A 72,089-nucleotide genomic window follows, 5' to 3' on the forward strand; every position below is an offset into this window, starting at 1 on the left:
AAAGTTCCATGTGTGTTCAGGATGAATGAGTACTGTGTTGTTTTAGGGTGGAATGTTCTATATATCTCTGAAGTTCATTTGGTCCAGTATGTTATTCAAAGCTCTTATTTCTTTGTTCATTTTCTGCTTAGATGATCTGTCTTTTACTGAGAATGGAGTGTTGAGGTCCCCTACTATTAAAGTATTACTATCAATATGAGTTTTTATTTTGGCTAACAGTTGGCTTATATAGTTGGCTGCTCCCATGTTGGGGGCATAAATATTTACATTGTTAGACCTTCTTGTTGGATAGACCCTTTATGTATGATACTGTCCCTCTGTATCTCTTACTACAGTCTTTAGCTTAAAATCTAATTTATCTGATGAGAACTGTTACCCCAGTTTTCAGTTCCATTGGCATGAAAAATTGCTCTCCATCCCCTCACTTTCAGTCTGGATGTAACTTTAGGTTTAAAATAAGTATCTTGTAAATAGCAGATGGATGGGTTACATCTTTATCCAATCTGCAACTGTGTGCTGTTTCTTGGGAGCATTTAGGCTGTTCACAATGAGAGTTATGATTAAAAGATATGATTTTAGTGCCATCATGGTGCCTGTGAAGTCCCTGTTTTTACAGATTGTCTCTGTACATGTCTGGTCTATATTACTCTGGGGGCCTTTCTTCTTTTATAGAACCCTTTAATTTCTTGCAGGTTTGGCTTGTTTGTAACATATTCTTTCAATTTCTGCCAGTCCTTTAAACTCCTTGTCTCTCCATCCATTCTGAATGACAGCCTTGGTAGATAAAGTATCCTCGGCTGCATGTTCTTCTCATTTATTACTCTGAATATGTCTTGCCAACCCATTCTGGCTAGCCAGGTCTCTGTGGACAGGTCTGATGCTATTCTGATGTTCATCCTTCCATAGGTAAGAAATCTCTTACCCCTAGCTGCTTTCAGGACTGCTGCCTTGGTTCTAACATTTGGGAGTTGTACTATTATATGTCAGGGTGCTGGTCTGTTCTCATTGATCTTGGGATCTGTTCTCACTGATCTCTGCTTCCTGGAATGAATGCTTGTTTCCTTTCCCAGATTAGGGACGTTCTCAACTACGATTTGCTCTAATAATCTTCTGCTCTCTCCCTCTACCCCATCAGGGAACCCAATAATTCTGGCTTTAGAATGTTTCATGGTGTCATTAATATATCTGAGTCTGATCTCTTGTGCTTTAAACCTTTTTTACAGGCCTCCTTGGTTTCCTTCTTTTCTATGATCGTATGTTCTAGCTCACTAATTCATTCTTCTATCTCCTTTACCCTCGCTGTCAGGGTATCCAGTTTAGAGTGCATCTCATTCATACCATTTTTGCGTTTGCCCAGATCAGATTTCATTTATGTCCTTAGAGATTCTATACAGTCGCTAATATTTTTCTCAAGCCTAGATATCGACTTCATAATTGCTATCCTGAAATCTATCTCTGACACCTTGCTTATATCCATATCCATTAAGTCTGTGGTAGAGATCACAGTCTCTGATTCTTTTCTTTGTTGGGGGTTCCTCCTCCTAGCCATTATATTGAGGGGTGGTTGAGGGAAGGTAGAGTCCAGAGTGTTGACCATGACCAAAACACTACGCACCATTTTATAAGGACCTTAGGACTGTCATCCTCTTGTTCTTCCAGCCTGTCTTCTGGGGGAGGGGCCTGCCACTCTGTTACTCATGCAACTCTGCTTGGGCAGAGTTGGCCTGCCTCCTGTCAGAGCAGGGTGGGCTCAGTGGAAACCAGTTTTTTGACCTTTTGTTCTCTGGCAGCTTCCCGTGTCTCTTCTATCTCTCCCAAGAGTGAGAGTGAGTACACCCAAACCTCTGACCCAGAGCAGAGAAAGCATAGTCCTCTCTTCACTGAGCCTTCCAGGACACACAGTCTCCATTTCTGTCTATGTTGCTAAAAACCACAGCCTCCCTCTTGGTGCACCCCACAGCAATTCTCCCAGAGGTCAATCCCAGGGCTGGGCACGTCTTTGGCCTTTGTGCTTGTAAAACTTTGAGTTGCCCATAGTTCACATGCATGCAACCATCCACAGCTCCTGGATCCTCTCTGGGGCTGTACTAAAGTCCTTTCCCCGCTGCTACCACTCTGCGAGTCTGTGCCTGGTCTCCAGAGCTGGATGTTTTTGCCCTCTGGGGTTATAACACCTTCCCAGCGCCAGCTTATGGTGACTCTCTCCCCCTTCTGATTATCTTCCAACATCTGTCTACTGAATCACGGCTCTGCCCTTCATACCTCATGACCACTGGAGATTTTCTGCTTGTAGACATCCGGATATATATTCTTACATCTCAGGCTGATTTCATGGGTGTTCAAAATGGTTTGGTAAATTATCCAGCTAATTTCAGGGGACCAGCTGAAATAAGTTCCCCAACTCCTCCGCCATCTTCTGTGCTTCTCCTAAAACAGAACTTCTTGAAAAATATTTTAATATTACTTGACTAGCATAATGAAGGCATGTCCCATTAGGTGTAATGAAATATATAAAATTAACCATTTCTGGACTACAGAGAAGGAAGTTTTACATCTCATGAATCCTTTTTTCCCTCAACTTTTTATTCATTCCTTCTCTAGCTGCATCCTGGAAAAGACTTTTCAACACACCTCAGGTGTACATTACTGCCAAAGCTTCCCCAAATGCCACCAGTCAGCCCATACAATCTAGGTTAATTTTCTTTCAAAATTCCTTCCATAGAATTTCCCTCCTCAAAAGCCTTTAATGGTTTCCTATTTCTTATCACATTATATCTAAAACTCTTCTACCTAACTTTAAGGCTATAATCTACCTCCATCCTTCCTATCCTACTTTATTCTGTAATATTTCCCAACCAGCAGATCCCCTCCCCCTAGGATAACTGTGATATTCATTTGCTCTTTCTTAGGGAAAATTTGAAGAAACAAGGAAAAGAAAAACAGACACTGAAATCCCTAACCTCAAATGTTTATTTATAGTTGAAGTTAAGTAATATTTTTAATGCATGCTGAGAAAACAGTAATATTCCAAACTTACAGATTATTATTGGATAAGGAAAACAAGATGATGTTGGGAAAGGCTTTGGCATACACAACTATTAGAACCAGTTTATCAGAACACACACTATTCGAATCTTGTTATCAGAACACTTACATATCACATAATTTTATGTCACATCAAGTCCATGAACAGCTCATCTTCTAACTTCTTACTGGCTATTTTAGTAAACAGCATTCAAGATTAAACATTAAGACTAGAGAGTAAGAAAGAAATACAGAAGTGGTAAGCATCACAGTTCAGAGCCTACATATATGAATACCTTAAGATTAAGAAACAGTATTTCTAAGTTTTTTGAAACAACATTTGGCAATGTTTAGCGCATGAGAAGACACTGCTTTGGTCCATCCACCCTTTCCAGCTTTTCAAAGTGTTTTCTGGCATTGCGGATGTTGATCAGAGTAGCTGCAGAAGCTGAGGGTAGGGATGGAGGAGACAGCCAACAGAATAAATACAGGTAGCCAAAGCAATGTCTGACTAATAAAGAGCCAAATCTTTCAATGTATGTCACAGAGAACATACAGAAATAGGCAGTCTCAAGTTAACCATGACTTAAGTTTTCTGAATAAGTAGATGATTTGTTTATATACTAAATACTACATTTCCAAAATAAAATTTCAAAATCTTTTGGTTTACTTTTAGAATAAAACCCATTATCTTATGTTGCATTTTAATATTAACCTAAAATAGAAAAAGCAAGTGGATCAGAGATAATTTAAACTTCTGAGAAAATCCTAGATATACTCAACTAATGAATAATTGAACATTATATCAATAACTAATGATATAATTTGGCTAATTGAACTTAAATTAAAAAAAGAAGAAATACTGCTAGAGCCTTTATTTCAGTGGTTAAAATGAATATGGCTACTATGGCATGGAAGTACCAAATACCTCCCTGTATGCCAATAACACAGATATGGAACTATCGTACTTAAGAATATACAATGACAAAATCGTTCAATATTTAGTCGTTCAGAACTTAGATTGATTAGTCTTTGAAAAAAATGTTTACTATATGAAGCATAAATCATACATTTGGATTATCTTTTCTTTAAAATCCCTTGATTTAGTTACTAGATTTTTTAAATACCATGAAGAAAAAACAAAATACCCTAGAGTCGAAATTATTTTTAAGCTACAAAATGTAAGTCTATGAAACAAAAAACTATTTACTACTAATACTGAAATAGCTTTTTCATTGTGATAAATATATATAACAAAAAATTACCATTTTAATCATTTCAAGATATACAGGTCAGGGGCATTAAGTATATTCATACTGCTTTGCAACCATCCCCACTACAAATTTTTTTTATTATCTAATAAAGTACTACCTCTAGGTCAATTAGTTTAAAGAATGTGGCTTTAAGGGCACTTGGGTAGCTCAGTGGGTTAAGCCTCTGCCTTTGGTGCAGGTCATGATCTCAGGGTCCTGGGATTGAGGACCGCATCAGGCTCTCTGCTCAGCAGGGAGCCTGCTTCCCCACCACCACCACCCCCGCCTGCCTCTCTGCCTACTTCTGATCTCTCTCTCTCTCTCTAATAAATAAATAAAATCTTTAAAAAAAGGAATGTGGCTTTAAGCCTATGTCTATGTCATTTAAGTTTAAACTTACGAATGGATGGATCAGACATCACGACCATCACATAAGTGTTGGATGTAAAGATGTCAATGAAAGCAGCAAAGTTAGAGTTCCTGACTTCCATGCTCTGAAAAGAAGCAGCTAGTTTGCTATAGGAAAAATGAGAAAAAGAAGTAAAGAATATAAAATAATATCAATATAAAACATTTTTACCTTTTATGTTAAAAATTTCATAGCATTATACCTTGATTCTCCACTTCATTAAGACAGTTAATCACTAACCCCACTTTGTTTTCCAAGGAAACTCTAATGCTGAATTTAGTATGTTCTGGAAAGTAACTTAGACATAAAGTGAATTAGGACCTGATATTGACTGTAAAATGGGCTTAGACCCAGATCCATGTTAAAATATTATGTCACAAAAGATTTCTCTAATATTTAAGAAGCTTAAGTTGAAACTTTCCTATCACTGTGATTAATAACTATATTTTTGAATGTTAGTTATATTGCAATTCAAGAAATGCTCCCACTTCTTCAAAAACAAATAAGGTAATATATTTGTATGTCACTTGCTATTTCTTCTTAAAAATGTAGGCATAAACACACCATTAAGTCTCAGAGGGTGCTAAGGCATAAAAAGAGTAAACTTATACCGGTACTTAGACCCATTCTTTTTCTGGGCATCAAAGTTTTACCAGGATAAGAAATTTGCTGATTAAATCTTTACTAAATTGTACTGTTCCATCATTCTTTCTTCCTATATTCACAATGCTATGATTCAAACTTGATTTTATCAAAGGTGAGACAACATGCTCAGGCATTTCTAGAATCTATTCTATACTATTCTTGAATCATTACTTATTTTAATTACTATAGTTTTATAGTAAATCTTATTATTTGGTAGGATAAATTCTTTCTTCTTTTTCAAAACTTTCTTGGACATTTTCTGTTTATTTCTTCCTAAATAGGATTAAGTATCTCAAAGGGTATTCTGCTTATTCTTCAATGCTTCTTCTCTATCAGTTGAGTTTGTATTAAAGGACAATGACTTTTACCTCAGTGAATTGCAGGCTCCCTTAGAGGTTAGCTTTCTTTTCAATTAAATGAACTTTTCTGAATACAGAAGTACAGTCTACTACAGTTATTTGAACCTCTCAAAAATGACAATAATTTCTTTCTAGACATAAATAAATCACACAAGATAGCTTACCTACAGCTCAGCTTAAACTGCTTAATAATGTTGCTGATTTTCTCAAATCTGTGGGCATCACGCTGCTCTTTACACTGATAGTGAGAAATCACCTATGAAAAAGAGCAATGCCTTTAAATATGCAATGTAGTCATATCACCCTCTGCTACTTACTCCTTGAGGCAGACCTCTGCCAGTCTCCTGGTAATCCTGATTTTCAAGGTAGACTTGGCACCTGGCTTACTGTCTCTTCTTTCCCATATTATGCCAATGTTCTGTACAATTTAAATATCCCTATAGATAACCCAAACAGTAGTGTTTCATTATAATTTTATTAGAGAATTAAAGTATTATTTATTTTGGTTCAGTGTTATTCTTCCTCACTTACTTTTAATCATTAAATATTACCTAATGTATTAATTTTAATGAAAGCTGTAACTTATAGTGGCTTTTGGTATTATATTTAAAAATCTTAAGTATGCAGTAAAGAAAGCCCCCATCTGTCCCTACCTCTTTCTTATCAGCACCCTCTCCACACTCCTGAGTGTCCCATGGGCCTGAAGTATTTACTTTGAAACAGAGTATTCAAAGCAGGACCATAAAGTATAAGCAAGATTTTTTTCCTACCTACCTGGATAGGCAGCTAGTAATAATGGAATAAGACTGGTTCCATTTTGTTGGTTTTCAGAATTGAGGGCATGATTAAAAGGAACAGACAGGGCTATTAATATTGCACTGCTACAGGTCTAATTCTTGGATGGACTTAGACCAGAGTGAAAACATTTGCCAAGAATGTTTTCATTAATTAAGAATGTTGGAGGTTCACTCATATGTGGAACATAAGCAATAGCACAGAGGACCATAGGGGAAGGGAGGGAAATCTGAAAGGGGAGAAATCAGAAAGGAAGACAAACCAGGAGAGACAAAATAACTGGGAAACAACTGAGGGTTTCAGAGGGGAGGAGGGTTGGGGGGATGGGATAATAGGGTGATGAGTATTAAGGAGGGCAAGTGTTGTGATGAGCACTGGGTGTTATATGCAAATAATGACTCATTGAACACTGTATCAAAAACTAATGATATACTATACAGTGGCTAACTGAACACGAGATATATACATCTATATCTATATTTATATCTATATATATACAGATGTATATAAAAAAATGAATGTCAGAGGTTCAAAGATGATCAGATACTGTTGTAGTTCCAACCACAAATGATGCTGATTGACGATGCAGCAGCATTATAACCAAGACCTGTGAGGTAGCTTCTAGTAAACCAAAGTCTTTGGGTTCCAAAGGGAACCTTTGGGTTCCAGAGATTACAAAGCTGCAATTTAAAGGAAATGAGGAAAGGGCACCACCCTTCCAGGAGCCTGTGGCTTAATTTGATTCAACACTGGAAACCTCACCCAGCCTGGACATGGACAGGATTGACAGTGAAAGGTCTTTCCCAGTTCTGTGCATGGTGGTACATGGCTATTCTTACTCAGTGGAGTAATTTGCGTGGTTAATTCCGATAATGAACAAGACTTTGGCATGTTAACTAGTTACATGACTCCCAAGCTAGGAGCACCCAAAAATATAAACCAGTTAATAACAAACATAAAGGAACTAATCAATAATAATACAATAAGAGTAGGGGACTTTACATCACAGTTACATCAATGGACAGATCATTCAAACAGAAAATCAACAAGGAAGCAATGACTTTCAAAGACATAATGGAATAGAGGGATTTAATAGATACACTCAGAACATATCATCCCAAAACAGAATACACATTCTTCTCAAGTACACACAGAACAATATCTAGAAAAGATCACATATTAGCCCATAAAATAAACCTCAATAAATTCAAGATTACTGAAGTCACACCATGCGTATTTTCTGGTCAAAATGCTATGAAATCAGAAGTCAACCACACACAAAAAAATCAGAAAGACCACAAATACATGGAGGTTAAATAACACACTACTAAACAATTAATGGTTCAACCAAGAAATCAAAGAAGGAATTAAAAAAGTACATGGAAACAAATGAGAATGAAAACACAATAGTTCAAAACCTCTGAGATGTAGCAAAACCAGTTCTAAGAGGGAAGTTTATAGCATTACAAGACTACCTCAACAAGATAAATCTCAAATAATCAAGCTAACCATATACCTAAAGGACGTAGAAAAAGAAGAATGAACAAAACCTAAACCAGCAGAAGGAAAGAAATAATAAAAATTAGAGCAGAAATAAATGATAAGGAAATTTAAAAAACAATAGAACAGATGAATGAAACCAGGAGCTGTTCTTTGAAAAAAGTTAATAAAATTGATAAACTTCTAAGCTGGACTTATCAAGAAAAAAAGAGAAAGGACCAAAATAAATAAAATCATAAATGAGAGAGGGGAAATAACAACCAACAATACGAACATAAGAGAGTATTATTTAAAACTATATGCCAACAAACTGGACAACCTAGAAGAAATGGATAAATTCCTAGGAACATATAAACTACCAACACTGAAACAGGAAGAAATCGAAACCTTGAACAGACTGATAACCAGCAAAGAAATTGAATCAAAAATAAAAAAATCTCCCAATAACAAAAGCTTAGGGCCAGGTGGCTTCACAGGTGAATTCCACTAAACATTTAAAGAAGAGTTAATGCTTATTCTCACAGTATTCCAAAAAATAGAAAAGGAAGGAAAACTTCCAAATTCATTCTCGGAGGCCAGTATTACCCGGATACCAAAACCATGCAGAGACACCAAAAAAAAGAGAACTACAGGTCAATATCCCTGATGAACATAGATGTAAAAACTACCAATAAAATACATGCAAACAAAACTCAAAAATACATTAAAAAATCATTTGCCATGATCAAATGGGATTTATTCCTGGGTTACAAAAGTAGTTCAATATTTGAAAATCAGTTAACATGACACATCACATCAGTAAGAGAAAGGGTAAGAACTATATGATCATTTCAATAGATGCAGATAAAGCATCTGACAAAGTACAACATCCATTCATTATAAAAATCCTCAACAAAAAAAGGTTTACAGAGAACATACCTCAAAATAATAAAGGCCATACATGAAATACCCACAGTTAGCATCATCCTTAATACAGAAAAACTGCGAGTTTTCCCCCTAAAGTCAGGAATAAGACAAGGATGTCCACTCACACCAGTTTTATTCGACATAGCAATGGAAGTCCTAACACAGCAATCATACAGCAAAAAGAAAAAAAAATTATCCAAATTGGTAAGGAAGACATAAACGATTGATTGCTGGCAGGCACATGATACTATATACAGAAAACCTGAAAGACTGCATCAAAAAACTGTTAGAACTGATAAATTCATTATAGTTGCAGGATACAAAATCAATGTACAGAATTCTCTTGCCCATGTATATACCAGTAATGAAGCAGCAGAAAGAGAAATTACAAAAGCAACACCACTTACAATTGCAACAAAAATACGAAGATACCTAGGAATAAACCTATCCAAAGAGATGAAAGACCTGTACTCTGAAAATAATGAAACACTGATAAATTGAAAAGGACACAAAGAAATGGAAAAACACTGCATGTTCATGGATTGGAAAAGCAAATATTGTTAAAATGTTCATAACAGTCTGAGGGGTTTGAAGTGGCGGGGGGTGGGAGGTTGGGGTACCAGGTGGTGGGTATTATAGAGGGCACGGCTTGCATGGAGCACTGGGTGTGGTGAAAAAATAATGAATAATGTTTTTCTGAAAATAAATAAATTGGAAAAAAAATGTTCATAATACCCAGAGCAATCTACATATTTAATGAAACCTCTATTAATATACCAATAGACTTTTTCAAAGAACTATAAGAAACAATTTTAATATTTGCATGGAACCATAAAAGTTGCCGAATAGACAAAGCAATCTTGAAAAAGAAAAGCAATGCCAGAGGTATGACAATTTTGGACTTCAAGTTATATAATAAAATTGCGGTGATCAAAACAGTATGGTCATGGCACAAAAACAGAAAGCAATAGGACAGAATAGAAAATCCAGGAATACATCTACAATTATATGGTCAGTTAATCTTTGACAAAGGAGGAAAAAACATAATGGGAAAAAGACAGTCTCTTCAACAAATGATGTTGGGAAAACTGGAGAGCAACATGTAAAAGAATGACACTGAACCACTTTTGTACACCATACACAAAATGATGAAAGACCTATATGTGAGACCTATAACCATAAAAATTCTAGAAGAGAACACAAGCAGTAACTTTCTTGACATCGGTCACATAATCCTGTTGCTAGATATGTCTCCTGAAGCAAGGGAAACAAAAGTTAAAATCAACTACTGGAACTATGTCAAAATTAAAAGCTTCTGCACAATAAAGGAAACAATCAACAAAACTAAAAGGCAACCTATGGAATTGGAGAAGATATCTGCAAATGACATATCTGATAAAGGATTAATACCCCCAAAATATAAAGAACTTATATAACTCAACACCCAAAAAAATGAATAATCCACTTAAGAAATGGGCAGAAGACATGAACAAACATTTCTCCAAAGACATAGAGATGGGCAACAGACACATGAAAAGATGCTTGACATCATTCATCATCAGGAAAATACAAGTCAAAACTACAATAAGAGATCACCTCACACCTGTTAAAATGCATAAAATGAACAACACAAGAAAGAACAGGTGTTGGTGAGAATGTGGAGAAAAAAGAACTTTCTTGCACTGTTGGTGGGAATGCAAACTGGTGCAGCCACTTTGGAAAACAGTATGGAGGTTCCTCAAAAAGTTAAAAATAGAACTACCTTATGATCCAGGAATCACACTTGTGGGTATTCATCCAATTAATACAAGAACACTAATTTAAAGGGATATACATACCCACCCCTAAATTTATAGCAGTGGTATTTACAATAGCTAAGATACAGAAGCAGCCCCAGTGTCCATCAATTGATGAATAGATAATAAGATGTTACACACACATACACAATGGAGTATTACTCAGTCATAAAAAGAATGAAATCTTGCCATTTGCAATGACGTGGATGGAGTTGGAGAGTACCATGCTGAGCGAAATAAGTCAGTCAGAGAAATACAAATATATGATTTTACTCATATGTGGAATTTAAGAAACAAAACACACAAGCAAAGGGAAAAAAACAGGAGTGACAAATCAAGAAATCAAGAAACATACTTTCAATCATAGAGAACAAATTTATGGTTACTAGAGGGCAGATGGGTAGGGGGATGGATTCAACAGACGATGGCAATTAAGGAGTACAATTCATGGTGATGAGCACAGTGTGATATATGGAATTGTTGAATCACTGTATTTTATACCTGAAACTAATATAATATGTATATTAACCGGAATTAAAATAAACATTTAAAAAATTTTAAGTAAAACAAGCATAAAAAAAACATAAAAGTTTTAACTAAAGGTTTCCCACCTCAAAGGATTTACTATTTATACATGAACTTATTCATTATGGACACCCATGTTAGCTAAAAACACTTCCTCTATTTTTTGCGACAACATGGATGGAACTAGAGCATATCATGCTTAGCGAAATAAGTCAAACGGAGAAAGACAACTATCATATGATCTCCCTGATATGAGGAAGTGGTGATGCAACATGGGGGCTTAAGTGGGTAGGAGAAGAATAAATGAAACAAGATGGGATTGGGAGGGAAACAAACCATAAGTGACTCTTAATCTCACAAAATAAACTGAGGGTTGCTGGGGGGAGGGGGGTTGGGAGAAGGGGGGTGGGGTTATGGACATTGGGGAGGGTATGTGCTTCGGTGAGTGCTGTGAAGTGTGTAAACCTGGCGATTCACAGACCTGTACCCCTGGGGATAAAAATATATTGTATGTTTATAAAAAATCAAAAATTAAAAAATTAAAAAAAAAAAACAAAAAAACACTTCCTCTAACACTTTCAGATTTTAATAAAACCATGTATTTCTTACAGGCTGAATATTCAGATATACAGTTTCCAGTAGGAAGCAAAAGTGAGTTGCTCACCAGAAGAAAATTCACAGGGCAATTTACTGAAACCATGTGAAACTTTCAAAAGGTAATTTCTAGATCAATGGTGGAACAGGTTCCCCTTGCTTGACTTCAAACCCCTCAGTGAAAATGGTCCATCACAAATAATCTTGGTCTTCAAGAGAAACCAAAGCCACCTGTTACTGTTACTGAGGAATAGGGAGCTTATACTAGGTTAACCTCTTTGATCACATGTAATGGATAAGGCAAGAGAGTCCTGCTGAAAGGAGGATTCTGCCATGTTGTGTACACCAAGATGATCAGAATAGCTTACTTGTTTGTTGCTTTTTACATTATCAGAAAAAGAAGACACAGGGTAGTATAATTGCAAGCAAGTGACCCCTGCCAGTGGGCTCAGGCAGAAAGACACTCTAGTTAGGACCCCTTGCCACAGCTGTACCACTTAGAAGGAAGTATGACTCACAATCATGGCAACAGTTACAAATAATGTTTCCACAAAGGAAGGAGTAAAAATTACAGTTTGCATTCTCTGCCCTCTGCTGTAATAACAACAGAAGGAACCAACATTTAATAGTTTGCTGACTATATGCTAAGTTTTGCATTAGGGCTTAACATTACATTGTCCCATTTTAACCCATACAATAAACTTACAGATATGTTATCTCCATTTTATAGAAGGGGAACCAAGCTCAAAATTTAAAAATGTGTTTTAAAATCACCAGACAATCAGCTAATCAATCAATCAATCAATAAAATTCACCAGGCACTGATAGAGCTTAGAAGCGTATTATTTACTGTGAGCTGCTCTTAGAGTTATATTTATTAAACTGATCAGCAATTACTTATGCAGTGCTTTGTGACATCTCAAATTAGTTTGTTATTATTCTTTAAAATTTTACTTATAAACACAATATTGCATCCCCCTCATGCCATGTACACAGTAGGCTCTTCAGTTAAGCTGAATTTATGTAAGAAAAATAAAAATACCAAGGTGCCTCTTTTCCCTTCCACCTCTCCATCTGAATTCTTAGTTATGTCACTGAGATGACCATTACACCTCTTCCATGTTAAAAGTCTTCATATCAGTTTTTTGGAGAAAGGAGTGGGATGAGAATTTTATCAAAAGGAAAATACCCCTCATTTCACAATAAAAGTCAATAGGAAATTAGGAATTCTTTAACACAAATGAAGTATTAGCAGAAATAATCTAAACTCTATAGTAAGGCCAGCTTGTAGAAATCTAAATTTTACTAACTACTAAAGAGCTACACACCAAAGGACTTCTTTCAGGTCACCTGCTAACAATACTACTTTGTAATTAAGGTTATACATGCTGACGTAAAGACAAGAGGAGAAAACGTTTTTCCTGAAAATAGCAACGTGTTGTTCTCTGTTGCTTGACAGAAGAAAGTTAAGCGTGAAGAATATCTGCAGAATAGAAATTTCTCACCAGAAAAGTAGCTCTTTCAAACAAAAGCACTTCATCAGCCTCAATAATTTCAGCAAAATTCCGTAGGTTCATTTCCAGCTGCTGAACATTGGGAATCAGCTGATAAACAATGCTGGACCAAGCCTAACAGAACAGAAGTACAGTGTAATATTACTAACAGGTACCCAGTCCTGGACCTCTGCAAATGAGTAAGTACACTACAACATATGGACAGCAAAATATAGTAATATGAGTCCCAAACAAACATTGGTAACAAATATGATATAACAAATAAAATGAGAAGATGAAGATACTATTTGATTTTTATCTTTCAGCTGGAATTTTTTAAAGTTTCAAACATTTGTAAAATGCTAGAAAACTTCTTTCCATTGATAATTCTCAAAAAAAACATTAATTTAGTTCCACATTTGCCTTAGGAATAATTGAAAACTCTGATTTACTGGGCCAAATAAAAAGTTTCTAATCCAGCCATTGAACAAATATTTAAGTCCAATAATGCAGACTGCTCTAAAGATCAGAACTTAATAATGTTATACTTAACATAAATCTAAGAATCACTTTTGTAAAAATATCAGAGTCACACAGAAAAATGGTCCCTCCCCTCAATGGGATAACATACAAAAGAAATTATAAGAGAAATTAGTAGCATTATCATTTCAAAAGGCTTATTGTCAGCTATATGTTATTGATCCAACTGAATTAAAAATGGTCCAGTGGTGTGCTTCCCTAAAGTAGACTTCATCCAGAGAAATATGACTAACGTAAGGAGTTGGAATTAACCATACCCTCCCTCTATTCTCTTAAGGCTCTTTTATTTGCATTTCCATTGTAGTAATTCCTTCCAATTTGTCTAGTAAGCTGTATAATGTTCTTTTCTCCCCTACTAGAGGGCAGGAACCTGGTCTTAGTCATTCGTGTGTCCAAAAACATCAAGCAGATATGCAATGAGTGCTTGTAGAATAAAACAATATAAAAATTTAAGTCAGCTCTATGCAACATTGATGTAGAAGATAGTAGTGCTATGTCTCTGTTCCAATTAGTTTTATTACTTAAGCATGGGGGTTCAGGTTTCAAGTTCCCAGGTCGGTGTTAATGTCACTGCTGAATTTACCTTGGAGAAGGCACCAAAGCTAACCACAGCAGAGACATTGTCACTCACAGCAGTGTTGTGATTAGCCAATTGTCTTTGGTCGTGTTATGTATTGCCATCCTTCACACCGCAGTTGGTTCTTATCAGTGCGTCATGTCCATCCTTATTCACGGTTACCTGTTCTATGGGAATAAGGCTTTGAGAGAAATTCGGCCCAAATTAATCTAGAGCAGTATTTCCTAGACAAGTATCTCAAAATGATCTGTTATTAGAGTGAGGCTGGGTCAACATAATATTGGGAAAAAAGAATTAGTTGAAAAAATAAATCAATGGCTATTTTTAAGGTCCATTGATTTTTCTCCTTGGCAAATCAGGTTTTCGTGCTTCTCTGGTTGTAGATACTTGTCAGATGCAGTTGATACTGAGGCTGTAGCTACCAATGACAGAGAAGGATGCTTTCCCACTCAGAGTCAGACTTCTCAATGGATACTAGTAGCAGTCTGAAGGAAAGGTCTGACCATGAAAGGACCCCAAAGAAGCCAGTCTTTCAAATCACTAGACCTCATAGGAGAAAGAGAAGAAGCAGGATAAGGAGCCTATGTGCTAATAAGGTAATTTCAGTTTTTTCCATAACACAGCTACTGTTGTAACCTCTACAACTACTGCAGGCAGTATGGTATTCATCCCAGCAATGGAAACAATCCTGGTTGAAGAATGCTAATCCCCACTTTGGCATGAAAGTTGAAGCTACCATATTCTAGGCATTAAGTATCTCATTATAAAACTCCCTTCTCCAAACTCTTCCCTAAATATTGTTATTCTAATGCCATCCAAACTGAAGCAGACTAGTTTATATCCTGAAGAGGTACCTCAACATTTGATATAGCTCCAATCAGCATTGAGATCACAACAGATCACAATGGATGATGGTCAGTGAAACCTCTGCTGTCACAAACATCAGTATCAAATTAACCATCATAAAACTGACTAATTCAGTGTGACTTGGTAGATATTGCAACACAATCTTAAGAACAAAACCAAAATCTCTTAAAGTTAAGTTTGATAGTTTTCAAACAATTTATTGTAGATTATTTCTTTTTTTTTAAATTCAACACATCTAAATGGGTATGACAGAGATTAAAATCTTTTACTTTTGACAATACCCTTTTAACTTTTTCTCATGATCTTAAAATAAGGGAGCTCAGGGAAACATACACACCTTATAAAGAGTTTCATCCCAGATAGATGTTCGGAAACAAGAACATTCCAATGGGCGAGACAAACGCCTCAGATCTTCTTCTCGCTCTTTAAAAATCTGAATTAAAAAGGCCAAATATAGATCAGCATATAACAGGTCTTCTCTTTCACTGTAAAATCTGAGATGTAACTATTTCAGTGTATTTTAAACAGGACCATTTCCTCTTTCCTCAGAGGAATTTTTCAAGTAATTTTTCATTACTTCATGAACTAGGATGGCAGAAATCATTTTAGGTCAGGTCTAAAAGTACAACAGCTACTAGAATTCTTCAGGTCTCTGCTGCTTCTGCCAAGTACTCACTGAGAGCACTGTGTTGGGGAAAAAAAATCACCATACAGAAGAATGTTAATAAAAAATATCTAACATTCCAAATCACCTAATCTGTGTCATTTTTAGATAGTATCATTGTAAAATAAAAGTTTTACTTTTGTAGATATCTTTCTCTCACACAAATATATGCATACACTCATATATATTACTTCTGAATGGACTTTTTATTTGGCTATATAGATATAACCCCCCCACACACAAATACAAATATCTATCTTACACATATTTATGTACACACACCCAAATACACATTAAAGAATATCTATCTAATATATACAAATATGTATCTACAGATATTTTCCATGACTGGGTGGATTTGTAGTAAGCGTTATGTACACACTGTGACAGCCAATTTTATGTATCAATGTGGTTAGGCCACTGTACCCAGACATCTGGTCAAATACCAGTTTAGATTTTACTGTGAAGTGTTTTTAAGTGAGATTAATGTTTATGTCAGTAGACGAAGCAAAGAACATTCCCCTCCATAATGTGGGCTGGCTTTATGCAATTAGTTGAAGGTCTTAAGAGATAAAGACTGCCATCCCACAGGAAGGGGGAATTCTGCTTCCAGTCTGACTTCCGATATGCGATACAACATTAGTCTTTCCTGGATCTCCAGCCTACTAGTCTGCCCTGAAGATTTGGACTTGCCAGTCTCAATAGCTGTGTAAGTCAATTCTTTAAAAATCCATCCATCCATCCATCCATCCATCAATCAGCCAATCCCTTTCTCTACCCCCACCCCCCCCACACACACGCACACATTCTTATTGGTTCTGTTTATCTGGAGAACCCACACACATACAGAGGGAAATATCTATCTTGAAATTGAGATTTAGGGAGGCACCCTAGCCACTCTGACTTCAAGATTTGAAAGTTTGAATCTTTAATGAAATGGGGTATACGTTTATTAATTGAGCTTAGAATCCCACAAAGAACATTAATATATTTTTGAGGATATAACATGTAAGCATGTAGGAAACAATAAGTTGATTAACAAATAATGAAAAGTAATTTAAAAAATCCATAAAGACCTCATTTGTTGGAATGTTGTTTTTCTATTGCAAACTGGGCCAGGGAATGAAATCATTTTTAAAGGAAACAGAACAGAAAACAAAACAACAGCAAGAGTAATAATAACACAGCCCTCACAATCTGAAAACCCAACCTACATACATAATTTTCTGCTGAATTACAATGGAATTAATACTTAGTGAGAAAAAGAGAGGGAGAAGGAAAAAAGACTACCTACTCAAAAGTAATTTTCAGAGTCAAATACAGAATCCTGCCAAGTCATTTGTGAAGGCCTGTGCGCTTACTCAGAAACACCAAAACACGCCCAAACACTGAAACACTGGAGGCAATACTGCAACTAGTTATAGAAAAAAAGTATTCCTGACCACAGCTGTTACCAAAAAAGTCATTTAAATAAAGGATATCCTTAGATTCCTAGGCTCCAACCCAAAAAGGAACTGAATTCTTCTACATCACGAAAATATTCTAAAACTGCTTTTTCTTACCATTATTCTTAGAGGATCTTCTCTTTTAGCTTAGAAAGAGAAAATCCTATTTTATACCATATAAACTAAAGCTGGACTATATTTGTTTCTTGGTTTAAATTTATGTATACTAATCCCTATGCTAGAAAGAAGGCAAAGATACCACACATTGCAATTAAAAAGGACTTGGCATTGAGCTTAACACAATGTGATTGCACTTCCACTGGTGCATACACGTTTCCTAAATCAACCCAGTGACAGCTATAATCTTTTTTCATCTTGTCCCTGGTGGGTCTTCTAGCCTGGGCAATAACTGCCTATTCTGAAGAAAAATAAAACAGGGGTAGCAAAAATAAAGGTATATAAAGGAGGATATAAATGGGGAAGATGGTGGAATAGGAGGATACTAAGCTCATCTTGTCCCACAAACATACGTATAAAACAGCCACATCAGTGCCACCAACCCAGAAAATGACCCAAAGACTGGCAAAACAGACTTTCTATAGCTAATCATGGAGAGAACACACTGAAAAGGGTAGGAGGGGCAGAGACATGGGGAACCAAACTCTCAGACAGACTAATCACAAATGAGAGGGACAACACAAGAATAAAGAAGGGAGAGAACTAGACCCCACACTAGGCACCCCAGACCTAGGTGTACTAGATGCACTAGGAAGACGAGTCCCCATAATATTTGGCTTGAAAACAAGCAGGGCTTAATTTCTTTCAGCTTTTATAACTAGGGAACTTAAGTTCATGTACTTTAAAATCAGCTGGCTCAGCTCTGTGAGAGTTGGAAGGTAATAGGGAACTAAGTCTTCATCCTCAAAGAGCCAGCATATCAAACATCTCCACAGAGATACAGTATAGAAACAGCAGTGGAAAAGTGCCTAGGGTACACATGAAAGAGATTAATTTACTAATCTCAGAACACATGAAAGAGGGCAAGGGATCTTTAGGAGACTTCTCTAAGAATAAAAGAACTGGTAGGCACCATTTCTCTCTGCATCCCCACTGTAGATAGCCGGACACTTGCAGAAAATACCACAAACACTCTCTACTTTCCATACTAGCACTATGTACCTCACCACCAAAATCTCCTGCAGATCCATCCTATCCAACCTGCTCCATGCAGGTCCTTCCAAAGCAGCTCCTGCATGTCTCATCCTGAAAGGAGCCTTGGCAGGGGCCAGCACAATTCCAAAGTTATTCCTGTCTCAGGGAAAAGGGAAGATAACAATAAACACAGCCCCAGCAGCCAAATCTTATAACTGGTAGTGAAAAGAAAGTACCCTGTCAAACAGTACCTCTGTAGCCCCTGCAGGAAACTGGCCTGACTCCTGGGCCTACACACCAACAAAAACCTCTCAGGGGACAAGGCAGGGAGAGCACCCTGCAGTTTGGTATTACTGTAGCTCCTGCAAACAAGCTGAGAGCAGGCGTATGATCTGACTGCTGAAAGCATTCAATAATGATAAGTCCACAGCAGCCTCAGACTGACCCCTAACAGCACAGGGACCAAATCCTACCAAGTGTGTGCACAACAAGCAAAGTGGGCCATTGTAACATACTGATCTAAAGGCAAATGCAGCTCAAACAGAAGAGCATGGTACACACAATCCACATAGGAGCCACTCCTGAAGCACCTGGTTCTGTTAAACAGGGGACATGTGCTACAGGCCACCAAAGGAGCTTTTCTTCATAAGGCCTTTACTTCCAACATCAGGAGATAAAAACAATGTTCCTAATACACAGAAACAAACACAGAAAACTAGATAAAATGAGGAGACAGAGGGATATGATCCGAAAGGAAAAAAAAACAAACAAACAGGACAAAACAACAGCAAAACAGCTAAATGAAATGATGATAACAGATATGTGTGAGAAAGAACTCAAAGTAATGGTCATAACAATACTCACAGGATTTCAGAAAAGAGTGGAGGATCTCAGTGCAACTCTTACCAAAGAGAAAGAAAAGCAAATAAGAAACAAAGAACTCAATAACCAAAATTAAAAATACACAGGAGGCGATCAACAGCAGATTAGAGGAGGCAGAAGAATGGATCAGAGAGCTGGATGACAGAGTAGTTAATAAAAAGCAACCAAACAAAATAGCAAACAAACAAACAAAAAGAATAAAAAATAAGACTAGGTTAAGGAAACTCAGCAATGTAATCAAGTGTAACAACACTTAGATTATAGGGATTCCAGAAGAGAGAAGGAGGCAGAAAATTTATTTGAAGAAATAACAGCTGAAAAATTCCCTAATCTGGAGAAAGAAATAGATATCCAGATCCTGGAGGCACAGAGAGCACCCAAAAAAACCAACCTGAGGAAGTCCACACCAAGAGACATAAAAATTAAAATGGCAAAAAGTAGTGATAAAGAGAGAATTTTAAAAACAGCATAAGAAAGTTAGACACAAAGGAAATCCCATAAGGTTACCCACTGCATTTTCAGCAGAAACTTGGCAGACCAGAAGACAGTGGCAGGACATACTCAAAACACTACAAGGAAAAAAATCTACAACCACAAATAATAGCAAAGTTATTATTTAGAATAGAAAGAAAGACAGAGTTTTCTAGACAAACAAAAGTTAAAGGCTTTCATCACCATTAAACCAGCCTTACAATAAAAGTTAAAGGGAATTCTTTGAGGGGAAAGAAAAGGCCATAATCAGGAGAAAGAAAATTAAGAAAGGAAAACGTTTCATAGGTAAATAAAAACACAATGAAAGTAGTAGACTAATCACTTACAAAACCAATATGGAGGTTAAACACAAAAGGAGTAAAATTAGTTATATCTATAAAAATCAGTCTATGGATTCACAAAATAAAAAGACACAAATTATGACATCATATGCATAAAACATTGTTGGAGGGGTGTAAAAATATAGTACTTTTAGAATGTGCTCAAATTTAAGGGACCATCAACTTAATATAGAATGTTATATGCATCAGATGTTATATATGAGCTTATTGATAAACACAAATCAAAAACCTGTAATAGATAACCAAATAAATGGAGAAAGGAATCCAAGCATATCATTAAGGAAAGCCATCAAACCATAAAGGAAGAGAGCAAGAGAAGAAAAAAAAACACAGAAAAAGTACAAGAACTGTGAAATAAATAACTAAATGACAGTAAGTCCATATCTATCAATAATTACATTGAATTTAAATGGACTAAATGCTCCAATTAAAAAACACAGGGTGACTGAATGTATAAAAACCAAGACCCATCCATATGCTGCCTACAAGAGGCTCATTTCACACCTAAAGACACATGGAGGTTGAACATGAAGGGATGGAAAAACATTTACCATGCATATGGGAGCAAAAACAAAGATGGGATAGCAATGTTTATATAAGACAAAATAGACTTTAAAATAAACACTGTAACAAGCGACAACGAAGCACACTACATGATGATAAAGGGAACAATCCAACAAGAGGATAGAATAATTATAAATATGCATTCAACATGGGAGTACCTAAATAGAGAAACATAAACACAGGGGTAACTGGGTAGTTCAGTGGGGTGAGTTTCCAACTCTTGGTTTCAGTTCAGGTCATGATCTCAGGGTTGTAATACTGAGCCCTGTGCTCAGGCTCCACATGGAGCTTGCTTGGGATTCTCTCTCTTCCTCTCCCTCTGCAACCCCCACCAACCTACCCATACTCTTGCTTCTCTCTTAAAAAAAAGAGAGAAACTAAAGAAACATAAACACATAACATAAAGACAAGAATTGAGAGTAATAAAAGTTGGGAACTTTAATACCCCCACTTACATCAATGGATAGATCATCCAGATATAAAATCACCAAAAAACAGTGGACATTGGACCAGATACAACTAAGATACACTCAGAATATTCCATCCCCAAACAGCAGAATATACTCTTTTAAAGTGCACATGGAACATCTTCCAGAATAGATCATGATATGCCACAAAACAAGTCTCAATAAATCAAAAGTGTGAGAGTATATCATGCATGTTTTCTGACCTCAGTGGTACAAAACTAGAAATCAATCCCAAGAAAAAAATATGGAAAGAACCCAAATACATGGAGACTAAATGACACGGTACTAAACAATGAATGGATCAACCAAGAAATAAAAGGAAATAAAAAACTACATGAAGATAAATGAAAACACAATGATCCAAAATATTTGGAATGCAGGAAAAGCTGTTATAAGAGGGAAGATAATAGCAACAAAGGCCCATTTCAAGAAGGAAAAATCTCCAATAAACAACCAAACTTTACACCTATAGGAACTACAGAAGTGCAGGGTGGTTCAGTTGGTTGAGCATCCAAATCCTGGTTTCAGCTCAGATCGTGATCTCAGGGATAAGGGTCAGACTCTGCACTTATTAGCACAGAGTCTGCTTGATATTCTTTCCCCTCCTTCCTCTCCCTCTTCTTTCCCTGCTCATACTCTCACTGAAAGAAAGAAATAAAATCTAAAAAAAAATAATAAAGGAACTAGAAAAAAATGCTCAAAGGCAATTAGAAAGAAATAATAAAGATCAGAGCAGAAATAAATGAAATAGAAACTAAAAAAATGATAGTACAGGTCAATGAAACCAGGAGCGAGTTTTCCGAAAAGCTCAAAAAAATTGATAAACTTTTAGCCAGACTTATCTAGGAAAATAAAGAGGACTCAAAAAAAATCAGCAACGAAAGAGGAGAAATAACAACCAGACCTACAGAAATACAAAAGATTATAAGACATTATGAGAATTTATGTGCCAAAAGACTGGACAACCTAGAAGAAATGGATAAATTCCAAGAAATATATAACCTCTCAAAACTTAAACAGGAATAAATAGAAAATATGAACAGACCAATTACTGGCAATGCAACTGAATCTGTAATCAATTAAAATCCCCAAAACAACAACAACAAAAAAGTGCAGGGTAAGATGCTTCACAGGTGAATTCTACCAAACATTTATTTTTTTTCCTTTCTACCAAACATTTAAAGAAGAGTTAATATCTATTCTTCTCAAACTATTAAAAAATATATATGAGGAAGGAAAGCTTCCAAATTCATTCTATAAGGTCAGCATTACCCTGATACCAAAACCACATAAACTACAGAAAAGAAGACTACAGACAAAATCACTGATGAACAGAGGTGCAAAAATCCTCAGCAGAATATTAACAAACTGAATCTAAAAATACATTTTAAAAAATCACTCACTGGGATGCCTGGGTGGGCCAGTCAGTTAAGTGTCTGCCTTTGGCTTGAATCATGATCCCAGGGTCCTGGGATCGAGTCCCACACTGGGCTCCTTGCTCAGTGAGGAGCCTGCTTCTCCCTATGCCTGTTCCCCCTACTTGTGCTCTCTCTCTGACAAATAAGATCTTTAAAAAAATCATTCACCATGATCAACTGGCATTTGTTTTGTGATGCAAAGGGGATTTAATATTTGCAAATCAATCAATATGATATATCACATTAGCAAGAGAAAGAATAAAACCCGTATGATCATTTCAACATGTGCAGTGAGAGCACCTGACAAAGTGCAGTATCAATTCATGATACAAACTCTTAACAAAGTAGGTTTACAGGGAACATACCTCAACATAATAAAGGCCAAAGCTAACATTCTCAATGGTGCAAAACGGAGCTTTCCTCTATGATCAGGAACAAGACAAGGATGTCCACTCTGACCACTTTTATTCAACATAGTATTGAAAGTCTTGGCCAGAGCAATCAAACAAGAAAAAGGAATAAAAGGCATCCCTATTGGTAAGGATGAAGTAAAACTCTCAATGCTGGTAACATGATACTGTATAGTGAAAACCCAAAAGAATCCACCAAAAACTATTAGAACTGATAAATGAATTCAGTGAAGTTGTAGGATACAAAATTAATATACAGAAATCTATTGCATTTCTATACACTAAAATGAAGTAGAAGGAGAAATTAAGAAAACAATCCCACTTATATTTGTACCAAACAGAATAAAGTACATAGGAATAAACTTAGCCGAGGAGATGAAAGACCTGTACTCTGAAAACTGTAATACACTGAAGAAGGAAATTGAAGATGACACTAACAAATGGAAAAGATATTCCATGCTCATGGACTGGAAGAACAAATGTAGTTGAAATGTCCATACTACCCAAAGCAATCTACAGATTTAAGCAGTCCTACCAAAACACCAATAGGATTTTTAAAAAAACTAGAACAAGTAATCCTAAAATTTATATGGAACCACAGAAAACCCCGAAAAGCCAAAGCAATCTTGAAAAAGAACAAAACTGGTGGTATCAGAACCCCAGATTTCAAGATATACTACACAGCTGTAGTAATCAAAACAGTATGGTACTGGCAAAAAAACAGACACATAGAACCATGGAACAGAATAGAATAGCACAAATACACCAGTGTTTATATGATCAATTAATCTACCATAACAGAGGCAAGAATATACAATAGGAAAAAGTCTCTTCGACAAATGTTGTTGAGAAAAGTGGGCAGCAACATGCAAAAGAATTAAACTGGACCACTTTCTTACATGATACACAAAAATGAACTCCAAATGGATTAAAGACCTAAATGTGAGACCTGAAACCATAAAATTCCTAGAAGAAAACACATGCAGTAATTTCTTTGACATTTGCCATAGAAACATTTTTCTAGGTTTCTGGAAAAAGAAACAAAAGCAAAATCAAACTACTGATTTTATTTAAAATTTTATCTAAATTTTATTTAAAAATAAAAAGCTTTCACATAGTACAGGAAACCATCAACAAAACAAAAAGGCAACCTACCACATGGAAGAAAATATTTGCAAATGATATATCTAATGAGGAGTTAAAATCCAAAATATATAAAGAACTTGAACAATTCAAGCCCTCCAAAAAACAAATAATCCAATTTAAGGAATGAGTAGAGGATCTGAATAGACATTTTTCCAAAGAAGACATACAGATGGCCAACACACATAAAAAGATGTTCAACATTACTAATCATAAGGGAAGTGCAAATTAAAACCAGAACACTGTATCACTTTACACCTTTCAGAATGGGTAAGCTAAAAAACCAAGACATAACAAGTATTGACGAGGATGTGGAGAAAAAGGGACCCTCATGCACCACTGGTAAAATGCAAATTGGTGCAGACACTGTGGAAATCAGTATGGAAGTTCCTCAAAAATTAAAAATATAATTACCATAGGATCCAGTAATTCCACTACTAGGTATTTACCCAAAGAAAAGGAAAATATGCATGCAAAACAATATATGGGTCCTATATTGCAGCATTATTTACAACAGCCAAAATATGGAAGCAACTCAAGTGTGCCTCCATAGATGAATAAATAAAGAAGATATGTTTATATATGTATGTTACATACATATACATATATTTTGTATGTATAAGTTATATATATATGTACATACAGTGTAGTATTATACAACCATAAAATGAATGAAATCTTGCTATTTTCAAGAACATGGATCAACCTACAGAGTAATGCTAAGTGAAATAAGTTAGTCAAGAGAAAGATATATACCATATGACTTCACTCATTTGTGGAACTGAAGAAAGGAAACAAAGCAACAAACAGAGAAAAAAAGAGAGACAAACAAGAAAACAGATGCTTAAATACAGAGAACAAACTCCTGGTTGATAGAGGGGAGTCGGGTGGGGGGGAAATAGATGAAATAGATAAAAGGGATTTAGAGAACACTTATCTTGATGAACAGTGAGAAATGTATAGAATTAGTGAATCATTATATTGTACATCTAAAATATAACACTATATGTTAATTTTACTCAAATAAAAAAATACATAAAGGCTGCTTAATGATATCACATTGACAAGTTCCTTACCTAAATCTGAAAATTATTTGCCAAATGGATATTATATTCCCTTTACCATTTTTTGCATAAAAAATTTGCTTATGAGTGTTTTAAAAACCTGACAGAACTTTGAGCACTAATGCTGAAATTTATTCTTCCTGGAAACAATCATACTATTTACCTATTTCTCTATAAAAGAAGTTTAGAAAGCATGTCAACCATTTCATGCAGCATCCTTTATGCTTCTTACCAGGTCCCGTTGATCCTCCTGTACCAGATCCATTTTGTGTACCAAGCAAAAAACTTTCGCATCTGGAGAATTCTGCAGAATGGCTTCTAAGCATGATTGGTAATAGTGCATGTCTTTTTCCAGTTCACGGCTTTCCACATCAAACACATATATCAGAACCTCCACATTTCGGAAGATGTTATCTCGTTGGCTAGTAAAATAATTTTCCATGAAGGTATCCTGTCTAATAGGAAAAAAAAATTCGGTAATAACCAAGTCCTCAGTTTAGTCACTCCTACTTACAATTTATTTTGTGTTGGCTTAATCAATGTGAAAGATAATCTTAAGGCTTCAAATTAATAGGCAAGTAAGAGTAAATTGGTACAGTTTCAACTTCTTAGTTGAGCCACACCTGCCCCACCCTTTGCCCCACCCTTTGCCCCACCCTTTGCCCCTCTCCTTGTATTCCAAATACACTATGACCTTCCCTCAGTTCCACTGGGCTGTGATGTATCCACCAAGAAGCATTTACACATGCTATTTAATCTGTTCTACATGCTATTCCCCTATTTCTACATCTAATTAACTCCTACTTGTCCCTTTAGATTTCAAATCAATCCATATTTCCTCACAGAAACCATTCCTGACCTCCCTGTCTTGAGCAAATCCAGTCACCTTAGGCCCTAATAAAATTACATTGTTTTATTTTTAGTACTTAACCACAAGCCTGGTATTACATGTGTTTGTGTATGTTTTTAATTAATGGAATTCACTTCCCTAGAGTGTAAGTTCCATGAAGGCAAGGACCATGTCTGTTATTGTCCACCACTCTTTCCCAGCTTTAAGCAAAGAGCCTTCCACAGGGGTGGTGCTCAGGGGGCACCTGGGTGGCTCAGTGGGTTAACCATAAGGGTGGTGCTCAGTGTGTATTTCTTGAATGAATAACTAACTAGTCAAATACTCTAAATTCTATGAAAATGACTCCAAGATAGCTTTTTAGGAGCTTTGTTCTTTGATCCTTAGGCTGTGTGTGCATCCCAGTTCTCAATTACCAAGCACCCAGCAAAAAACAGTAGTTTTGTTTGAATTTAAGAAACAAAACAAATGAGCAAAGGGAAAAAAGAGAGAGATACAGAGAGACAAACCAAGAAATAGACCCTTAACTATTGGGAACAAACTAATGGAGGAGGGGTTGGGTGATACAGGTAATGGGGATTAAGGAGTGCACTTGTCATGATGAGCACTGGATATAATATAACACTATATTAACTGTACTGGAATTAAAATAAAATAAATAAAACAGTAGAGTTTGGTCATGGGGGAAAAAAATGTACCTAGCTTTCAGTCTTGTACTTTTGCTATTAATTAGCTGTGTGACCTTGGGGGAATCTTAATATCATTGTACCTGAGCTGCCTTATCTGCAGAATTAATGATAACATCTTAGGGCCTAAAAGCAAGGAACTTGGACTAATCTCTTGAAAGAGATTACAGAATTAGAAGAATGATAAAGATGAAGGATTTGTATGGAAAGAGCTCTAGAGCACTAAGTGATCCATCTGCTAGCAATAATGGGAATCATTTTCTTTTCTTTTTAATTTTTTATTTTTTATAAACATATATTTTTATCCCCAGGGGTACAGGTCTGTGAATCGCCACGTTTACACACTTCACAGCACTCACCATAGCACATACCCTCCCCAATGTCCATAACTCCACCCCCCTTCCCCCAACCCCCCTCCCCACAGCAACCCTCAATTTGTTTTGTGAGATTAAGAGTCACTTATGGTTTGTCTCCCTCCCAATCCCATCTTGTTTCATTTATTCTTCTCCTACCCCCTTAACCTCCCCATGTTGCGTCTCCACTTCCTCATATCAGGGAGATCATATGATAGTTGTCTTTCTCTGCTTGACTTATTTTGCTAAGCATGATACCCTCTAGTTCCATAATGGGAATCATTTTCTTATGGAATACTTGGCTATTTCATTATTCTTTCAACAAACAACTCACTGGGCACCTATCCATGGTTGGTTCTATGCTAGGAGCTGGTAAACACTGAGCCAACAATAATGTCTATTTATTTTGTGAGGAACTTTACTATGCATTTGTATCTCTTCTTACTTAATCATCAAAACACCCCTATGATTTAGTACCATCATTATCCTTATTATACAGATGAAGAAACTGGCTCAGAGAGTTTAAATGATCTACCCAAAGTAACACAGTTAACAGAGCTGTGTTACAAACCCCAGTCTATCTCCAGACCCTAGGCTCCTAACCACTGTGCACTACACACTGCTGCTGAAACATGGAGATGCAAATGGCCATAGGGTAAGGAGCAATACCTCCATATAAGCACAGTGAATATGCATTTATGATGGAATATTCTGGAAGTACCTCAGCCATGAAAGGAAAAACTATTTCCTACTTCTCCAACAGCTGGTAACTCAGTTGGAGAATATGTGCTTAGGGCTGATCTACAGTGCTTAGACTGCCTGGAGATTGAAATAATAAAGAATGAAAAGGTATTACGGTATGATGGCTAAGAGCTCAGCACTGATATTATGCCACCTGAGATAAAAATCCAATTTCTTCTCCTGCAAGAGAGGGGGATAACCTATCCCATACTACAGATCCCTAGACACAGCCTATGTTAGTGCTGATTAAATATGTCACAGTCATACCCATGACTTGATCACCGTGGCACATGCCCTCCCCGGTGTCTATAGCCCCACCACCCTCTCACCCCGGCCACCCTCGGTTTGTTTTGTGGGATTGGGAGTCTCTTGTGGTTTGTCTCCCTCCTGATCCCATCTTGTTTCATTTATTCTTTTCCTACCCTCCGGACCCCCCACGTTGCGTCTCCACTTTCTCATGTCAGGGAGATCATATGATATCAACAATTATTTATATATTGAAATAACATTTTGGATTCATGGGTTAGAGAAAATATATTACAAAATATATACAGAATAAAATAAATTACAATAAATAAATAAATAAGTCACACAGAGAGGGCATCTCCACAATTACATAAAAGTCAGAGATCTTTATTTAATCAAGTGCCAATTATGAAACAATTTCTATCAAATGTATCTATTACAAATGATAATTACTGTAATGTATTTTCCATGCTGATTATACTAGGTGCCATGATTACTGCCACTGGTGCCACAAACAAGCAAACAGTACTCACCCACCACAGTCCCACAAGTTCAATACCAGGTTTCCCAGAAATCGAACATGAGAATGTTCTACATCAACTGGAAGAAAAATATGACAAAGCTAGTAACTGCAGCACATGAGGTAAAATTCAAAATAAGCAAAGAACTAACCCATGGAATTTAGAAGGACCACAGTGGAGTGAAATGCTCAAAGCTTCAACAAGAAGGTGATTTTCAGCTTAGTAATATGGTTTAGTGGCAAGGTAGGCACCTAAACTATTCTGAGCTACAGAATTGGCTCTCAATGTAAGTAATTTTACTTTTTAGTAGTTTAGTGGTTAGAGCAGAAACAATCTCCAATTATAATATTGTTAAAATTTCAACATGTAAGACAGAGACATATACTATTTAATAACTCTTCAGTGACCCACCAACACCCTCCATAAAACAAATTTTTAAAATGACAACAAATACCAAATACAAAACAAGCATAAAACATAACCCAACTTGCTCCCTCTATTGGTTTCCCTATTTCAATTAATGACCCTATTATTGTCCCATTTTGGGGAAGATGGTCATTGTTGACTCCTCTGTCTGACATTCATTGCTATTTCTTTGTAATTCCTCGATTTCACTCCTTGTTTTACAACCTGCCACTAACAATAAGGAAGGCCCTTAATTTCTCAAGCCTACACAACTACAATTGCTCCATAATTACCACCCAGCAGGAAGCCATACCCACTTACAGGCTATGGTCAGATTCATCTTCTTAACACTACTTTGAACATGTCACTCCCCATTCAAAAAACTTGCAATGGTTCCTCCGTGCCTACAGAGGGGCATTGAAGGTCCTTCAAATTTGGCTTCTAATCTACCTTTATATTCCCCATTGAGTCACATTAATAAAGACTTTTGTTCTAGTCCAATTTGGTTTATTTATAGTCCTCCCCTATCCCACTACCTCCCCAACCCCCAACATACCTTACATCAGGGGTCGCAAACTTGCTAATATGGGCCAGGCCAGTAAATGTACAAAAGCAAAGATGATCATGTATGGAGAGTGACTATCCACCCAAGAGGGTGATAGAGAAGGTGGCAATTAACACAGCTCTAGCTCATCTGTCAAGGCAGGAATGTGGGATCAAGATGATCATATCTCTACACTTTTCAATATTAGAGAGAAACCAGATTTTTATAGAAACTTTTACCTATTAGTATCTAATTCCAATTTTTCTAAGACATTGTAGAAGCCAAACAAAACATATCTATAGGCCTTATCCAGCTTACAGACTGCCTGTTTGCGACCTCTGCCTTACACTTCCCTCCCCACTCTATACTTTGCCTACTCTGTTCACCTGCCTAGAAAGTCCTCCCCACCTTTCTTTCAAAGTTATATTCATCTATTAAGACCCAGCTTAAATTCACTTTCTCTAAAGGCCCTTCCTGGCCACCCCCACTTACTGTCATCACTCCCTTTGAATTCATTCAAACATTTAGTAAGCATCTACTCTCTGCCAGGCACCAAAAATCACAAGGAAAAATAATGAAAGTTCTTATCTTAAAAATTTCTTAAAGTCTGGCAATCATAATTTTTACAATTTTTGTGACACTCAATCACACAGTGATGTTGCTTCTATGACCATCTTGAATCTATTGATTATATTGACTGCTATCTAACTTTTGTGCAATTTTATCTTCTCATAACCCAGACCATAAGCAGCGAAGCATTAGAACATGGGTACTAAAAAAAAACATGGGCATTGGAGTTAAACAGTTCTTCATTCAAATACCAGCTGTACCTCTCTGTGTGACCTTGGGCAAGTCACTTAACCTCTGGGTATTAGTTTCCTTTTCTATTACAAAAGGTGGGAGGGATGTTACTGACCTCACAGGATTGTTGTGAGGATTAAAGAAGTTATATATAAAGTGCCTGGCACGTAGTAGGTGCTCAAATTACTTCCATTCTCCCCCTTACTTCCCCATCCTTGGAAAAGGAATCATATCTTACATGTCTTTGTATTTCCAACAGAGTCTACGAGAGAGTAGGTGCTCAAACTGCTATTAATTTGAAGACTATGTAAACGGTCTAGTACTAAAAAAAAAATGGAAAGAAGTGCTACTGAGAAAGGGAAAGACAATAACAAAAGAAGTGACAGGATTCAGTAACTGTTTAGATATGAAGCACATGGGACAGAAATCTGGTTTCTACTCCCATATCACAGAAATTGTTCTCATCAAGTGATCAATGGCCCCATTACCAAATCCACTGGACTTTTTAGTCCTTGTCTTACTTTCTGTAGCATGACACTGTTGACTACTCTCTTCTCAAAAAATTCTCTTCTCTTGGCCTCTGATATCATACCTATAACCTTTCTGGTGTATCTTCCTATTCTTCTTTCTGTCCTTTAAATGTTGGAGCACTTCAGGATTTCACCTTTGGCTACCTACTTCCCTCCAGGCAAGCTACTCTATTCATATTGTTTTAACTTAAGTGTTTATTTCTAATACAGATGTCTCTCTCCCTTTTTGAAACATATATTGGACATTTTCACTTGAATAATACATAAGTATCCCAAACTCAGTGTATCCGAATATAACTCATCTCCCCATTTTTTCCTACAAAATCTATTCTTCTTTCAGTCTTCTCCATCTTAGTGAATTTAACCAGTTGCCTAAGCAAAAACCTTAATTTCATCCTTGAGTCCAGTCTTTCCTCCACTATTCCACCCAAACCTTTCAACAAGTCCTACTGACTCTATCTCTTAAGTATATCCCAAATGTATTTGCTTCTCATTATATCTACTACCACTACCCTAACCCAAGTTAAGGCCCCATCATCTCTTACCTGGTCTACTAAAATAGTTTCCAAATCTGTCAACCTGTTTCTACCTTTGCCTTCCTCTAATCTATCCTCCGTGTTAGATATAATAGTCTCTTCAAAATGCAGATTTTACCCCATTATTCTTTAAAAAGAAAAAAAGTCTCTCGGTATATGACCGTATATACCCAGAAAAAAAAAGGGGCCTAAAGGACAATCTCAAACTACTAACGGTGGTTGTCCCCAGGAAGCAGGCCTGAGAACAAGGGAAGGAGCACACTTTCTATACTTCTGCAATGTCTGAATTTTTCACAAGTATTAATTTTGTAATCAAAGTTGAAAATTAAAAATAATAAAATCTGATCATGTTACTTTTCTATTTAAAAACTCTCTATGGGCTGCCCTCTACCCTCAGTTCAAACTATCTGACTTGGTTTATAAGGCAGTTTATGATCCAATCCCCACATTCTACCTTCCTTTTTAGTCTTAAGTCTCCTAAGTGGCCCTCTGGCTCTCCTAGTCTTCCTGTCCTGCTGCCATAAGAGCAACTGAAAAGAACCAGAACAGAGCATTAGGAAATCACATACATTTATGGGGCAGAAAGAAGAAAATATTTTTTAAAGGGGGTAGGGATGGTTAAAGATAAAGGAAGAAAACCAGAGTAATAAAGCATTAAATAAAAGCCAAGGGAACAGAGAATTCTGAGAAGGTAGGAAATCTTGGAACTGTCAACAGTGTTTGTGACTAAAATATTTTATAATCTTATTTTTATTGAGAAGTTTAATATTCCAACAAACACATTTTAACAGCCCACAAATAAATTAATTATATCACCATGCTGTACCCTTACCACAAATTTTAAAACACAGTAGGCTCTAAGTTTTACAAAATAAAATTGGATCTTTTTTCAGCAATGATAGACTAGAAAAACACTAAAACATTAAAGGTGATAGAATATTTTAGAAGTACTCTTTTGCTACTGTTAAAGAAAATCAACAACTTCATAAAAAGGAAGAATAAGTAAAAATCAATGCACTATATGTATTTTCAAATAGTCTGTAAGTTTAGCAATAGAACCCAGACCTTTTTTCAACAATGACAAATTAGGTAATGATACATTAAAGCATTAAGTCCAACATAATATTTTAAAGCATACTTTTATTACCTTTAAGGAAATACAGTAATTGCTAACAAAGTATATCAAGAAAGGTCCCATTTGAGACAAAGCCTTGTCCCATTCACAGTGCCTGGCACATATGATGGTCCAGAAAAGCACTTACTGAATGAATGGGATGCTAAAATGTATAGTGTACACATAATCTGCAATATTCTGTTCATAATTTTTAATGATGCTGCTAGATTACTTCAAAACTATTTCAAGTAGCTTGAACAGTTCTGAAATTTCGGTTGTATGACTATTCACTAGACCAAGGGTAGTAAATCAACTCTGCTGATCACCTAAAAATAAAAATATTAATTGACTAGAAAACTGACCATTGCTTCAATAAAACGTATAGAACTTAAACCACACAAAGAAAGAAATCCTCCAAGAATGGTGACTGTGGCACAGTGGAGAGAGCAGGAACACAGAGTGATATTCCAGTTCTAAGGCTTGCTAGGTGAATAAGCTCAACTTCTAGATCATCTATCAAAATGAAGTTAATATAAAACTAAAGTAAATTAAAAATCATGTAATACACAGAAGCTTCCTCTAATTTACTAAAACCATATGATTATTAGGTCCAGATCTTTAACTTGGGATAATAGAAAAAAATTAAAATTTACCAAATCAAGATAAAGAAATCTGGACTGGTCCTTTCTAGAAGGAAGTCTCTCAAGGCATGACAGGCTACAGGACCCTGTCCTGACCAAAATTTTTGATGAACAACTTAGATGAAAACTAGATGAGAGGCTTATCAAATGTACAAAATGCACAAAGTTAGGAAGAATAGCGAATCTATCAGATGAGATAATAAACACCTAAAAAGAAAACAGATCTGATAATCTCTTTTCTACAGATAAGGGAATTACAGCCCTGAGAAATAATGAGTGGTCCTGGACTTCACAGTTAACAAATACTGGATACAAGAAGATAGGTGCTAAAATAGACAAAACTGAATAATTTAATCAAGTAAGAATTTATTCTTAGATTCAAAATATTAGCTGCACAAGAAGAAGAAGGATGGTATGTGTTTTAATAACAATGTATGTGAGAAGGAATTTTTTTTTTAAGTATGACTCAGTATAATGAAAGCCACTCCACAAAATAAGAGTAGGGGACTAAACTGTGTTAACAGCAGTGTGAGGCCCAAAATAAAAGATATAATAGTCCTTCCTTGCCCTGATCAGATCACATCTATATTCAAATCTCAGCACTTTAAAAAAATGTAGATATATTCAAACAAGTCTTTAAAAATGTTTCAAGATGATGTCGCATGAGGAATAGATGGAAGAATTGAACATGTTTAACTTAAGGAAGATAAGATTTGGGAAGCAAGGATGGCTAGGAGAGATTGAGACATCAATCATACTCAAATATTTGTAGAGACTCAGTGGAACAGAAAGGATACCAGCTAAGAGAAACAGATTCAGGGTTCTAAGAAATAGCTTTCTAACCACTAAGGCTGCTCCAATTATTAGAGTATATATAAACTCCAAGCACTTTATAAAGAAAAATACGGTTTCCTTCTTTATATCCCAGGGTCTGGAACACAAGTTGTTTTAAAAATGTTTGTTTTTTCTTGGAACCAGAGTGAGATACCTTAAAAGAAGTAGTGGGTGACTTGTCCCTAAAAGTACTCAAGATGCTAAAAACTCAGATCAGGAATCTTGGAAAGCCAGGTAGAACAATGCTTTCATCACTGACAGGCCAAGGACCATGGCAGAATCCAAAAATGCCTGGATGCTGCAAAACAAAATAGCATTACACTCGAGACAGAAGAGGTCTCCCAGAAGCATAGATCCACTGAACGGCAGCGATGGTAGCCCGGCTAGGCCATTATTAAGAAACCAGACTTAACATTCAAATTATAAAGGGCAATGAAACATTTCTCAAGTCAGCTGGAACTCCAATGAGAACATCTATGTATATCTAGGAAGAGAAGCAGCAGAGTACACATCAGGTTAACCTTCCCCTCACAGCCCTGCCCACCCCACTCAGAATGGACCTTTTAATGAAGATTAGGACTAATTACAGCTTTAAAAAATCTTAGGAGATTTTGTTATGCTTGTTAATATGTATCAATTAATTTCCCTTTATATAAAAAATTAAAAACAAACTCTCACAAAAAAATAAAAAAGCAAACAAAAGGGTCCCTATGTTTGTTTAATAAAGACCAGGATAAAAAAGCAAGTTGGACAAGGGTATCCCACTTGGTAAGCAACCTAGAAAGAAGCTCCCCAGACAGCAAGCAGTAATAACCAGAATTAGGTTGTACCCCTTCGAGAAAGAACGAAAAAACAGGAAAACCTGCTCCAAAACAAATGTCTCGATTTCTGCAACCCTAAGTTACTGCAACCAAGTGTGTTATGCAGATTATTAATATTTAAGATCATCTGATTTTGGAATTAGATAAAACATCTTACTTGTTGCACCAAGGCGACGTGTGTCTCGGGCAATATAATTTGCAAAGATAATAGACCTCATGCTGGTCTTACCAGACCCACTTTTACCCATTAACAGCACCTAAGGACAAAGTAAGAAAAAAACAAACTTAGAAATCTAGAGCAAATCAAGTCTAAAAGGAGCTGTTTCTCTCTTGTACTTGACCTTTTACTGAAGTTGACAGTACCAACAACCTATTGCAGGTACTTGTAACTAACTTAGTTCCCTGACCAATGGTAAATGCAGAGATACCAAAAATTCCAGTAGTCAGGCACATATGTCACACATCTTCTTAGCGATAAAATAACATGAATTTATTATGGTAGCATTATACACTATCATTCATTCAGAACTATGTTAGAGAAATAACAACTTGAGGAAATTGAACCCTGATCTCTCATAATCTAATGCTTTATGCACTGAACTACCTGGCAGGAGATTTCATTATAACTGAAAGTTCTCTCCCCTGCTCAAGGTCAACCTTCCCATCTCTGCCCTTGATCTCATCTCTTCTACTTACTCTATGATTTTTTCATTAATTACTCTGAATCTTTTTTTTAAGGTGTCCCATGGCCTACATAAAAGACCTTCCTTGACCTGGCTTATCTACTCCTCTGCCCTTACCTCCTGGCCTAGAACATTTAGAGTCCAGGATAATGAACTGAACTAAACCTCTTATAGTCCCTATGACTGCTCCCACAATTCCAGGGAGCCCAGTTCTATGTCTTTGTTTCATGCTGTACCCTCTGCCAGTTATTTCCCATTCCTTTTTCTTCCTTCATCTAAGCTCCACTCATCCATCCCTCAAGACTTGGTTCAGTAAGCGTCTCCCCAAGAAGCTTCCCTGACCTCAATGACCTAGGCTGGTGTAGGTGTGTTTCACGCCTTTCCTCCCATCACACTCCTATTGTATTGTAAAGACATAACTGCACTGCAGTTATTTGGGCTGTGTGTGTTTGTTTGTTTGTTGTTGTTCTTTGTGTTATTTTTGTCTGTGTCTCCCAAGACTGTGAGTTCTTGGATGGCAGGGAGAATCCCCTTTGTATCTCCAGTGCCAAATATGTAACAGATGCTTAAAATATATTCATTGAAAGAATGAACAAGCTATCTAAACAAAGACAGAAGACAAATAAGTTTTTAATGATGATAACTGTCTAATGGAAAAGGTGACCTTATGAAGGTGAATAGCCTTTATGTCAATATCAGCACCTAACAAAGACAGAAAAACACATATCAAAGATGCTATTGATTCATGCACAAGGAGGAAACTGTGTAAGGTAACATTTCAGAGTTTTTTCAAACTTTAACGTTTATGGACTATAGTTCCAATTACCTTACTTTTCAAATGAAGGTGTTACAGGTTGTATCTTCACTCCCAATAAATTTTTAAAAATTTTCTAATTACAAATACAGGGAATATTAATGAAAGTATACTTCACTCAGTGTCAATTTAACCTAGCTATTTAGCCACGTAACTTTATTTCACTAAAAAAATGTTACTAACAAGACAGTCTATGGTAGTTACAATTTCTTTTTTGTTTTATCCCTAGTCATGTAGAAATTTCTGGTATTTTTAGCCATCCTTGTTGATAACAACTTTAGATAACTTAGATAGGCTCATCAAGAACATTACTTTAGGAAATTGAGTTATATAACTGAATTGTTAGATAAAGGGTAAATATGGCATATTTTTTGTGTTTTTTATTTAAGAAATCTTCAACTGCTTATGAAAGACTAACCATGCATTTACTCACTTAAACTTCATAATGACCCTAAGAGATTGGTAAAATTATTATCACCATCTTACAAATAAAGAAACTAAAAGTTCCAAAGGTTCAGAAATTTAGACCACAACTGTGTCCTTATTGATTCTGCCTAAACCCCAAAGTGGGGCAGAGCACAAGAGGACACTCAATTCCACCTGGAAAACTCATAAAAAGACCTTATATACGTAACATTTATATTGGGCCCACATAAATGTACAGGAAGAGGCCTGTGTAGTGTTTGTGCATGGCTTGCACAAAATGAAAATTTATAAATTTGGAGAAAAATTGGAGAAAAATAGCTTCTGTATGGCTATAATAGGGTTTGACAGATCAATTTAGTCAGGAATAGAAGGGCATTCTATATGATGAAATCATTTGGATTTTATTCTTTGAATTTTGGAAGTTATGAAACAGTCTTAAGTATGTGAATGACCCAATTAGATTTAAATATTAGAAAAATTAAATTTGATAGCAAAGAAGAGGACAAGAGTCAAAGGGTACCGATAGAAGATTCCTGCAATGGTCCAGGAAGGATGGTACATATACATCAAAAATCTATTTCCTGAATCATAACTTCTTACCTTTACTTTCATGCATTTGATCTACCTAATATGTCTTACCTTTTTCTTCATGGCTGTATTTGGTAGCACCCACCTGCAGATATAAACCAAAAGACAGTTTCCAGGATCCATTGCCTTAGAAATTGGAATTTAAAAAATACAAATAAATGTGGAGGTGCAAAAGAACATGCTTAGCACAACGGCTGAGTACAGCTGTATGTAGGAACTCAGTTAAAGAGGCCCTTGTCTTCCTAAATTATAAAACTGGGTTCAAACTCCATACCCCTAATTACAATACTCTGGATATGGGTCCTAAGAAGACTGGCTTACTAATATAAATGAGCAATAAAATTCAAGATTCAATTTTTTTATTATCTTAAAAAATGCATCAAAGCAACACATACAAGTGCTTTAATAAATCAAACAATATTATCTTATTTGAATGTCCTTTATTATTTTTAAGTTAGGTTATTTTCAAAATGTGGGTATGTTTAGCCAGCTGTCCTTCCAAGTTAGATTTCACTCATTACAGGTACAAAGTATATAAAATACAAATCTCAAATTCAGGTACAAAAAGGTACTGAAATCACCTTTTAAGCCACTGATCTCTGCCCCCAGAAATACCAACCTTCTCCCTAGTCTTCTTATCCTCAACACGATGTTAAAAATCTCCTTTAATGAAAATTCAAAGCAACCCAGAACTGCCTTCTCAATTAGAACACGCCCCACCCCACCCCCAAACCTCGGGATTGACATCAGGCCCATCCCAAGGGCTGTTTCTATCCAGTTAACAACCAACTAGTCTTCTTGCCAGTTTATCTTGTCACCAAAAGCATGATGCCAATCAACCTTACTGGTAAATCAAAGCAATTTATCATAGGTGGGGTGTTCTAATTCACAGTATTTTCTTAGTTAGAACTCCATCACCACCTTCCAGGTTTGACATAATAAACTTCACCCACCCAAGCGATCCTTCCGGTTCCCCTATGGGAGGATCCATTCTTGGCCCCAGATTCTTTTTCTCCATCTTTCTCTCAGAGTCAGATTCTTCCATCGTGCAACAAGTCCTTTCCAGTTCTTTCTAGACCGCAGTACTCTTTCTCTCTCTCTCTTTTTTTTTTCCTTGTTCACACCCTCAGTCGCCTATTTTTATTGCCTGTGGCCGCGAGGCCTGCTCTATTCTTGCCTCCGCCTTTGTCCACTGGGGGGGCTGTTTTCCCCACAGTTACCTTAACCACCTCAAACTTGGCCTCAAGGCACAGCCGAGTTGGCCTCCTCAAAAGCTGAATGATGTGGTTGGTGGCGCAAAGGAAAAGACGGAGGATGAGTGGCGAAGTGGGGATGGCAAGGGTTCGTGTCGAGTTTGGGCCTCAGGCCCCAGAGTCTCGAAACGCAAAGGTGACTTCACCCGGGAAGAGGTGGGGACGGCGGAGGTGGCAAAAAGAGCAGACCCGTGCGGTAGGCACTAAGTGGCCAACGCTTCCGCCAGATTATTGTTACCAAGCCTGGCCGCCCAAGAGCCTCCGCCGTTTAACAGTGGTTACGACCCAACCGCCCGCCCTTCAGGAGCCCAGGTACCTCACCGCAGGCTGAGACTGCAGGCCAGGATCACGTGGGCACCTGCCGTAAACCCGGAGCCCGTCACGTGACTGCTGCTACCCGAGGGGCGGGCCGACTGGGAAGCGTACCATAGAGACTGCGCAGAGAAAGAGTGTCACCAGTCCCCGTGACGTGGCTCCAATGCCTCCGCTTCTTTTGAGACGGTTAGGGAGCGCTCAGTCTATAGACTCTTGGCTTGTGGTCCCCGTGCCCCGACCCGTACGGCACACGGACGGAATTAAAGGAGTCGTTTTAAATTTCAGTGCTTCAATGCTTTGTGTGTGTGTGTGTGTGTGTGTGTGTGTGTTCACTTAAGGCCCCCGTAGTCCGACCCGTCTGACACAGAATTAAAGGAGCCATTTTCAACTTCAGTGCTTCAACACTAGCCCGTGTGTGTGTGTGTGTGTGTGTGTGTTGCTGTAGTTCTTGTTCTTGTTTTTAACTATTTCACCGAACTTAACATTTTGTGGTGAGGAAGGCCAAGCATTGTTTTTGTCTTCCTGTTTTTTTAAGTCTTTGTCTTACTGTTTTTTACTACTAGCCCCTGTAACCGGGCTTGTAATGAAATGAGTCAATACATCCAAAGTGATTACAACTATGTGTTCCAAATACTAAGCACACAATGGAAGTTATTATTGCTGGGAAAAGGGATTCACTGGGAATTTTAGGACACATACTCATCTCCCCCACTTGTTTAAAACTGGAAGCAAGGGAAATAAATTCTCATAGAATTTATTTAAGAAGTCAATAAATTCTACACTTGATAACTGAAGGGCTATTGATATGTATTTACATACTATATTTAGATATAGAGACCTCCAGATAAAAGGGCCCAAACAGTTCTCCTGGAGAGAAAGATGGGGATAGGAAGTGAGAGGACTGATGCTTTCATCTTAAACCCCTTTGTACTGTATCTATCATCTATGCAGATAGATAGGTATATCACATGTATACTTTACTCAATGAGAAAGGAAAGGAAGGAAAGAATTATGGGAGGGAGGGAGGAAGAGAAGTAGAAAGGAAAGGGAAACTAGATAGAACTAGGGTGCTCCCTGATTCCAGATTTCCCCAACTTCTGTTCTATATGATCCCTTCTCATCACAACTGCCATACCTCAAGAAAAATTTATTTTATTATGATCACAGCTTCCTTAGTCCTATCACTCTCTAGTCTCCTCTATCCTCCCCACCAACTCTGGTCTAGTTTTTCTTGTATGGTGAAAGATTCTGAGTCCCAAACCAGAAAGTGACTTTAGATTCATTGCCTTCCATACCAGACAGTGATAAACAAATTCTAAGTTAAAGCATTGAAAACAGACTTTATTCAATAACTACTGACAGTAGTGGGGAAAGCTTAGTTCCATTCCAATATGTGCAGAGGTGACTAGGCTTTTAAGATTTTATTACATATTTATTTATCAGGGAGAGAGAGAAAGTGTGTGTGTAGCTTGCAGGGGGAGAATCAGAGGGAGAGGGACAAGCGGACTCTGTGGTGAGCACAGAACTCCATACCAGACTCACTCTCATGACCCAAGATCAGGACTTGAGCTGAAATAAAGAGTTGGATGCTTAACTGAGCCACCCAGGAGCCCAAATTGGGCCTTTCAAAGGGACAATAAAGGAGGGGAAAGAACTAGGTCTCATTTGAGTCAGAGAAGTGAAAAATTATAGAAGGTTGGTCAGTATAAATGTGATTAAGTTGTTTGTTAGCTTATCAAAGTTATCAAAGTGGTTATCAAAGTTAGAAATCTATCTTCCCACAGAGACTTCAAAACAAAAGTCCTATCCTTCCTGATGGTTACATTTCAATGGGATGGCTCTCAATTCCTTGAAAAAGACTACTGAGTTCTAAGAGCTACATATTCACAATTGTAAGCCTTTATAGTAAATGATCTGAGAAAAGTAGGTCAGGCTTATACCATCAGGCTAGAACAAATAGTATATTATCTTTGCTGTGTTGAGTTTGCTCAGTCAGGCATTTTAATAGAACATTGGGGTCAACAGAGTATTGGGGGCCATCATAGGGGGATGGCAAATCTCTTGGTGCAGGGGTTTGGACAGAGTTCTATGCTGAGAGGTCTGCTGTTCCATTAGTCCATTTTCTACAACCTATCTCCTCCTCCTTACTCTTCTGTTATTTTTGTTCCAGCTGTTATAATATATGGTCTGGATAATTGCAATAGACTGCTAAATGATTTTTCCTATGGTGAAATTTCCAGAGCTGTTAGGAGTGGGTGGAATAATCTTCATCAGTCATCTCACCCCCCAAAAGCATTCAATGGAAGTAATATGTGCATGTTATGTAAAGGTAGCTTTCAAACATATCCTCCAATATCCACTATTACCAGGCATCACCATCCAAATTTTTTCCTTACACTGTACTATTATAGAAATCCATTGTCTCCTTGTTGCCAGTATCCCTCTCCACCCCTCCAAACCATCACATTTATCTACCTTCAAAGTCCATGAAGAAGAGATGAAGAAAGAGAGGAGAAGGAATGAAGAAGAAAAAGAGGGGGGATGGGTGGTTGAGTGGCTCAGTCAGTTAAGCTCTGCCTTCAGCTCAGGTCATGATCTCAGGGTCCTTGGATTGAACCCCACATTGGGCTCCCCACTTAGCAGGGAGCCTGCTTCTTCCTCTCTTCCTGGCTTGTGCTCTGTCTCACAATCTCTGATTCTCTCTCTCAAATAAATAAATAAATAATCTCTAAAAGACTGGGGAGGGAAAAGTGAAGAAAGGAAAAAGGAGAAGAGGAAAGAGGAGAAAAAGGAGTCAGAGGACATGAGTGGAAGGAAGGGATTTGAAAAAAGATTGAAGAAATAAACCAAATTAAGAGTTTATCCCAAAGAAGTTGACTGAGACTGTTGATACAATGCATTCCTATATGGTCTAGAGGTTGAGATTCTGATTTGCACTCAGGCATCATGGGATGCTTATTTTTACATTTTCATTGAAGAATCTTACAGAGATAAAAGATAAAACTTTTTGGTCAAAATTAACTTTTAACTTTTAATTATACATAATTTTTTAAAAAGTGTTGATTAAGCTCTGCAGAGTTATCCATGCATCCATTTGGCAAATATTTATGAAGCAGGAATTCAGTTCCAGAAACTATATTAGACACTAGATATGCAAACATTTCTATTTCTGGTCCTATTGCATGTCAGACGCTTCTGTCTGATAACTCAGCTCCACTATACTCACATACATATACACACACATACAAACACATTAGCATTCTGTTTATTCAGATCCCACACTGTATTTTTTCAACCATCCATCTCAACAAGAAAAAGTAATAGACTGCTAAGATCCAATGTGATACGTTCCCTTATACTCCCTAAATTCATTCCAGTCACTTTTATACTCATATACTCAGCCACATGCATGGGTCTCCAATTCCCAACTGTTCCTCATAACTTCTTGTCCTTCTTTTTCTCCACCCCCTCTTTTTCCTGTGTTCTCACAGCTCACTGATATTTCCCAGAGGCCCAGGAGCTTATTACTATAACTTTATGGCAGCTCTTTCTTTTCCATTCCCACCACTTTGCTTGAAATATCATGAAGTAATCTTCCAGTTAGCTAGACTTAAGGATTTGAAGAATGAAATTCTAATGGAGGGACTTCTGGTTCCATACTCAACATGTAAGGACCTTAGGAGTTGCCACTCCATACTAATAAGTAAAAGACTGAGCAAGCTGAAAAATCAACAAATGTTAGATTTATCAGAGAAGTGAAGTCACAGGACAAACTGCTGTCCCTGAAACTGGAGAGGAAAAACAAGTGGATACAGAGAATTGTAACTCTCTAGAGCAGACCTCCCCACCCCGAGGAAACATCTGTAGGAATCATTATCAGGGTGGAAAAACCTAAACTGTAATTGACAATTTGTTGGAGGCTCAATGAGGACAAGTCTGAGAGTTAAAAACTCCAGAGCATCCCAGAGAGGTCTCCACACTTTTGTGAATTTTGCCTCCAGAAACTTTACTAGATCCTCACAGTAAATATCAGAGAAAATTATCTTCCTACTACTGGAAGTGAGAGGTGAAAAGTAAACATTCTGAAATAAACTAGAACTTTCTGTTCTCTTTAAGAAGACTGGCCCATGGGAGAAACTATTTTACTAGAGCCCAACTTGCTAGGGTTTTATCAGTGCATAGGCTACCTGAGGAAAGGGAAATACCCAACTCCAGCCCACTTTAGACATCCTGTCCTAACCAGAGGAAGAAAAACTTGAGAAACACTGGTGAAGATCACAGTCTAGAGACACAGGTTCAGCAAAGATAGACAATAACCATGGGACTATGATTATAACGCCTCAAATGCACACATAAACTCATACCATCACACTACTAAAAACCTATTTGCTAAAGTTCCTCTCACCTCTACATTATCTCTACCTTACACAAAAAATTACGAGTCATACAAAAAAAGCAAAAAATGCAGATTGAAGAGACAGAAAAAGAATCATAACCAGATAATGGCAGAAATGTTAGAAAAATCAAGTGTGAATTTAAAATGATTAATATGTTAAGGACTCTAAAGGAAAAATGCAGATAACATGCAATAACTGGTATGTGATATGAGCAGAGAGATGGAAATTCTAAGGAAGAATAAAAAAGAAATGTATGAAATTAAAAAAATACTGTAATAGAAATGAAGAATGCTTTAGCTGGACTCATTAGTAAACCTTCCAGAACTGAAAAGCAAACATTAAAAAGACTTAAAAAAAAAAACCCAGAGAAATATATGTAAGAACTGTGGGATAACAACAAAAATGTAACATATGCATAATGGGAATACTAGAAGGAGAAGAAAAAGAGAAAGGAACAGAAGCAATATTTGAAGGAATGATATTTCTTCCAACTTAATATCAGACATCAAATCACAGATTCAGGATGCTCAGAGAATGTGAAACAGGATAAATGCCAAATCTACCCATAGGCATATCATTTTCAAACAACAGAAAATGAAATATCAAGAAATAAAATCTTTAAATAAGCCAGAATATAAAACACCATTTCCATAGCGGAGCAAAGATAAGAATTACATCTCACATCTTCTCAGAAACTATGGAAGAAAAAACATGGTGATGTGAAATATTTTAAGTGTTTAAAGAAAAAACTCAACAACTGAAAACTCAGTATTCTACAAAATTATTCTTCAAAAATGAAGAAGAAATAAAGACTTTTAAGGAAAAAAAAGTGAAGGAATTTGTGCCCAATAGACTTGCTTTGAAAGAAATGTTAAAAAAAAAAAGATTTTCAGGAAGAAGGAAAATTATATAGGTCAGGAATCCAGATCTAAATAAAGGAAGAAAATTTGAGAAGGAAAAGTGAAGATTTACATTTCTTATTCTTAACTGACTTAAGAGATAACAGTTTATTCAAAATAATAATAACAGCTAAGATAGCGGAGTAGTAGGAGGTCCCTAGGCTTGCCTGGTCACTTGGCCACAACTACATAAATATTAAATCATTCCGGATACCCAAGAAATTGTTCCAAGGACTGAAAAATAAAATAAACAGTACAACTAGAGGGAGAGAAGAGGCCACGTCACAGAAGTTAGGAGGCGTGGAGGCATGATTTGGGGGATAAATGGATCATGACCAGGGAAGGGACCCATGGTCATGGAGAGAAGAGAGAAGGCCGGGTAGCACACAGGAGATCACACAAGGAAAGCACTTCCCCAAAGTGGGGAAATGAGTGAACACTGGGAAAATGAGAGGGGCTGATTTTTGTGAAGTTTTACAACCGGTGAGCCTCAAAGACTAGAATTTTAGAGGTCCATGGGCATGACTGATGTGGAATCCTGAGGACACTGCAGTGCTCCTGTGGAGAAGGAGGGCAAAAGCTCAGGAGCAGAGAGCTGACCTGAGGTTCCCTAGAGGTGCACTGGGAGAGATGGTACCCCCTTCTTGGGCACATCTGGGAGAAGTGGCATTGTCTCTCTTGGGACAAAAGAGCCAGTGGGCACCATTACCCTCCCCACCCCATAGCACAGATACAGAGACACCTGCTGAGGGCAGCTAACCTGGACAGCAGCTTCTTGCTACACTTTTATCCAAACTCCATGGCCCTGCCTTTTGGTGTGACTGCACTTCTGGGTCAAACCTGCATCAATCCCAGTGCAAACAGACACTACCCCCAGAGGACCAGTGCAGGTCCACGCAATGTCAGGCCCCTGAAGTTTGGAGTTGTACAACTCAGCTAGCCTGAGTTATCCTAGCCTGCCTAGGATAAAACACAAGTGCGCTGGGCAGGCAGACAGCCCAGACACAGACAGGGTGAAGGCAGGGATCTGAGGGATGCCTGAGACATAGGAGGTGTGAGAGTTCACTGTTCTGGGAGACTCCCCAGACAGCAGTGTGTGTGAATTCCCCTCTTCAGGAAAGAGGAGACGGCTGGCACAATTTCCCTTCCTGTCCCTCAGCATAAACTAACTTCAGTAAGCAACACAGCACCCACAGTGGAGGCCTAAACTACTTATATCAAGCCATACCCCCTCAGTGCTCTGCAAGTGTTACTTATCTCTGCAAGTGTACCTGAGAATCAGAGCAGCAAGCATGTCTCCCAGAAGACCAGTACAAATACCCTGCACACACCATGTCTACTGACTATAGAGTTCTGCAAAACTTTAGTTCTAGTGGAAATAGCATCAGGTCTCTTTTAACAAGCGACCAGAGCACACTTAGTCAACATACACCACACTCTGGCCAAGGTCCAAACACACTCCACTGCAGGCAAGAAGAAATTCTACAGAGGACTGACCTGAGGAAAAGAGCAGCGAGAACACAGCAGCAGAGTGTACGCAGCATTCACCAGCGATAATTCCTGAAGTGCCAGGTGCTTCACAATGTAAGATCTCTTCTTCAAAAATCCATTACTCTCAGTAGCCGGAAATATAACAGGTTTTCTAACACAGAGAAGAAGACAGATACCTAGAAAAAAAAAAAAAAACACCAAGATGGGGGAATTCATTCCAAAAGAAAGAACAAGGAAAGATCATAGCCAGGTGGCAAAGCAATAACAGAATCCCAAGCATGACACTGTGGTCTGCAGATCCCCTGGGTTGCAAGAAGAATGGGTGGCACCTAAGGGCTGCACTGTTCCCAGGCATAGGAGTGTGGAAGCCAGCTGAGAAAAGCAAGTCAAGGTGCGGACTTTCTGCTCTGTATTACTATAAACTTTGAACCGCTGCTTGGTCATGTGACTGCATACCTGGAATGGGTACGGCAAACAGCAGAAATGTGGCAAGACCCTCCCAGGGAGGAACAGCATGGGTCTACACAGTGGGAGTCCCTAAAATTTGCAGGCCTGATATGAAGAAGCTTGGACACAGGCAGGGTAAACACAGGGATCTGACAGAAACCAGGGAGATTAGAATGACTGATTGCTCTTCTGTGAGAAAATCTGAAGAAGGGAGGCTTGAATTTTCAGCTCCAGGGTTAGAGAATTGAGCGCTGCCACAGTAATCCCATCCATCAATGCTGAAAGCCTTCAGGGAGCAAAACAGAGCCACCTGGAGCTGCTTACACCAATCCCTGCCTTCCTGCACCCTGGCGACACATTTCCACGAGGGCTATTCCACTTGAATGTCAGCTCAACAGGCCTCTCTCCTGGAAGACCAGCACAAACAACTCACCTACACAAAGTTTACTGATCATAGAGGGCTGCAGTGGTCAGCTAGAGGAGAAAATAGTATCTAGTATTTTTTGTACTTTTATTCTTTATTTTTTAATTATATCTTCTTCATTTATTTCCTTATTTTTTCAATTATTTTTAAACTTTTAAATTTTAATTTTATATACTTTATGTATACATATTTTATTTATAATTTAATTTAAGTATTCTATTTTATATATATATATATATATATATATATATATATATATATATATTTTCGTTTCTTATTTGGGGATCTAGATGATTTAAGTAAGCAGACCAAAATACACCCAAGATCTAGTTTTTGTTGTTGTTATTGTTGTTGGGTTTTTTGTTTTTGTTTTTGTTTTCTTTTTCTTTCTTCTTGTTATTGTTGTTGGGTTTTTTGTTTTTGTTTTTGTTTTCTTTTTCTTTCTTCTTTTCTCTTCTGGACAAAATGACATGAAGGAGAACTTCACCTGAAAAGAAAGTATGGGAGGTAGTACTCACAGTGAGGGATTTAACCAATACAGATATAAGTAAGATGTCTGAACTAGAATTTAAAAGAATGATTATAAGGCTACTAGTTAGGCTTGAAAAAAGCATAGAAGACACTAGAGAATCCTTTACTACAGAGATAAAAGAACTAAAATCCAGTCAAGACAAAATAAAAAATGCTGTTGTTGAGATGCAGTTCCCAGTAGAGGACATAAAAATGATTATGGATGAAACCGAGGGGGTGAATCAGTGATATAGAAGATAAAATTATGGAAAATAATGAAACCAGAAGGAAGAGGAAAAGAAAGGTAATGGACCATGGAAGTGGACTAAGGGAAATCAGCAGCTTACTAAAATGGAATAACATTTGTATATAGGAGTCCTGAAGATGAACAGAAGGAAAAGGAGGCAGGTTTATTCAAACAAATTATCACTGAAAACTTCCTAATCTGGGGAAGGATATAGATGTCAAAATCTAAGAAGCATAGACAACTCCTATTAAATTAAACAAAAACCGACCATCACCAAGGCAAATCATAGTTAAGTTCACAAAATATACAGGCAAGGAAAGAACCCTGAAAGCAACAAGGGAGAAAAATGTCCTTAACCTACAAAAGAAGACAGATCAGGTTCCCAACAGATCTTTCCACAAAAACCTGGCAAGCCAGAAAGGAGTGGAAGGAAATATTCAAAATGCTGAATTGGAAAAATGTGCAGCCAAGAATTTTTTATCCAGCAAGGCTTTCATTCAGAATAGCAGGAGGAATAAAGAGTTTCCCAGACAAAGAAAAACTAAAGGAGTTTATCACCACTAAACCAGCCCTATAGGAAATTTTAGGGCGGACTCTTTGAATGGGGAAAAAAAAAATGGCCAAAATCAATAGAGACCAGAAAGGACTAGAGAACATCACCAGAAACACCAGCTCCACAGGTAACACTATGGCACTACATTTATATCTTTCAATAATCACTCTGAATGTAAATAGACTAACTGCTCCAATCAGAATATGCAGGATATCAGAATGGAGTAAAAACAAAAACAAAAACAAAAATGCGATCCATTTACATGCTAGGTATAAAGTGTCATTTTATACCTAAAGAAATCTGCAGATTGAAATTGAAGGGATGGAGAACAATCTATGTGATAAGGATGGCACAAGAAAACTGGAGTAGTCATACTTATATCTCACAAGCTGGATTTTCTTTTTCTTTTTCTTTTTTTACATAAAAGTGTGTCTTTATTGAGTGCTTACTGTGTGCCAGCCCTTTTTCTTTTTTTTAATATTTTTTTAATTTTTTATAAACGTATATTTTTATCCCCAGGGGTACAGGTCTGTGAATCGCCAGGTTTACACACTTCACAGCACTCACCAAAGCACATACCCTCCCAAATGTCCATAACCCCACCCCCTTTCTCCCAACCCCCCTCCCCCCAGCAACCCTCAGTTTGTTTTGTGAGATTAAGAGTCACTTATGGTTTGTCTCCCTCCCAATGCCATCTTGTTTCATTTATTCTTCTCCTACCCACTTAAGTCCCCATGTTGCATCACCACTTCCTCATATCAGGGAGATCATATGATAGTCGTCTTTCTCTGATTCACAAGCTGGATTTTAAACCAAAGACTGTAATAACAGTTGAAGATGGGAATGGTATCATAATTAAAGGGACAATCGATTAAGAAGATCTAACAATTGTAAATATTTATGTCCTTAATTTGGGAGCACTCAAATATATAAATCAATTAATAATAAACGTAAAGAAACTCATGGATAATAATTCAATGATAGTAGGGACATTAATGCCTCAATTACATGTAGCAGTGGACAGATCATCTAAGCAGAAAATCAACAAGGAAACAATTACGTTCAATGACACACTGGACCAGAGGGACGTAACAGATATATTCAGAACATTTCATCATAAAGCAGCAGAATAAACATTCTTTTCAAGTATACATGGAACATTCTCCAGGATAGATTATGTACTGGGTCACAAATCAGCCCTAAACAAGTGTAAAAAGATTGAGATCATACCATGCATATTTTCAGATCACAAGACTATGAAACTTGCTATCAACCACAAGAAAAAAATTGGAAAAGGCTAAAAAATGTGGGGATTAAAGAATAAATGGGTTAACCAGGACATTAATGAAGAAATAAAAATATCTGTAGAAGCAAATGAAAATGAAAACACAACACCACAAAACATTTGGGATGCAGCAAAAGCACTCCTATGAGGGAATTCTATTACAATACAGGACTACCTCAAGAATCAAGAAAAGGCCCAAATACAACTAACTTTACACATAAAGGAGCTAGAAAAGGAACAGCAAATAAAGCCTACAGCCAGCAGAGGAAGGGAAATAATAAAGACTTGACCAGAAATAAATAATACAGAAACAAACAAACAAACAAACAAAAAAACAGAATGGATTAAAGAAACTAAGAGCTGGTTCTTTGAAAGAATTAGCAAAATTGGTAAATTCCTATCCAGACTCATCCAAAAGAAAAGAGAAAATACCCAACTAAATAAAATCATGAATGAAAGAGGAGAGATAACAAGCAAAACCACAGAAATATAAACAATTCTAAGAGAATACTATGAAAAATAATATGACAACAAGTAGGGCAATCTGGAAGAAATTGGCAAATTCCTAGAAACCTACAAACTACCAAAACTGAAACAGGGAGAAATAGAAAATTTGAACAGACCAAATACCAGCAAAGAAATTGCATCAGTATTCAAAAATTTTCCAAAAAACAGCAGTCCAGGAGCAAATGGATTACCAGGGGAATTCTACCAGACATTTAAGGAAAATTTAATACCTGTTCCCCTCAAACTGTTCCAAGAAAAAGAAATGGAAGGAGAACTTCCAAACTCATTCTATGAAGCCAGCATTACCTTGATTCCAAAGCCAGAGAAAGACTCCACTCAAAAGAAGAATTACAGGTTAATATCCCTATTGAACCTGGATGTAAAAATTCTCAATAAAATACTAGCAAATTAAATTCAATAGTACATTAAAATAATTATTCACCACAATCAAGTGAGATTTATTCCTGGGCTGCAGCAGTGGTTCAATATTCACAAATTAATCAGTGATACACCACACTGATAAAAAGAAGAATAAGGAACATATGATCCTGCCAATAGGTGCAGAAAAAGAAAACATTGGACAAAATATAGCATCCTTTCTTGAAAAAAAAATCCTCAAAAAGTAGGGATACATGAAAGATAGCTCAATATCCTAAAGACAATATATGAAAGACCCATACCTAATCTCATCATCAATGGGGAAAAACTGAGAGCATTTCCCCTATGGTCAGGAAGAGGACAAGGGTGTCCACTCGCGCAATTACTATTTAACATAGTACTGGAAGTCCTAGCCCAGCAATTAGACAACAAAAAGAAAGAAAAAGCATCCAAATTGGCAAAGAAGTCGATTTTTCACTATTTGTGGATGACATGACACTTTATGTAGAAAACTTGAAAGACATCACCAACTTCCTAGAAGTAATACATGAATTCAGAAAACTTGCAGGATATAAAATCAATGTGAAGATATATTTTGCATTTCTATACACCAATAACAAAGCATCAAAAAAATCAAGGAATCCCATTTGTGATTGCACCAAAAACAATAGGATACCTAGGAATAATTGTAACAAACAGGTAAAAGTTCTATTCCCTGAAAACTACAGAAGACTTATGAAATAAATTGAAGACGATACAAAGAAATGCAAAAGCAATCCATGCTCATGGATTGGAAGAACAAACATTGTCAAAATGTCTATACTGCCCAAAGCACTCTACAATTTTAAGGCAATCCCTATCAAAATATCATCGACATTTTTCACAGAACAAACAATCCTAAAATTTGTATGGAACTACAAAATATTATGAATAGCCAAAGCAATTTTGAAAAAGAAAAACAAAACTGAAGTCATCACAATTTCAGATTTCAAGCTATATTATGAATATGTTGTGATCAAGACAATATGGTATTGGCAAAGAGACAGGTGCATAGATCAATGGAACTGAATAGAGAAACTAGAAATGGACCCACAACTATGTGGTCAACTAATCTTTGACAAAGCAGGAAAGAATATCTAATGGAAAAAAGACAGTCTCTTCAACAAATGGTGTTGGGAAAATTGGAAAGCAGCATGCAGAAGATGGAAACTGGACCACTTTCTTACACCATATAGAAAAATAAATCCAAAAGGATGAAAGACCTAAATGTGAGATAGGAAACCATCAAAAGTAGGTGTAGAGGGAACATAACTCAACAGAATAAAAGTCATAAATGAAAAACTCAGAGCTGACTTCAGAGTCAATGTTGAAAAACTGAGAACATTTCCCCTAAAATCAGGAACAAGACCAGGATGTCCATTTTCACCAGTTTTATTCAACATGGTGCCGGAAGTCCTAGCCACAGCCATCAGACAAAAAACAAGCAAATAAATAAACCAAAAGCAAAACCAAAACCACAATCAAAAGCAACAGGATCCAACAGCACATTAAAAAGATTATCGGGGTTTGAAGTGGCGGGGGGGTGGGAGGTTGGGGTACCAGGTGGTGGGTATTATAGAGGGCACGGCTTGCATGGAGCACTGGGTGTGGTGAAAAAATAATGAATACTGTTTTTCTGAAAATAAATAAATTGGAAAAAAAATGTAAAAAAAAAAAAAAAGATTATCAACCATGACCAGGTGGAATTCATCCCTGGGCTACAAGGATGGTTAAAAGGATGTGGTTCTTCCCTCTTCTGATATTAATTTGTTGTATCACATTGATTGATTTGCGAATGTTGAACCATCCTTGTAGCTCAGGAATGAATCCCACCTGATCATAGTGGATAATCTTTCTAATGTGCTGTTGGATCCTGTTGGCTAGGATCTTGTTGAGAATCTTAGCATCCATATTCATTAGTGATATTGATCTGAAATTCTTTTTTTTGGTAGGGTCCTTGCCTGGTTTGGGGATCAGGGTAATGCTGGCTTCATAGAAAGAGTCTGGAAGTTCTCCTTCTGCTTCAATTTTTTGAAACAGCTTCAGGAGAATAGGTGTTATTTCTTCTTTGAAGGTTTGGTAGAATTCCCCAGGGAATCCGTCAGGTCCTGGGCTCTTGTTTTTTGGGAGGTTTTTGATCACTGATTCAATCTCGTTATTAGATATCGGTCTATTCAGGTTGTCGATTTCTTCCTGGTTCAATTTTGGTAGTTTATAGTTTTCCAGGAATGCATCCATTTCATCTAGGTTGCTAGGCTTATTGGCATATAACTGTTGATAATAAGTTCTGATGATTGTTTCTACTTCCTTGGTGTTAGTTGCGATCTCTCCCTTTTCATTCATAATTTTATGAATTTGGGCTTTCTCTCTTTTCCTTTGGATTAGTGTGGTCAATGGTTTATTGATCTTATGATGTTTCAAAAAACCAGCTTCTAGTTTCATTGATACGTTCTACTGTATCTCTGGTTTCTACCTCATTGATCTCAGCTTTAATCTTGATGATTTCCCTTCTTATGTGTGGAGTTGGTTTGATTTGTTGTTACTCCAGTTCTTTAAGGTGTAGAGAGAGCTGGTGTATTCTGGATTATTCAATTTTTTGGAGGGAGGCTTGGATGGCTATGTATTTCCCCCTTAGGACTGCCTTTGCTGTATTCCATGGGGTTTGAACCAAAATGTCTTCATTCTCATTGGTTTCCATGAATTGTTTCATTTCTTCTTTGATCTCCTGGTTGATCCAAGCATTCTTAAGCAAGGTGGTCCTTAGCTTCTAAGTGTTTGAGTTCCTTCTGAACTTTTCCTTGTGATTGAGCTCCAGTTTCAAAGCATTGTCATCTGAGAATATGCAGGGAATAATCTCAGTCTTTTGGTATCGGTTGAGTCCTGATTTGTGACCCAGTATGTGGTCTATTCTGGAGAAGGCTCCGTGTGCACTTGAGAAGAATGAGTATTCTGTTGTTTTAGGGTGGAATGTTCTGTATATATCTATGAGGTCCATCTGGTCCAATGTGTCATTCAATGCTCTTGTTTCTTTACTGATTTTCTGCTTCATTGATCTGTCTATTTCTAAGAGAGGCGTGTTAAGATCTGCTACGATTAGTGTATTCATATCAATATGACTCTTTATCTTGATTAACAGTTTTCTTAAGTAATTGGCTGCTCCCATATTGGGAACATAGATATTTACAATTGTTAGATCATCTTGGTGGATAGTCCCTTTAAGGATTATGTAGTGTCCTTCTGTATCTCTGACTACAGTCTTTAGTTTGAAGTCTAATTTATCTGATATGAGAATCGCTACCCCAGCCTTCTTTTGAGGCCCATTGGCATGAAAGATGCTTCTCCATCCCTTCACTTTCAGTCTGGGTGTATCTTTAGATTCAAAATGGGTCTCTTGTAGACAACATATGGATGGGTCCTGTCGTTTTATCCAATCTGCAACCCTGTGCCATTTTATGGGCACATTTAGGCCATTCACATTGAGAGTGATTATTGATAGATACGTCTTTATTGACATCATGTTACGTGTAGAAGTCTTTGTTTCTGTGGTCTCTGTGGACAGGTCTGACGTTTTTCTGATGGGCTTCCCTCTGTAAGGAGCCTCTTTGCCCTGGCAGCTTTCAGGAGATTATACCTACAATTATAATTCCTCAATTTGACTATCAGGTGTCGTGATGCTTTTTGGGAATGTATAATCTTGGGTGGAGACCATTCAGCCTCTAGTACATGAACGCTGGTTCCATTCACGAGATTGGGAAAATTTTCATGAAGAACTTGTTCCACTATATCTTCTAGACTTCTTTCTTTCTCCTCCCCTTCAGGGATTCCAATAATTCTGACGTTGGAACGCTTCATGGCATCTTTTATTTACCTGATTCTGTTTTCGTAGTTTCTAAGCTGTTTGTACCAGGCTTCCTCCTGATCCTATCTCTCTATCTGTTTGTCCTCCAGATCACTAATTCTATCTTCTGTCTCAGTTACCCTAGCTTTGAGAGAGTTTAGATTAGATTGGGACTCAATGAGAGCATTGTGAACCTCCTCCCTGGTAGCTTTAAGCTCCACCCTAACACTGTGAACGTCATCTCTCATCACTTTCAGTTTGGCCCAAATCAATTCCGTTTGGTCATCCATGGCTTTCTCCAACCTAGCTATTGCCTGGATAATTGTTAGCCTGAATTCTCTTTCCGACATATTGTCTATGTTGATAGCCGTTAGCTCTGTTGCAGAAGGTCCATCCTCCGTATTTTTCTTTTGTTAGGCATTCCTCCTCCTAGTCATTTTGGTGGGAGATGACTGAACAGGTGTAGCTGGCTGTATCAACTGTGGTGCAGTCAAGGTGCACCCTGGAACACATCTGAGCAATCAGGATTCCCCACCCAAATGAGAGACAAAAGAAAAGAAAAAGAAAAAGAATAAAAGGAAAAGAAGAAAAAAAAAGAGAGAGAGAGAGAGGAAAGAAAGGGAAGATGAAAGAGAAGGATCAGCCCAGATGAGCCCCAAGGCAAGATTTATGAAGTAGACAAACAAAAAGAGACAAAAAGACTGATACAAGTATATGACAAGAGAAAAAAAAATATATATGCAAATAAAGGAAGAACCTCGTCAAAAAGAACCCCAAGTGTAACATTTATATGCTATCAGGACAAACACAAAAACACAGAAACACTGGTGTAAGAAGAAGATGGGAGAGTGGTTATAAATTCTCAGTGTGTGCGAGGAAGGTTGTTTTGATTCTTCCTGGATGTATCTTGATATCTTTGTTAAAGGACTCAACTTTCCTAAGATAAAGGGGATTAAAAATTGGTTTACCCATAGGGGTAGTATTGATTGGGGAAAGGGGATTACTTTGAAGTTTAACTCTATATGAATATTAGAGGATAAAAATAAAAAGGAATAAACTAGACTAAACTACACTAAAATTTTAAAAAAGGAATTCAAAAAATAAAAATGCAAAAGAAAAACATAGGTGTATGTATCAAAAAGTTTAGGTTAGAAGGGTATTATGGAATTTGATGTACTGTACAGCTCGCTGTGATGGTAAATAGGTTAAAAAAATTACCTATGTGTAAAAAACAAAAATGAACCAGAATAGTGGGAACGAGTGACCAATAAAAGTTTTCCTATGAAGTAGTGGTTGTTCTCTTTAGTCCTTTTTTTTTTTTTTTTCTTGGATGGTTTTCTGGGGGAGGGGCCTGCCACGTGGGTTGTCAGTCAATGAAGTTTCCTGAGTTAAGTCCTCCTGCCCCCGCCAAGGGGGTGGGCTCTGAGGAAACTGGTTTTTTTCAGCCTTTTGCTCTCTGGCGGTTTTTATGTTTGTTCACTTTTTTTTCTCTCACCTTGACCGCCTTTGATGGTTTTTGTAGTTTTAGAGGAAAAAAAACCACACCCTGATCTCCGTCTCAGAGAGAAGCCTCAGTCTGGGTGCAGAGCCTAAATAAGTTCCCCCTTGGCCTCTGGCTGAGCAGGTTCCAAGTTGCAGACCCTGGGGACGCAGGATCTTTTGCTTGTACCCAAAGCCAAGGCAGTGGCGGCTGTCTGGGAGCTCCCGACTGCCAGAGAGGTTCCAAGCAGCTATTGCACACTGAGATTTTGCCACTGGCCCGGGCTGGGAGTGCCTGGTCTTGCTGGGTCTAAGAGTGCCCTGCTTGCACGCACCTCTTTCAGGGGTGACTATGGGTCACGCGCGCTACTCAGGCACTGAGAACGGGGTGCAGATCCGAGAGCACCAGGCAGGGCTTTTGCACACCTCTGTCAGGGGAGAGTTTGGGGCGTGTGGCTTAGGCTTTGGAAACAGTGGCGCAGGTCAAAGAGTGCCAGCCGGAGAGACTATGGACTCTGAAAAACAATCTGAGGGTTTAAAGTGGCGGGGGTGTGGGAGGTTGAGGTACCAGGTGGTAGGTATTATAGAGGGCACGGCTTGCATGGAGCACTGGGTGTGGTGAAAAAATAATGAATACTGTTTTTCTGAAAATAAATAAATTGAATAAATTAAAAAAAAAAAGAGCGCCGGCTGGGTCTTTGTAACTCTCTCAGGGGAGCATGAGGGACGTGCGCGCATATCTCAGGTTTTGTAGTAGGGCTCTAGCGTTCTGCTGAGCTGCGTGGCTCCCATCCCCTCACAGGAGCCAGAACCCACGCATTGCATTCTCGGGCGCGCTGGCAGCTTAGGGACCAAGACCTGGTTTCTCCGCTGCACTCTCTCTGCCTCAGCGCCAGGGAGGCTGTCCTGGGACTGGGGACTTAAGCCCCTGTCCCTAGCTGCCCCGATTCCCACAATTTCCCCCCCTCGATCCTTTGCTCTTTTGGAGTGCTTTCAACCAGTCTCTAAGTTAATGCTGGTCTCCAGATGCAGGACACTCTCACTCGTATTGGGGTATTACTTTCCAACTGGTCGCCTCTGGTGGCTCCCTCCCCCTTTTGTTTATCTTCTGATATCAGTCCGCTGTTCCCATTCCGCTTTACCTGCTCACTGGCATCTTCTGCCCCTATAGAGATCCAGACATGTATGATTCTGACCTTAGGCTGATTTCATGGGTGAATGGAGTTCTTTGGTAGGTAATCAGCTCACTTTAGGTAACCGGCTGAAAAGGCGCCTCCTCCTACGCCCCCGCCATCTTGTCCCCCTGGGTACTCACCATTTCTGATGACTGAGTAATATTCCATTGTGTATATGCACCACATCTTCTTTATCCATTTGTCTGTTGAAATGCATCTCAACTCTTTCCACAGTTTGGTTATTGTGGACATTGCTGCTATGGACATTGGGGTGCATATGGCACTACTTTTCACTACATCTGTATCTTCAGGGTAAATACCCAGTAGTAGAATTGCTGGGTCATAGGGTAGCTCCGTTTTGTTTTTTGTTTTTTTTTTTTTTTGATAGATAGATGGATATTTTATTGCCATGTACGTATTCATGATTTTTCTTGTGTAAGAATGAAGTGTGAGTATATTTCACATAATTTAATGTTTTTAAAGTTGAAGGTGGTTATCTTAATTTTTCTTATCATTAAAGAGTTTTGTACATCACTATTTTTATTATAATACATTCTCACATAGAGGATACCATCATTTATTTAATTCTTAATTAATGACATTTAATAATTTGTAATTTTGATTTTGAGCCTTACTACAATCTTTTGAGCCAGGCAGTGAATATTATTATTATGCTTTTTTAAAAAATTTATTTATTTTCAGCATAACAGTATCATTATTTTTTCACCTCACCCAGTGCTCCATGCAATCCGTGCCCTCTATAATACCCACCACCTGGTACCCTGACCTCCCACCCCCCTGCCACTTCAAACCCCTCAGATTGTTTTACAGAGTCCATAGTCTCTCATGATTCAGCTCGCCTTCCAATTTACCCCAACTCCATCAGAAAGGATGAATACCCAACTTTTGTAGCAACATGGACGGGACTGGAAGAGATTATGCTGAGTGAAATAAGTCAAGCAGAGAGAGTCAATTATCATATGGTTTCACTTATTTATGGAGCATAACAAAAAGCATGGAGGACATGGGGAGTTAGAGAGAAGGGTAGCTCTGTTTTTAATTTTTTGAAGAACCTCCACAGTTTTCCAAAGTGACTATACCAACATGAAACTTAAGTAGGGTGAATCATGAAGTAGAACATACAAACAGACTTTTAACTAATGAGATTCAATCAGTAATTTAACCTCCCAAAAAAGAAAAGCCCAGATCCATATGGCTTTACTGGTGAATACTACCAAACATGTAAAGAGAAATGAACACCAACCTTCTTCAAACTCTTCCAAAAATTGCAGAAGAGGGAAACCTTCAATATTAATTCTATGAAGCCAATATTACCCTAATACCATAGCCAGAAAAAGATACTACAAGAAAATTACAATTAATCTTCTTGATGAGCATTGACACAGAAATCTTCAACAACACATTAGTAAACAAAATCCAACAGCACACACAAAAATGATGATCCTATAGTTTTTCTCCCTTAGTTGGTTAATGTGGCAAATTATATTAATAGATCGCTTAATGTTAGATCAACCTTGTCTTCCTTTGATTGACCCATGTTGGTCATTGTGTGCTACTTTCTTATTCATTGCAGGATTAAATCTGTTACTACTTTACTTAATATTTTTAATCTATGTTTATGACACACTTTAGTGTAACTTATGGTCCCTTTGTGTTGGTTTTGATGTTTTGATTAGGATATATTCATAAATGTGTTAGGTAGTGTTTCTTAATTTTTCTTTTCTCAGAAAAAAATTGTATAAGATTTAAATTACTTGTTTCTTGACTGTTTATAAAACTTTCTTGGAAAAGTCTATATTTCTAGGTATCTTATGGTTTTTGAAGCAGTTGTAAATCAATGCACAGAAATCAGTTGCATTTCTAGACACTAACAGTGTAACTGAAGAAAGAGATATTAGAGAATACATTCAGGTTTAGATTTAGTGTCCCTCCCCAGTTGGAAACCACTTTTGCCTCTTTTCACGATTCATTTCAACTTTTCATTAATTCATATAAATCTCTGCTGTTCTGACTTTTCCTTGAACAGACTGTTTCCTTGAACAGATAATGACATCTGTCATGTTTCCTCATTTCATGATTTACTAAAATAAAATCTTTAGCACGTGCCTAGTTTCATATTTGCTTGAGAGTCATGATTTCACCTTTCTCTAAAAAAGTCTTTTAACAGACTGAATAAATAAAGAAATTTCAGAAATATTACTACCAAACTAGGGCAGAACTAATTTTTCATTAATATGCCTTTCCAGGTCACCTGAAATTTTGTATGATATATGCTTGTTTACTGTTTAAATGGCAGAATTCCAGAATTAAAAAAAAAATATAAGTCCCAAAAGATTGTCCCTAATACAATAAATCTTCATATATATATATATGATTTAATAAAAATAAATGTATATTAAAATATAAAAATAAGGAAGTACCTTAGTGAAGCTCATTAATTTTTGAGCAAGTTGCATTTTGGCACTTTACCCCTAAATACTTAGCAAGTAGCTGAAGAAGCAAGAGTTGAAGTGAACCTAGTAAGGGCTTTTCTACAAGCATAATTGGAAATACTGCAGGCTTGGTTTAAGACCATCATAGCAAAATGCATATTGCAAAAAAGTGAGTTAAATGAATTTTTGGTTTCCCAGTGCATGCAGAGATTATGTTTACACTACCTTGTAGTCTATTAAGTATTCAATAGCATTATGTCTAAAAAACAATGTACATACTTTAATTAAAATATTTTATTGCTGGGGCACCTGGGTGGCTCAGTGGGTTAAGCCTCTGTCTTCAGCTCAGGTCATGATCTCAGGGTCCTGGGATCGAGCCATGAATTGTGCTCTCTGCTCAGCAGGGAGCCTATTTCCCCCCCTCCCCCCACTCTCTGCATGCCTCTCTGCCTACTTGTGATCTCTATCAAAAAAATAAATAAAATCTTTAAAAAATATTTTATTGCTAGAAATTGTTATCATCTGAGCTTTCAGCAAGTCATAATTTTTTTGTTGACAGAGAAATTTGCCACCATGTTGGCAGTTGCTGAAGGCTGGGGTAGCTGTGACAATATCTTAAAATGAGACAATGGAGTTTGCCACATCAATTGACACTTCCTTTCATGAACAATTTCTCTGTCATAAGTGATACTACTTGATAATAGTCTGTACACAGTAAAACTTCTTTCAAAATTTTAATCCAACTTCTCAAACCCTGCCACTGCTTTTATCAACTAAATTTATGTAATACTCTAAACCCTTTACTGTCATTTCAACAATCTTCATGGCATCTTTACCATCTCAATAAACCACTTTCTTAGCTTATCCATAAAAAATAACTCCTCATCCATTAATTTTTATCATGAAATTGCAGAATTAAGTAACATCTTTAGGGTCTACTTCTAATTCTAGCTCTCTTACTATTTTTTACCACATCTGTGATTACTTCTTCCACTGAAGTCTTGAACCTTTCAAAGTCATCCATGAGGGTTGGAATAAACTGCTTCCAAACTCCTGTTCATGTTGATATTTGGACCTCTTCCCATGAGTTATAGTTGTCCTTAAAGTCATCTAGAATGGTAAATCCTTTCTAGAATGCTTTCAATTTACTTTGCCCCGATCCGTCAGAAGAATCACTATGGCAGCAATAGCCTTATAAAATGTATTTCTTTTTTTTTAAAGATTTATTTATTTGAGAGAGAGAGAGAGAGACCACAAACAAGGGAAGGTACAGAAGGAGAGGGAGTAGGAGAGAAGCAGACTCCCAGGTAACTGTGGAGCCAGATGCAGGGCTTGATCTTACAAACCTGAGATCATGACCTGAGCTGAAATAAAAAGTCAGACATTCAACTGACTAAACCACCCAAGCACTCCATGAAATATATTTATTAGAATAATAAGACTTGAAAGTCAGAATTACTCCTTGATAAATAGGCTGTAGAATGAATGTTAGTAAGAATGGAAATAACATTAATCTCATTGTACATCTCCATCAGAGTTTTTGGGTGACCAAGTCACCCACTGTCAGTGAGCAGTAACATTTCAATTTTAATTTTAATTTTTTTTCCGAATAGTAGGTCTCAACAGTGGGCTTAAATATTAAGCAAACCATGTTGTTAACAGATGTTCTGCCATCCAGGTTTTGTTGTTCTACTTATAGAGTGCAGGCAGAGTAGATTTAGCATAATTCTTAAGGGCCCTAGCATTTTCAAAATGGTACATGATAACTGGCTTCAATTTAATGCTATCAGCTGCATTGACATCTAACAAGAGATTCAGCCTGTCCTTTGAAGTTTTGAAGTCAGATATCTAGCTATAAACATTCTAGATGACATCTTCTTCCACTAGAATACTGCTTTGTTTTCATTGAGAATCTTTAATGTAGCCACCTTCATTATCTTGGCTAAATTTTCTGCATAACTTGCTGTAGTTAGGGTTTTTTTTTTAAGATTTTATTTATTTATTTATTTATTTATTTATTTTTCAGAGAGAGAGAGAGAGCACACAAGCAGGCAGAGTGGCAGGTAGAGGCATAGAGAGAAGCAGGCTCCCCGTTGAGCAAGGAACCTGACGTGGGACTTGATCATGACCAGAGCTGAAGGCAGCTGCTTAACCGACTGAGCCACCCAGGCATCACACTTGCTGCAGTTTCTTCATCAGCATTTGCTGCTTCATTTTGAACTTTTATGTTATGGATACGCCTTCTTTCTTTAAGCCTCATGAATCAACCTTTATTGGCTTCAGACTTTTCTTCTGCAGTTTCCTCACCTCTCTCAGCCATCATCGAGTTGAAGAGAGTTAAGGCCTTGCTCTGGATTAGGCTTTGGCTTAAAAAAAAAATCTTTGTGGTTGGTCTGATCCTCTATCCAGACCATTAAAACTTTCTCCATATCAGTAATAAGGTTCTTTCATTTTCTTATCATTCATGTGTTCACAGGAGTAGCACTTTTCATTTCCTTCAAGAACTTTTCCTTTGCAGTCACAGATTGGTTAATTATGTGGCACAAAAGGCCTAACTTTTTGCCTATCTTGGCTTTTGACATGCTTTTTTTTGCAAAACTTAATCACTTCTAACTTTTGATTTAAAGTAAAAGATATACTACTCTTCCTTTCACTTGAACACTAAGAAACTACTGTAGGTTAATTGGTCTAATTTTAATATTTTTGTGTCTCAGGGAGTAGGGAGGTCCAAAGAGAGGTGAGGGACAACCTTTGGTGGAGCAGTCAGAACAAACACATCATTTAGAGATTAAGTTCACCATCATATATGGGTAGGTCCATCACAGCCCAAAACAATTACAATAGTAACTAGTAACATCAAAGACCACTGATCACCATACCAAATATAATAATAATAAAAATGTTTGAAATATTTAAAGACTTGCCAAAATGTGAAATAGATGGGAAGTGAACAAACGTTATTGGAAAAATGGCCCAAATAGACTTGCTCAATGTAGGATTGTCACAAAACTTTGATTGGTAAAAAACAAATTTGGAAAACAGTGTTGAGATTCCTCAAGAAACTAAAAATAGAGCTACCCTATGACCCTGCAAATGCACTACTGGGTATTTACCCCAAAGATACAGATGTAATGAAAACAGGGCCATATGTACCCCAGTGTCCATAGCAGCAATGGCCACAATCGCCAAACTGTGAAAAGAGCCAAAATACCCTTCAACAGACAAATGGATAAAGAAGATATGGTCCATACATACAATGGAATATTACGTAGCCATTAGGAAGGATGAATACCCAACTTTTGTATCAACAGAGACTGACCTGGAGATTATGTTGAGTGAAGTAAGTTGAGCAGAGAAAGTCAATTACCATATGGTTTCACTTACTCTGAGAAACAAACTGAAGGTTTTGGAGTGGAGGGGGATGAGGGGATGGGTGAGCCTGGTGATGGGTATTAAGGAGGGCACGTATTGCATGGAACACTGGATGTGGTGCATAAACAATGAATCTTGGAACACTGGAAAAAATAAAATAAAATTAAGATGTTAGGGGAAAAAAAAGCCTCCACAATGTCTGCAAAGTGCAATTAAAGGGGCTATCCCAATATTTATTTGGTCTTCATCAGGTTATTCATCTTAAAGTGGAATGGCCATCTGCTTGCTGTCTTTATGATCATAGAGGAAAGTGAAGCTGGGTTTATGGGGCAACATGGTAGAAAGGAAGGTGAATAACTGAGTGCTAAGTTTTAAATGTACATTTGTCTCTTCCTCTTTTCAAAAGCTCCTTCCTGAATGTGCAGTGACCAGTGTTGTTGTTGATGGTGACAGTGGTACGCTTGCAATTTTATTGCCAGTATTAGTTTTGACAGCTAGCAACATATACGAAAGCACCTCAGTTCATTTTGAGTATTGCATTGAGTGAAGCCATAGGTTTGGGGTGATTGGAATGTGACAAACCATGTCATAGAAAGCTTTAGTTAGTGAACAGGTACCACCCGCTGGCCCAGAAGCGTCACCCTGTCCTCTTTCCTCAGTCTTTTCTATGGAAACCTAGTTGACCAGTGAAGACATCCCCATCACTGCCAACGATGTGGAAGTTGGAGCCTCAGCTACAGAACTTGTCCCTCTCTTCCCCTCACCCTTCCCTGTCCCTGCCATCCCTCTTGAACCTTGCATTACTGCAACTCCTCTCAACCTCATCCTGTCATGGACCCAGAATTCCACCCGGTTGTCATTTTTGAATCTGGACTTTTAGCTGCAGCACCCACTGCCATCAGCTTGTTGTTGTTCCCATCAGCTGTTGTTGGTGCCTCTGTTGCCTTCCCGGTGAAGTTAGTATGCAAAGACTGGAAAGCAAATCCCTCAAAACCTTAGAAAGAATTCAACTTTGGCAAAACATCCTATTAGGTAACTTTGATGTCGCTCAAAAATAAAAACAAAAACAAAACAAAACAAAATCCAGGATTTAGAGTATCTTCACAATGCTATGGTAGGTACCATATGATCCTTTTGTCTTACTGGCAGGAAGGTGTGTCTGTGCTAGTGAAGTAACCTGTGCTCTACAAAGCAGGCTATAGGCTTGATTTACTGCCAAGAAAGGAAAAAAAAAAGTGCTAAGCAAAAGCTAGATTTCAAAAAAAGCATAAACTTAAAAAAAAAAGAACAAAAAAACTTAAAACATAAAAGTAATGAAGAGTGCCTGGAATGGGCAACCATCAGATGAAGCCAAAAAAACAAAAAACAAAAAACAAAACAAACAAACAAAAACCTAGAAGTGACACAGAAGTTGGAGAAAATTGATCACTAGTCTCCTTCACAATGCTCCACTCTCCCCATCAAATACATGATTTTGAAACATATTAAGCAGCAGGGATAATAAATCAATGGCAGTTTGTTGACAGGTACAAAACTGTGGCTTCTTTTTTTTTTAAAGATTTTATTTATTTATTTGACAGACAGAGATCACAAGTAGGCAGAGAGGCAGGCAGAGAGAGAGAGAGAGAGGGAAGCAGGCTCCCTGCTGAGCAGAGAGCCTGATGCAGGACTCGATCCCAGGACCCTGAGATCATGACCTGAGCCGAAGGCAGCGGCTTAACCCACTGAGCCACCCAGGCACCCCAAAACTGTGGTTTCTTGAAGAATTAGAGAAAGAGGAAGATTTGATAGATGAGTTTTATGAAAGTACTCAATGTATTTACAGATGAAGAAAAAATTGAAATCTTTTTGAAGGAAAACAAAGAAAATGTATGTAAACATTACCTAAAATAACTGACTTTCTCATTCAGGGCAGTCTCAAATTGAGGTTACAAATGTGGGTCAGGATCATTGGATGATGACGTTAGCTTAGGTGAACATAATCCTGTACCATACATATCTTTTTCTCATTCTGATCAATATAAAAGTTTGTGTCCAAATAAGTACAAGAAAAAATATCACTTACAAATTTAATGAGAAGAAAGAAAGCAGCAACCATAAAGGAAAGAATATATATGTATCAACTGTACACCAGGTCTGACAAACAATAAGCACCTACTGACATTTACAAAGTTTCAGTTAATGTGAATGGTGAATATCACTTGCTCTCCCAAAACCAATTTTAAAGCCCCCTCCTAAAGGAAGATGAATAATATCAGTGAAAGAACTGATGATGCCATCAATAAATAACAAAGAGTCTAGGAGAGCTGCAGCCCATGCAGGAGACACTTGAAGTACCAGGATACTGATGAAGAGGAAAGGTAGGAACAAGAAATAACCCTGAAAATCTGCCTTTATCTGAGTCATCTGAGGTAGCTGAAGAAGGTTCATGCCTCATCACTGCTTTTACCAACTAAAGCAGAAAAAAAGTTCAGAAAAAAAATAAAATCTAGAGTTTCAAAACTCAAAAGTGCCAAGTTGCAGGAGAAAATTCAGATTCCAGACTGTGGAGGAGGTAGAGGAAGATGGTAGAGGAATAGGACCCTAGTCTCATGTTGTTCTACAAACACAACTAGGTAACTATCAAGTCATCCTGAAAACCCCAGAAATATACCTGGAGTTTGACAGAACAACCTCCATGACAAAAGGGAGAGAAGAGGCCATTTGAAGAAGATAGTGCAAAGACGTGGTTTAGGGGAGAAATGGATTGAAGCTGCTGTGGAGGGGAGGGAATCCATGGATGTGGAGAAGGAGGAGAGTGAGAAAGGAGCACATACACAAGAAGAATGTTTTCCCCAAGCTACTGGCTTGGAAAATATGGTCTGAATTTCATGAGTTCTTGAAACCACCAGAGCTTATAGTCTGGAGTTTTAAAGGTCAGCAGGCTTGGCTGGGTTAGAGACCAGAAGGCACTACAGTGTTCCTGGAGGTAAAGCAGACAAACAACCCATGAGTACACAGATTGGAAACAGTGACCTAAAGAACACCTGGAGCACACACTGGGGAGATTATTAGCTCTTCTCATAGTGCCTCTTTGAGAGGCACCATTCACAGAGACACCTCTCCAGGAACAAAGGAGGGGGCTGACAGCATTTCCATCCCCTGCCCTCAGCATAAACACAAAGCAAATTGTGGGAAACAACATAGCTCTGCTATGGCTGCTCAATTTGCATACACCAAGTCCTAACCCCTGCACTCTGTTGGGGCTACCCTTTTCAGTCAAATTTCCCTCAATCTCAGTGTGGTGGGCCCATCCCCCAAAAGAGCAACAAAAACTCCTTACCACCTCATGTCTCCAGACCAGAGTGCTCTGCAGGGCTTCAGATCTGGTAGAGGTGGTGAAAAGTCTCATCTCACAAGCAGATCAGAGAACACCTAGCTTAAATTCAGCACATTCAGGCCAGGAACCAAACACTGAACATACCAGACAAGGAGAGCCTCTGCAGATGACTGACCTAAAGGACCAAACAGCCAGAATACAACAGCAGAGCACATGCAGCACACACCAGCGATACTCTCTGAAGCACCAGGCCCTGACCACTACATGACCTCTTTTTCATAAGACCATTACTTTCAAGAGCAGGAGACATAACTGGGTTTTCTAACACAGAGAAGACAGCAGAAACTTAGACAAATTTCTAAGACAGATGAATGTATCCCAGATGAAAGAATAAGACAAGAGCACTAACAGAGATCAAATTAAAACAAGTATAAGTAACAGGCCTGATGGAGAATTTAAAGCAACAATCATTAAGTGTGCTCACTGGGTTTGGGAAAAGAATGAAAGACTTCACCAGAGGCCCTTACCACAGAGATCAAGAGTTAAGAGAATCTACTGGAGATGAAGAATGCAATAAATGTTATTGGATACAGATTTGAGGCAATGAACAACAGTATGGAAGAGGCAGAGGGACAGACTAGTGACGTAGAAGAGAAAGCACTGAGCTCAACAAAGGAGAGGAAGAAGTATTATGCAAGATGTGAATAGACTTAGGGTATTCAGTGACTCCATCGACACAGTAACATCACCATTTGGTTAACGTAAATGGTGACTCCATCGACACAATAACATCACCATTCAGTTAATGTGAATGGTGAATATCACTTGCTCTCACTTGCTCATATTATAGGACTCCATGATTAAGAAGAGATAGAAAAGGAGGCAGAAAATTTATTTAATGAAAATATAGCTGAAAAATTCCCTAATCTGGAGAAAGAAACAGACATCCAGATCCAGGAAGCAAAAAGATTTCCCACAAAATCAACAAAAACAATCCAACACCAAGACATATTGTAATTAAATTTGCAAAGTATACTGACAAAGAAAATATCTTAAGACCAGCAAGACAAAAGAAGTCTTTAAATTACAAGGGAAAACATATAAATCCAGCTGGAGATTTTCCAACAGAAACTCAGCAAGACAGATGGGAGTGGGTTGATATATTCAAAGTGTGGAAAGGGAAAATATGCATCTAAGGATACCTATCAGGCAATGCAATCATTCAGAATAGAAGAAGAAATAGAGTTTCCCAGAAAACAAAAAAAATTAAGGTGTTTGTGACCGTTAAACCAACAAATATTAAAAGGGACTCTTGGAGTGCTAAAGAGAGACCAAAAGTGACAAAGACAGTAAAGATCAGACAAAATTTCCAGAATCAATGACAAAACAAGTAACAAAATGGCACTATTTAGTGCCAATGGCACTATTTAGTATTTAACAACAATTGCTTTGAATGTAAATGGACTAAAGACTAAAATAAGAAGACACTTCTCCAATAAAGACATACAAATGGCTATCAGACACATGAAAAAATGTTCATCATCACTAGCCCTAAGGGAGATTCAAATTAAAACCACATTGATCTGGGGCGCCTGGGTGGCTCAGTGGGTTGAGCTGCTGCCTTCGGCTCAGGTCATGGTCTTGGGGTACTGGGATCGAGTCCCGCATCGGGCTCTGCTCAGCGGGGAGCCTGCTTCCTCCTCTCTCTCCCGCTGCCTGCCTCTCTGCCTGCTTGTGATCTCTCTCTGTCAAATAGATAAAATTTGTGAAATCTTTAAAAAAAAAAAACCACATTGATCTGAGGGGTTTGAAGTGGCAGTGGGGTGGGAGGGTGGGGTACCAGGTGGTGGGTATTATAGAGGGCACGGCTTGCATGGAGCACTGGGTGTGGTGAAAAAATAATGAATACTGTTTTTCTGAAAATAAATAAATTGGAAAAAAAAAGAAATAAGTCAAGCAGAGAGAGTCAATTATCATATGGTTTCACTTATTTGTGGAGCATAACAAAAAGCATGGAGGACAGGGGGAGTTAGAGAGGAGAATGGAGTTGGGGTAAATTGGAAGGGGAGGTGAACCATGAGAGATTATGGACTCTGAAAAACAATCTGAGGGGTTTGAAGTGGCGGGGGGGTGGTGGGAGGTCGGGGTACCAGGTGGTGGGTATTATGGAGGGCACGGATTGCATGGAGCACTGGGTGTGGTTGAAAAAATAATGAATACTGTTTTTCTGAAAATAAATTAATTAATTTATAAAAAAATTTTAAAAAATGAAAAATAAAAGTCCAAGGACAAATGACTTTGAAGGCAAATTCTACCAAACATTTAATAAGGAGTTAATACTTATTCTTATCAAAATGTTCTAAAAAACAGAAAAGGAAGGGAAACTTCAGACTCATATTGTGAGGTCAGCATTACCCTGATATCGAAGCCAGATAAAGACTCTACTAAAAAAGAGAACAGGACAATATCGCTGATGAATATGGATGCAAAAATTCTCAATAAATTACTAGCAAATTGAATCCAACAGTACATTTGGAAAAAAAAAATCCTTTCACCACAGTCAAGTTGGTTACAAGAATTCCTGGGTTACAAGAATGGTTTAAGGATTGCAAATCAATTGATGTGATATGCCACATTAATAAAGGATAAGAATCATATGACTATTTCAGTAGATGCAGGAAAAGCATTTGACATCTATTCATGATAAAAACCCTCTAAGGGAACATAATAAAGGCCATATATGAAAAGCCCACAGGTAATATCCTCAAGGGGGAGAAACAGAGAGTTTCTCCTCTATGGTCTGGAACATATAAGAGTGGGCGTAAGTGTCATGTCCACTCTTACCACTGTTATTTTCTATAGTACTAGAAGTCCTAGCCACAGCAATCAGACAACAACAACAAAAAATCAGCACTGAAGATGTAAAACTTACACTGTTGCTTAAGAATGCTTGGATCAACCAGGAGATCAAAGAAGAACTGAAACAATTCATGGAAACCAATGACAATGAAGACACTTCGGTCCAAAACCTATGGGATACAGCAAAGGCGGTTCTAAGGGGAAAATATATAGCCATCCAAGCCTTGCTCAAAAAAATTGAAAAATCCAGAACACACCAGCTGTCTCTACACCTTAAAGAACTGGAGGATCAACAACAAATCAAACCAACTCCACACATAAGAAGGGAAATCATCAAGATTAGAGCTGAGATCAATGAGGGAGAAACCAGAGATACAGTAGAACGTATCAATGAAACTAGAAGCTGGTTTTTTGAAAGAATCAATAAGATCGATAAGCCACTGGCTACACTAATCCGAAAGAAAAGAGAGAAATCCCAAATTCATAAAATTATGAATGAAAAGGGAGAGATCACAACTAACACCAAGGAAGTAGAAACAATCATCAGAAGTTATTACGAACAGTTATATGCCAATAAGCTTAGCAACCTAGATGAAATGGATGCATTCCTGGAAAAATATAAACTACCAAAATTGAACCAGGAAGAAATCGACAACCTGAATAGACCGATATCTAATAACGAGATTGAAGCAGGGATCAAAAATCTCCCAAAAAACAAGAGCCCAGGACCTGACGGATTCCCAGGGGAATTCTACCAAACCTTCCAAGAAGAAATAACACCTATTCTCCTGAAGCTGTTTCAAAAAATTGAAGCAGAAGGAAAACTTCCAGACTCTTTTTATGAAGCAAGCATTACCCTGATCCCCAAACCAGGCAAGGACCATACCAAAAAGGAGAATTTCAGACCAATATCACTGATGAATATGGATGCTAAGATTCTCAACAAGATCCTAGCCAACAGGATCCAACAACACATTAAAAAGATTATCCACCATGATCAGGTGGGATTCATCCCTGGGCTACAAGGATGGTTCAACATTCGTAAATCAATCAATGTGATACAACAAATTAATATGAGAAGAGAGAAGAACCACATGGTCCTCTCAATTGATGCAGAAAAAGCATTTGACAAAATCCAACATCCGTTCCTGATTAAAACGCTTCAAAGTGTAGGGATAGAGGGAACATTCCTGAACCTCATCAAATCTATCTATGAAAGACCCACAGCAAATATCATCCTCAATGGGAAAAAGCTTGCAGCCTTCCCGTTGAGATCAGGAACAAGACAAGGATGCCCACTTTCACCACTCTTGTTCAACATAGTATTAGAAGTCCTAGCAACAGCAATCAGACAACAGAGAGAAATAAAAGGTATCCAAATTGGTAATGAAGAAGTCAAACTCTCTCTCTTCGCAGATGACATGATTCTTTATATGGAAAACCCAAAAGACTCCACCCCAAACTACTAGAACTCATACAGCAATTCAGCAGCGTGGCAGGATACAAAGTCAATGTGCAGAAATCAGTGGCTTTCTTATACACTAACAATGAAAATACAGAAAGGGAAATTAGAGAATCGATTCCATTTACTATAGCACCAAGAACCATAAGATACCTGGGAATAAACCTAACTAAAGAGGTAAAGGATCTATACTTGAGGAACTATAGAACATTCATGAAAGAAATTGAAGAAGACACAAAAAGATGGAAGACCATTCCATGCTCTTGGATCGGAAGAATAAACATTGTTAAAATGTCTATACTGCCTAGAGCAATCTATACTTTTAATGCCATTCCGATCAAAATTCCACCGGCATTCTTCAAAGAGCTGGAGCAAATAATCCTAAAATTTGTATGGAATCAGAAGAGACCCCGAATCGCTAAGGAAATGTTGAAAAACAAAAATAAAGCTGGCGGCATCACCTTACCTGATTTCAAGCTTTATTACAAAGCTGTGATCACCAAGACAGCATGGTACTGGCATAAAAACAGACACATAGACCAGTGGAACAGAGTAGAGAGCCCAGATATGGACCCTCAACTCTATGGTCAATTAATCTTCGACAAAACAGGAAAAAATATACAGTGGAAAAAAGACAGTCTCTTCAATAAATGGTGCTGGGAAAACTGGACAGCTATATGTAGAAGAATGAAACTCGACCATTCTCTTACACCGTACACAAAGATCAACTCAAAATGGATAAAAGACCTCAACGTGAGACAGGAATCTATCAGAATCTTAGAGGAGAACATAGGCAGTAATCTCTTTGATATCAGCCACAGCAACTTCTTTCAAGATACGTCTCCAAAGGCAAAGGAAACAAAAGCGAAAATAAACTTCTGGGACTTCATCAAAATCAAAAGCTTCTGCACAGCAAAGGAAACAGTCAACAAAACAAAGAGGCAACCCACGGAATGGGAGAAGATATTTGCAAATGACAGTACAGACAAAAGGTTGATATCCAGGATCTATAATGAAATCCTCAAACTCAACCCACACGAAACAGACAAACACATCAAAAAATGGGCAGAAGATATGAACAGACACTTCTCCAATCAAGAAATACAAATGGCTATCAGACACATGAAAAAATGCTCATCATCATTAGCCCTCAGGGAGATTCAAATTAAAACCACATTGAGATATCACCTTACACCAGTTAGAATGGCCAAAATTAACAAAACAGGAAACAACATGTGTTGGAGAGGATGTGGAGAAAGGGGAACCCTCTTCCACTGTTGGTGGGAATGCAAGTTGGTGCAGCCTCTTTGGAGAACAGTGTGGAGATTCCTCAAGAAATTAAAAATAGAGCTTCCCTACGACCCTGCAATTGCACTCCTGGGTATTTACCCCAAAGATACAGATGTCGTGAAAAGAAGGGCCATCTGTACCCCAATGTTTATAGCAGCAATGGCCACAGTCGCCAAACTATGGAAAGAACCAAGATGCCCTTCAACGGATGAGTGGATAAGGAAGATGTGGTCCATATACACTATGGAGTATTATGCCTCCATCAGAAAGGACGAATATCCAACTTTTGTAGCAACATGGACGGGACTGGAAGAGATTATGCTGAGTGAAATCAGTCAAGCAGAGAGAGTCAATTATCATATGGTTTCACTTATTTGTGGAGCATAACCAATACCATGGAAGACAAGGGGCGTTAGAGAGTAGTAGGGAATTTGGGTAAATTGGAAGGGGAGGTGAACCATGAGAGACTATGGACTCTGAAAAACAGTCTGAGGGGTTTGAAGTGGCGGGGGGGGTGGGAGGTTGGGGTACCAGGTGGTGGGTATTATAGAGGGCACAGCTTGCATGGAGCACTGGGTGTGGTGAAAAAATAACGAATACTGTTTTTCTGAAAATAAATAAATTGGGGAAAAAAAAAGAAA

The 72,089-nt window shown here is 37.6% G+C and overlaps 1 protein-coding gene across 6 annotated transcripts; it reads right to left on the minus strand.

Annotated features, from left to right (window-relative positions):
* Window positions 1–2,952: 2,952 nt before the first annotated feature.
* RRAGB (Ras related GTP binding B) lies at window positions 2,953–39,067 on the minus strand. 6 transcript variants are annotated; one of them, XM_044235182.1, is made up of 11 exons: window positions 39,031–39,067; window positions 37,508–37,541; window positions 35,103–35,202; window positions 30,708–30,791; window positions 28,732–28,798; window positions 25,558–25,780; window positions 15,621–15,716; window positions 13,312–13,434; window positions 5,855–5,946; window positions 4,678–4,793; window positions 2,953–3,472 (listed from the first exon to the last, which is right to left on the minus strand). In XM_044235182.1, the coding sequence occupies exons 2-11, from the start codon at window positions 37,517–37,519 to the stop codon at window positions 3,375–3,377; spliced, it is 1,011 nt and encodes a 336-aa protein (XP_044091117.1). In that variant the 5' UTR covers window positions 37,520–37,541; window positions 39,031–39,067; the 3' UTR covers window positions 2,953–3,374. The 6 variants fall into 6 exon arrangements, with proteins under 6 accessions (XP_044091117.1, XP_044091114.1, XP_044091118.1 ...); XM_044235179.1 differs by having other exon boundaries at window positions 37,508–37,582; window positions 39,031–39,051; XM_044235183.1 differs by having other exon boundaries at window positions 39,026–39,048.
* Between the last annotated feature and the right edge of the window lie 33,022 nt (window positions 39,068–72,089).

The sequence above is a fragment of the Neovison vison genome, chromosome X (genome assembly GCF_020171115.1).
Source record: "Neovison vison isolate M4711 chromosome X, ASM_NN_V1, whole genome shotgun sequence".
Lineage (NCBI taxonomy): Eukaryota > Metazoa > Chordata > Mammalia > Carnivora > Mustelidae > Neogale > Neogale vison.

What these genes read in the sequence shown, in the direction of transcription:
- RRAGB (XM_044235178.1), bottom strand. Translation starts at nt 38,501, where the DNA reads ATGGAAGAATCTGACTCTGAGAGAAAGATGGAGAAAAAGAATCTGGGG. An exon ending in TTGAAAGAGCTACTTTTCTG is followed by an intron (nt 5,947 to 13,311) that starts GTGAGAAATTTC and finishes TCTTTTTCATAG; the next exon opens with GTGATTTCTCACTATCAGTG. An exon ending in GATGTCTGATCCATCCATTC is followed by an intron (nt 3,473 to 4,677) that starts GTAAGTTTAAAC and finishes CCCTACCCTCAG; the next exon opens with CTTCTGCAGCTACTCTGATC.